We start from the raw sequence: 72,089 nt of genomic DNA, 5'->3' as shown, positions 1-72,089 counted from the left end.
ACACTGCCTGCAAGTTACTGAGGATACAAACACCTTGTGCCATGTAGATGTGCATTGACGGCTTCAACGCCTTGTTTACATTTTATTTTATAACTGTGACTTGTATCCAATACCTAGATAAATCCGGACATTGGCGCATGCATGATTGGGGTGTAAATGTATAAAAAGGGATGTGTGAGAATCAGATGTAAACCACATCAGGAGCAAGTCTGAAACTAGGCTTGTGCTGTCTCTACTCTCTTTTCTTTGGCATCCACAAACACACAGGTACAGCTACACAGCAGACTCCATGAAACAGGGGTGTCTGCGGGGTACTGGGGACCACACAGGAAATTATTTTTGCATTGTTTGTGCAGTCATTAAATGACTTTCATTCCTAATGATTTAGAAATGGCCCTCAATGGCCCAACAGCAGGTGCTCATATCCCAGCACTACCATATGTTTTTCCTGGTAAAAGTTTTCCCTCCTCTGGACTCAGTGTGCACATAAACAAACAGAAAATTGGTCAAGGCCTCCAATGAGCGAGATCAGGGGGAACCTGCAGAGAGGGGTGATTGATTTGAAACTCTCACTCTCTCCTTCTCGTTTTGCTATTATACATGCACACATGCGATCATGGACAAACAAACAAACATAATGGGGAATGGGTGGCAGCTAGCCTAGCGGTTAGAGTATTGAGCCAGGAACTGAAGAGTCGCTGGTTCAAATTCCTGAGCAGACATGGTGAAAAATCTGTTGTTGTTTCATTGAACGAGTCACTTAACCCTAATTTGCTCCCTGGGTGTTGTACTGATTTGGCTAACCCTGTAAAGCAACACATTTCACTGCACCTATCCAGTGTATGTGACAATAAAACAAAAAATGTTGTAGTGCACGTTAACAACAGCTTAGTACACAAAACAACCAAATAAGTATTTTCGTGTTCAGTTTGATAAGGTTAAGGGATGCATTTCTTTGTGGCACTTCAAATTAAACTAATTTTTCCGCCAGATATCACCAAACCACAGCAGAACAGTAAAACAGTTTGAAAATGGTGTGACATGCAGACACAGAGCAGTCAAGGTAAACTGTTCATTTATTGCTGCGGGGCTGAATGTTTCGGTTCCTTTGAGTCAAAACCATCACCCAAACTGAATGTTCGTTGTTTGCTTGTGTGTCTTTGATAAACATCCCACTATTTATCTTGCTGAGTCCATTCCATATGTACCTGTAGATGTGAGTAAGAGAAAAAGAGACAAATCCACCAGAGTACATATCTAAGGAGAAAAAGATGGCAAAAGAAGGAAAACATCCATAAAGTTGGTTTCAAACTCTTTATTGAGGTTATATTAGTGCAATCTATCAGTGATGTACTGGAAAATCCATAACCTACTGTGGAATTTCACCCCTGTGTGCTGTTCCCTTTATGAAGTGCAATCTCACCAGAGCTACTCGCCTCTGTGGAGCTCATTTTTCAAACACTCTGGAATGATGTTGTCAAAAAATATAAAACTGAATAGCGTCTACCATTTTTATGCAATTTATCCATCAAAAGATCTTGTCATTCAATATACACTCCAGACAATTAAATATCACTATGTCACATTACAAATTTGACCTTTGGTAAGTTATTCAGTCTGCACCGAGGCTCATGTTGTTGTTTTTTGGCCAATATCAGATATTCTTGAGTTTCAGATTTGTTCTGATATGATTCAGTGAATGTTTCACATCTATCGACATTGAACAAGTCAATCATGTGCTCAACGATCATGGTTATATTTTGGACCCAGCTCTCAATGTTTGTTTTGTGCTTTTTCAAGAAAGCAAGTTTCTTTTAGAAACCAAGTATGAATGTTATGAATATAACATCAAAAATAAAATCACTTGTTGACAAAAGGCAAAATGTCAAATGTTGGTCATATACATCTCACTACAAGGAACAAGAGATTGTTTAAAAGGATAGTGCACAATTTTGGCAATTACCTACCCACGGATACAATTTGTATGTCTCTGCATGTAGTTTGGAAACTACCGTCAACTTCCTTTGTCTGCACGCAGAGACATCAAAATGGTATCTATGAGGTCATTGGACTCCTTTTAAATAACAACCAAAGTTCCCAAACACAACGTAGGTATGGAACATGTTTTAACAGATTTTTCATTAGAGAAAATATACCCGCCCATTCACCCTAACACTCATCTCCCTCTAACTCCATCTTCAAAAAACTGTAGCTCAACTTTAGAGAGATGTGCTCACTTTGAACCCGTGCAAGACAAAAATAAATAATGGTTGTTTATATGGAGTGCGATGTGAGGCGCTGTCAGACGCTGCCTTTAAGTTGATTTGCAGGAGTGTCAGGGAAGTGAGACTTGGGGAGGTGAATCACGGATTGTCAGAAATCAATTCTTAGAGCTCCCCTCTGGGGATTGTGACAGCTAGTCTAACTGTGGTCCGACACATAACGAAAAATTCATTACATGCAAAATACTTTACAGTTTACATAAATTTAAAAACATTAACATGTAGTGTGTGTGTGTGTGTGTGTTACAAATACACGTCAGTACACACACAACAAGTAGGTCACATGGGGGAGAGGTGTGATGCCATGAAATGTTGCTTTCTTCATTTTTTATTCCAGGTTGGCTGTTGACTTGCACTCATGGCTCTGTATAATATTGTACATTTCCTTGAATATGTTCTGGACCTGGGGACTGGGAAATTACCCTGGTGGCATGTCTGTTGGGGTAAGTGTGTGTGTGTCAGTTCTGTGTGTAAGTTGACTATGCAAACAATTTGGAATTTCCAACACAATTTTTCTTATAATAAAAAGAAGTCTTTCCTCACCTCTTAGCCAAGAGAGACTGGCATGCATAGGATTAGAATTAGCCCTCTGATTACAATGAAGGGAAAGGGATGCCGCTCTGTTCTGGGTCAGCTGCAGCTTTTAACTAGCTCTTTCTTTGCAGCAATTGATCATATGACTGGACAATAATCAAGATAAAATAAAACTAGAGCCTGCAGGACTTGGTTTGTGGAATGTGGTATTAAAAAAGCAGAGCATCTCGTTATTACAGACAGACCTCTACTGAGGTCTAGAACTTAGGGAGTGATTTATAACAAATACAATGCTCTTAATTTTAGAACTGTTCAGGATCAGTTTATTGCTAGCCACCCATTCCAAAACTGATTGAACCTCTTTTAAAGGTTTTAGTGACTTCGTTAGCTGTTGTTGATGATGCGTATATGGTTGAATCATCAGTATACATGGACACACATGCATTGTTTAATACCAGTGTCAGGGCATTGGTAAAAATTGAAAAGAGTAGAGGGCCTAGAGAACTGCCCTGCATTACACCACATTAGAGAAGCTTCCTTTAAAGAAAACCCTCTGAGTTCTATTAGATAGATAGCTCTGCATCCACAATATGGCAGATGTTGAAAAGCCAAAACACATACATTTTTATCAACAACAGTTTATAGTCAATAATAATAAAGGCTGCAATGAAATCTAACAGAACAGCTCCCACAATCTTATTATTATTAATTTCTTTAGACCAGTCATCATATTTTTTTGTGTCAACGCAGTACATGTTGAGTGCCCTTCTCTATAAGCATGCTGAAAGTCTGATGTTAATTTGTTTACAGAAAAATTGTTTTGTATTTGGTCAAACACCATTTTTTCCAACAGTTTGCTAAGAGCTGGCAGCAAGCTGATAGGTCCTGCTGTTAGAAACAGTAAACGCCGCATTACCCCTCTTGGGTAAGCGGATTGACTTTGGCTTCCCTCCAGGCCTGAGGACACGGACTTTCCTCTTGGCTCAGATTAAAGAAATAACAGATAGGATAGGCTATAGAGTCATCTACCATCCTCAATGGCTTTACAATGTTTTTCTTTCATTATTTCTTTTTTATTTCTTTTTTTTTTACTGCCTAAATTTGCCCACTTTGGAGTTGACTTTGTATTTCTGCCCATAATTTAGTACTCCAAAGATTTCCCTTCATTCTTTATATAATTAATCTTGGCTTCATAATATAGTTTCTTCTCCTTTTTGTTGAGTTTAGTCACGTCATCTCTCATTTTGCAGTCAGCCAGTCAAACATGCAGCCAGCCTTATTAGCCACTCCTTTGCCCCATCTCTTTCAACCATACAGTTTTTCAATTCCTCATCCATCCATGGAGCCTTAACTGTTCTAACAGTCAGTTTCTTAACAGGTGCATGTTTATCAAGAATTTCATAAATTCATCAAGTGCAGCATCTGGATACTCCTTATTAATCACATCAGACCAACAAATACTTGTAACATCATCCACATAAGAGTCAGAGCTACATCTTTTTTTATGATCTCGTATACACTATTTTAGGCCCAGCTTTGGCTTTCCTGGATATAACCACTATATTGTGATCAATTTAGCCAATGGGTAAATGATCTTGATCTTGTTCCTGTGGTGTTTGTAAACACCCTGGAAGGTGGACTAATAACCTGAACCAGATTACAGGCACTGGATACAGTGAGAAGCTCCCTCTGACTGACTGCTAGCGTATAGTAACACCCCCCCTCCCTCCCCCGAAAAAAGGCTTTAGATATGCCAGCTGAACCTTCAACCATGACACTTCAATAACACTTGAGATAAGATCTTCTTTAACCATTCCAGGGATATGGCTCTGAATATACAGTACCAGTCACACCTACTCATTCAAGGGTTTATCTTTATTTTACTATTTTCTAAACGATAGAATAATAGTGAAGACATCACAACTATGAAATGGAATCACGTAGTAACCAAACAAAGTGTAAATAAAATGTAAATATATTATAGATTTTAGATTCTTTAAAGTAGTCACCCTTTGCCTTGATGATAGCTTGCACACTCTTGGCATTCTCTCAACCAGCTTCATGAGGTAGTCACCTGGAATACATTTCAACTAACAGGTGAGCCTTGTTAAAAGTTAATTTGTGGAATTTATTTCCTTCTTATTGCGTTGGGGTGGTTTACAGAAGATAGCCCTATTTGTTAAGAGATCAAGTCAATTTTATGGCAAGAACAGCTCAAATAAGCAAAGAGAAATGACAGTCCATCATTGCTTTAAGACATGAAGGTCAGTTAATGTGGAATAGTTCAAGAACTTCTAAAGTTTCTTCAGTCACACATACCATTAAGCACTAGGATAAAACTGGCTCTCATGAGGACTGCCACTGCTGCGCAGAGAATAAGTTAATTAGAGTTAACTGCACCTCAGAAATTGCAGCCCATATAAATGCTTCACAGAGTTCAAGTAACAGACACATCTCAACATCAATGGTTCAAAGGAGACTGCGTGAATCAGGCCTTTATGGTCGAATTGCTGCAAAGAAACCACTACTAAAGGACACCACTAAAATGAAGAGACTTGGACATTAGACCGAGCAATGTACATTAGACCGGTGGAAATGTGTCCTTTGGTCTGATGAGTCCAAATTTTAGATTTTTGGTTCCAACCGCCATGTCTCTGTGAGACACAGAGTAGGTGAAAGGATCTATGCATGTGTGGTTTCCACCGTGAAGCATGAAGGAGGACGTTTGACAGTGTGGGGGTGCTTTGCTGGTGACACTGTCAGTGATTTATTTAGATTTCAAGGAGCACTTAACCAGCATGGCTACCACAGCATTCTGCAGCGATACGCCAGTCCCAATAAGCACAAACCAGATGGGATATAATTTGTTTCTCAACAGGACAATGACCCAACACACCTCCAGGCATGGAGTGCTGCATCAGATGACCTGGCCTCTACAATCACCCAACCTCAACCCAATTGAGATGGTTTGGATGAGTTTGACTGCAGAGTGAAGGAAAAGCAGCCAACAAGTGCTTAGCATATGTGGGAACTCCTTCAAGACTGTTGGAAAAGCATTCCAGGTGAAGCTGGTTCAGAGAATGCCAACAGTGTGCAAAGCTGTCATCAAGGCAAAAGTTGGCAACTTTAAAGAATCTAAAATACAAAATATATTTAGATTTGTTTAACACTTTTTTGGTTACTACATGATTCCATATGTGTTATTTCATAGTGTTGATGTCTTCACTATTGTTCTACAAAGCAGGAAATAGTACAAATAAATAAAAATTGTTATTTAGGTGTTTAGTAGGTGTGTCCAAATTTTTGACAGGTACTGTACATTCAGCAGTCCATTCGTCAGTTGATAGGCAGCTAGCTAGTAACTTGGCCAGCTGCTATGCCAAATAGCACCCCAGACTCGGCCTTGGTCAGCAGGATCACTGGACATATAGTAGCGGTCCCAGCAACTGATGCCAACCGCGTCGCAGGATCCACAATTAAAACGTAGTTAAATATACTGAACGAAAATATAAATGTAAAATTATGGGTTTCATGAGCTAAAAATATAAGGTCCCAGAAATGTTTCATATGCACAAAAAGCTTATGTCTCTCAAATGTTGTGCAAAAATGTGTTTACATCCCTGTTAGTGAGCATTTCTCCTCTGCCAAGATAATCCATCCACCTGACAGGTGTGGAAATCAAGAAGCTGATCAAACAGCATGATAATTACACAAGTGCACATTGAGCTGGGGACAATAAAAGGCCACTCTAAAATGTGACCTGATTCAGGAAACTAGGCTTATGTTGCAAGTCATGAATTCACAGGAGAGCTGTGTGAATGTAAACATTTTTTTAAATCAAAATGCGTTTTTTAACAGAAATGCCTTCTCAAACATGTGAACTTTCATATGCCTTAATAAGATCATACACATAACATTAGCTAGCGACCCAGACAGCTAAAGTTGGCTAGCTAACAGTACACTTGAACTGAAACCACTTCCTGTCAAAATTAGAAACGTGTAATATCTGAAAATGTAGCTAGCTAGACTATCTTACCAGTAAACATCATGGTTGGACGCCATGCATGGTTGCCCTTAGTTTGACGATGTAATCCAGACTGGTGTTTTCTCCATCTCCTTAGCTATCATACTCGAATTCCACTTATTTCAAAACTCAGTCCTCCAGAAAGTGGAGAGCATACACATAACGTTAGCTAGCGAGCCAGCCAGGTAACGTTAGCTAGCTAACAGTACACTTTAACAAAAGACCACTCTAATTTTGACAAAATATTTTCATTTCAAGTTAGTGCACTGTTAGCTAGCTAGCTAATGTTAGCTGGCTAGCTCGCTAACTAACGTTATGTCATGCGTTGGGGTTCGTTGTTTACCTAGCTAGCTATCAAGATACATTGCTTAACCTCTTATGGCTGCAGGGTCAGTAGTCATCCAAGTAGCTTGGATGAAAGGTGCCCAGAGTAAACAGCCTTTCCCCAGTCTCAGTTGCTAATATATGCATATTATTATTAATATTGGATAGAAAACAATCTGAAGTTTCTAAAACTGTTTAAATTATATCTGTGAGTATAACAGAACTCAAATGGCAGGCAAAAACCTGAGAAGAAATCAATAGTGAGAAATCTGAGGTTGGTATATTTTCAATCCCAGGCCCTATTGAATTCACATTGGGATATGAATGAAGCTGCACTTCCTAGGGCTTCCAGGGCTTCTAGATGTCAACCGTCTTTAGAAACTTTAATGAGGCTTCTACTGTGTTGTGGGACTGAATAAGAGCTGAATGAGTCAGGTTACTGGCAGATGGCCATTTCTTGGTCACGCACATTCCACATGATATCACCCTGTGTTCCGTTCCTCCTCTAGACACAAAGGATTTCTCCTGTTGAAACTTTATTGAAGATTTATGATAAAAACATCCTAATGATTGATTCTATACCTAGTTTGAAATGTTTCTTCGACCTGTAATATAACCTTTTTTAGTTTCTGTCCAAATCAAGCATTTATTGTGGAACTGCGATTCCTGGGAGTGCATTCTGATGAAGATCTTCAAAGGTAAGGGAATATTTATAATATGATTTCTGGTTCCTGTTGACTCCAACATGGCGGCTAATTTGATTATTTTTTCTGAGCGCCGTCTCAGATTGCATGGTTTTCTTTTTTCCTAAAGTTTTTAGAAATCTGACACAGTGATTGCATTAAGGAGAGGTATATCTATATTTCCATGTGTATAACTTGTATTTCTGTTGAATCGATGTGGCTATGCAAAATCATTGGATGTTTTTGGAACTAGTGAACGCAACACGCCAATGTAAACTCAGATGTTTTTATATAAATATGAACTTTATCAAACAAAACATACATGTATTGTGTAACATGAAGTCCTATGAGTGTCATATGATGAAGATTATCAAAGGTTAGTGATTCATTTTATCTCTATATGTGCTTTTTGTGACTCCGTTCTTTGGCTGGAAAAATGTGTTTTTCTGTGACTTGGTGGTGACCTACCATAATCGTTTGTGGTGCTTTCGCTGTGAAATTGGACACTGTGGTGGGATTAACAACAAGATTACCTTTAAAACGGTATACGATACATGTATGTTTGAGGAATTTTAATTATGAGATTTCTGTTGTTTTGAATTTGACACCCTGCACTTTCACTGGCTGTTGTCATATCATCCCATTAACGGTATTGCAGCCCTTTTAACAAAGACTCTCATCTTAGTTTGCCAGAGCGCAGAATAACAGATGAATTGTTGAACTCTCAACACCCATTAAAAATGTCTGGTGTCAGTAAACGTCGACAACAAAGTGTAATTAAACTGTTGCCAGCCGCACTGTTACAGTCACCAAATCTCTGGATAACATGAAAACTGCCTAATCAGCTCTGCTAGGGGGAGTAAAATGGTCAGAGTGGGGTGTTCTCTTATTGTGTGTCTGGAAGTAGCTAGCCAATGTTAGCCAGTTAGCTTGGGTGCTTGACTCTCATTGTGAGGTCAGAGCTTTCGGAACAACCCTACTTATTGGCCAGAGCGTCCAGTGTGCGCCAACTCGCTGAATTTACGAATGGACAATCTGACAGCACAGTTGCAGTCACCAATGCTCTAGATAACATACCAGCCTAACAAGCTCAACTAGGGCGAGTAATGTTCAGTGACCTGTTCTCTCTCTCTCTCTCTCTCTCTCTTAGATGTCTGTAAGTAGCTGGCAAGTTAGTACAGAACGCACAGATCAACTCTTAAAGAGAAGGCTTAAGAGGGTGTGAACAATGCTGAATAGGTGTAGACAAAGAAGGGCTCTCCAATAGTAGTACCAAAACACTGAAAGACAAGTTGATCAACTTTCAAAGCAGAATTACTTCTGCATTGTTTTATCAAATTAAGTGTATGATAAACCATTTTGTAGCTCTGAGTCTCTACTTTTATCCAATCTAAAAAACATAACTTAAAATGTTGCTACATAAGACTGAATCCAGATGGTGAGTCGCACATGTGCAGTGTTGTCACACAGCACAAAGCCACTGATGTCTCAAGTTTTGAGGGTGTGTGCACTTGGCATGCTGACTGCAGGAATGTCCTCTGTTGCCAGAGAATGTAACGTTCATTTCTTTACCATTAGCCGCCTCCAATGTTGCTTTAGAGAATTTGGCAGAACGTCCAACCGGCCTCACAACCGCAGACCACGTTTATCCATGCCAGCCCAGGACCTCCACATTCGGCTTCTTCATTTGCAGCCACCCAGACAGGTGATGAAACTGTGGGTTTGCAAAAACTAAGAATTTCTGCACAAACTGTCGGAAACAGTCTCAGGGAAGCTGATCTGCATGCTCGTCGTCCTCACCAAGGTCTTCACACGACTGCAGCTCAGCTTCGTAATCAACTTCAGTGGGCAAATGCTCATCTTCGATGGCCATTGGCACGCTGGAGAAGTGTGATTTTCCCATTTTCAACTGTACTGGGCAGATGGCAGACTGCCTGTATGGCGTGGTATGGGCATAAACTACGGACAACGAACACAATTGCATTTTATCGTAGGCAATTTGAATGCACAGAGATACCATGACGAGATCCTGAGGCCCATTGTTGTGCCATTCATCTGCCACCATCAACTCATGTTTCAGCATGATAATGCACAGCCTGAAGTTGCGTGATCTGTACACAACTCCTGCTGTACACAATTCGTTCAGAAAATGTCCCACTTTTTCCATGACCTGTTTTCCATGACCTTTTTCCATGAACTGACTGGTTTTACTGATCCACCTCCTGCCTTTTTTGTAAAGGTATCTGTGACAAACAGACACATGTCTGTATTCCCAGTCATATGAAATCCATAGATTAGGGACTACGGAATGTATTTCAATAGACAATATACAGATTATATACAGACACCTGTTGAAATTGTTGCATGTTGCGTTGAAATCTTTGTTCAGTGGAGTAACCAAACTTTTTCAATACACTTTCAAAACAACAAACTTTCCAAAACAACAAACCAACCTCTCCCTCGTTCCGCATTCCGTGTGCAACAGGAAGATGTGTACCCCCCCACACATACCCACCACCACCTCTCTCCCCCTTCATATTCCTCCGCCTGTTGTTTCGCTCTGGCTCAGAGATGTAGAAATCAAATGCATTAAATGCCTGATGTATTACTCAGGAGTGTTTCATGGAAAATGGAAAAGCCTCTGTGTGTCAGGGATTTGCCATTCAACACTGACACGCCAATTTCCGTTTTCATCTCCTCTGCTTTACATTTTCACTGGGCTCATTACGGCTCCAATATACAGTAGCTGCGCCGAGTTGGCAGTGAACTTGTTTGCCTCATATGCATTGCAAGGCATCACTACGTCAATGTCATTCTGAGCTCAGAAGCTAAATGCTTCAAACAATGCAAATTTTATTAGCAACAACGCAACAGTGTACCTGAGGGTATGCCATTTTCTCCATTTCTCATACGAACCCCGACTGCTATAGAGTTGGGTGATAGTTGCGTAGTCTCTAGTCTCACAGCTTTAGTAACAGATTGTTTGTCTGTATTTTTTTCGTAGTGATATTTTTATATATGTTGGCCAAGAGCCTGCCTAGCTTCCCAGACATTTAAATGAAGACGTTTGCCAAAAAGAGATTGTGCCTCTGTCAATTAATCAAGTTCCCCAGGACATATCGGAATAACTGTTATTGTTGCTGAGGTAATATGTTAGTAATGCGCAGTGATAGTCCATCAGATATGTCACCAAATATAATTGCTAGTCAGTGTGTGTTATTTGCCATCTTAGAAAACGGTATTTTCGGCGGTGGATCATATTGATGCTGCTGATATAGTGAGGCTGTGGTGGAGGAGTATATTTTTCCACTGTGCTGATGCCTCCGGTATATCTATACACATTCAGACCAACAAACTGACCATCAGACAGAGCAGGATTCAATAATGGCTACTCTCTCACACACAGAGTCAATGTGATACAACCACTGAGACCAAGTGAAAATATCCAAGACCAGTTTTGCCTGCTTTAGCTGGGGGAGTAGGCTTTTAAGGTGGAAGCAAGCCTGAGAGGGGGGCCATAATCCATTTCCTACCAAGACTCCCTGACTGTGCAGAAGACTCTTACTTTCTTCATGCCCTTCCTCTGCCTCCTGTGCCGCCCAGTGGTGGGTCACAGACAGGGAGTCTCTCGCCTTGCTGCTGATGTGGAAGCCTGGCACCTGTCAGACAGTGTTTATTGTGCCTGTGTGACTAGAAGAGCTGGATGCTGCAGTAAATGTCATGTTTTGAGGCGGAAGTGTGTACGAGTGTGATTGTGTGCCTCTGTGAATAATTGTCTCTGTTCGTGTGTGCACTCTGCACATGCTGAAGAATGCTAATAATACACCTCTAGTGCTTTGTCTCAGGGGTCCGTAATAAGAAGGTTTTGTGCTGGTGATGATTGAATCTTCCCTCATCTACTGTAATGAGCACATATACACTACCATTCATTGTAAAGGAGTAGTATATTATCCTGCTTTGGGTTGACTTGAGCAGAAAATATTTATAATTGTCATCAAATGTTAAAGACAAGATATCTCCAATATCCGTAGGTTCTTGTTTCTGCAACACCATTTTATTTTCACTAACTGTGTCAACATGCACCCTAATGACATACAGGGAGGGAGCAGCAGGGACCCTAGCATTTAAGAGTGTGGCATCAGTAACCAAAAGGTTGTGGGTTCATATCCAAGAGCTGCCTTGGTGGAGAAAAAAAACATGTTGATGTGCCCTTGAGCAAGGCACCTAACCCCAATTGCTCCTGTAAGTCAATCTGGATAAGAGCGTCTGCTAAATGACATAAATGTAAAATATATTGTGGTCAAAGTCAAATGTAAAACAAACCCGCGGGTGATTGTTTAAAAACAGCATGACTTAATAAGACAAATTGACTTGAGATAAGTATTTTACACAAGCACAGTCTATAGAGTTTTCTTTCTGAGGAGTGGTGGGGAAAAAAACGAAACTATTATTTTCACACTGGCATGACATTGAGGTGTGGTGGGCTCCATGGTAGGGGGCTTCTCTCCTCTGCAGCCCCCCTTGCCTGTCTGCTGCACTGCTGCATGGGTGATGAACGACACTCCTGCTGGTGATCAAAGCAGGTGAGGAGATACAGGCGGATACAGGCACTGTGAGGCAGTGCACTCAGGATTTCTTTTCTCCTTTTACACTGCAACACAATGCTGCTATCACCACTGCACTGCTGAGTCCAGGAGGCAGACAAAAGGAAGTCTGTCATTCTCCCTTGTGCTGTTGATCATGGCGTATTGGCATACATTATGAGCCAGGCCAATACAGAACCAGCTGCATCCTCTTTCTGTTCAGCTTTCTCACCCTCTAATTCCATCCCCCTAAATCCAAAGATTCATATTTGGTTCATGTAACACATACTTTGAAGAGATATGAATAAAATTAAATCCCAGTTTATTTTGTTGTTATTGTGGAGCCGTGTTGTGCACTCAGTCTCCTGGTTTTATCCACTATAATTGTCCTGAGCTGAGAGTGGGGCCAAGCCCAAGAACTGGAGCTGAAAGGTGCTTACACGCTTGTGCAGGAGCTCAATATCCCAAGCTGTGAACAGCCATCCCCTCCTCCCCGTGGTCTGAGAGTGGCTGTCACGCCTGAAGGATCCCTACCATGCATACTGGCCTGTGTTAGAAACCGCACCCACTCACACACATATGACATACATGTGTGCACGCACACACACAGACACAAATGCACACACGCGTACCTACAATGACAGGAATATAAAGTGTACACTCCTATTTCAACAGTCACAATGGCAGACAGCGGTAAATGAAAAACATAAACATGAATTTATCTCATCTGTACAACTTAATAGTGTACATCTTTCTTTCTTTTTTTTTACCATCTTTTCATACATCAGACGGGTTTAGATATGTCACTCCCAGAGGTTGGATATGCTCTGCAGACCTGGCAAGTGAAATGGAATAGGCCTGCTGTTAGTCTGTGCCACTCCGCTGAAGCTGCAGAGATTGTTAGAGTTGCTGGGAGATTAGCATAGTGTGCAGGTGATAACCTCACTGTCTGGGCATGGGTGATTCACCATTAATGGCAATTACACCCACCGCCTGGGCACTACAGACTGTGACCCAGTGATCTTGTCTGAGCTCTAATCCGAAAGGTCTCCTCCAACTCCACAGCCCCACAAAATAGGAGACGACTTCTGAACAATTACCTCAAAGTCCTTCCCATTTCCCAGAGTAAGCCTTTATTTACACATGCCTAAGAACTGCTCAGAAGCTTCAAACCCCCAATTATGCCCTTTCCACTCTACAGGTCCTCAAGTGGGTTGTTCCCTCTTTGTAAAGCCACACACATTTAAAAACATTGAGCATCGTCCTTGTGCAACAGAGGTCATATGCCATTACATCATTTACACACCATGAAACAAGACAATGTGCAACATTATTGTGTTCCTGCAACAGAACTTGTATCCATTTCATGTCAAAACACTTTCCCTGGCAGGGGTGTCATATTTGACTATTGCGGTTTTTGTACTGTGAAGAAGGAAGGTGACTAGAAAAATGAAAGAAGAGACCCTCTGACAGAGAAAGTGTATAGTGGAAAGTATCACTCACGTAATTACCATTAGGCTGAAACTTTAACAATATTCAGATTCCACTCCAATATGTTGTGTGATGCAGTCATTGCAGTTAGAGTAATCATTTCCTGATGCATGGTTGTATGAACAATGTAATTGCATTTTACGTTTGAATTATTGCATTATGTAAATTACTTCACAGTTATGTGGGGGATATCTTAATGGAAACCCTTAAACAATTGTATTAAGATTATATTGCTGGGGAAAAAAACAGTTTCACTATTATTACTGCATTCTGTTCTTGAAGTGCAACTTCAGACCAAAGTCTTCGGAAAACGTGTGGCAAGACAGCATTTGCCGCAGTATTTTTCAATCTGGTGTGGTGCCGCAGAGGGTAGTGAGTTCGGCCCAGTTTCCTGCCATCCAGAACCTATATACTAGCTGGTGTTGTTAGAGGAAGGCCCCAAAAAATTGTCAAAGACTCCAGTCACCCAAGTCATAGACTGGTCTCTCTGCTACCGCACGGCAAGCTGTACCGGAGCACCAAGTCTAGATCCAAAAGGCTTCTTAACAGCTTCTACCCCCAAGCCATAAGACTGCTGAACAATTAATCAAATGGTCACCCAGGCTAATTACAATGACCCCCCCACCTCGTTGTTTTTACACTGCTGATACTAGCTGTTTACTATCTTTAAATAGTCACTTTACCCCTATCTACATGTACAAATTACCTCGACTACCTAATTTTATTTGTCACATGCACCGAATACAACAGGTATTTAGGTATTACAGTGAAATGCTTACTTACAAGCCCTTAACCAATAATGCACTTTTAAGAAAATACCTACAAAAAAGTAAGCGATAAGAATAACAAGTAATGAAAACTGGTTAGGACTCAACATCCGCTGAAAAGGCAGAGCACGAAATTCAAAAATATTTTTTTCAAATGTTTAACTTTCATACATTCACAAGTGCAATACACCAAATTAAAGCGTAACTTCTTGTTAAAACCTCTTGATGCTATGGGGGCGCTATTTCATTTTTGGATAAAAAGACGTGCCCGTTTTAAGCGCAATATTTTGTCACAAAAAGATGCTCGACTATGCATATAATTGGTAGCTTTGGAAAGAAAACACTCTGACGTTTCCAGAACTGCAAAGATATTCTCTGTGCGTGCCCTAGAACGTGAGCTACAGGCAAAACCAAGATGAAACGGCATCCAGGAAATGAGCAGGATTTTTGAGGCTCCGTTTTCCATTGTCTCCTTATATGAATGCGAGAGGAATGAGCCTGCCCTTTCTGTCGTTTCCCCAAGGTGTCTGCAGCATTGTGACGTATTTGTAGGCATATCATTGGAAGATTGACCATAAGAGACCACATTTACCAGGTGTCCGCCCGGTGTCCTGCGCCGAAATTGGTGCGCAAACCTCAGCTGCAAGTATTTTTCCATGGAATTCAGAGAAGAAAGCAGGCTTCCACGAACGATATATCAATGAAGAGATATGTGAAAAAACACCTTGAGGATTGATTCCAAACAACGTTTGCCATGTTTCGGTCGATATTATGGAGTTAATTCGGAAAAAGTTTGACGTTGTTGGTGACTGAATTTTCGGTTCGTTTCGGTAGCCGAATGTGATGTACAAAACGGAGCAATTTCTCCTACACAAAGATTCTTTCAGGAAAAACTGAACATTTGCTATGTAACTGAGAGTCTCCTCATTGAAAACATCCGAAGCTCTTCAAAGGTAAATGATTTTATTTATTTGGTTATCTGGTTTTTGTGAAAATGTTGCGTGCTAAATGCTACTCAAAATGCTAAGCTAGCTTTGCATACTCTTACACAAATTAGTGAATTGCTATGGTTCAAAAGCATATTTTGAAAATCTGAGATGACAGTGTTGTTAAGAAAAGGCTAAGCTTGAGAGCAGGCGCATTATTTTCATTTTATTTGCGATTTTCAGAAATCGTTAACGTTGCGTTATGCTAATGAGCCTGAGGCTTTATTCACGATCCCGGATCCGGGATGGGGAGTTTCAAGAGTTAATCTACCCATCGTGTCCGATTTCAAAAAGGCTTTACAGCGAAAGCACACCATATGATTATGTTAGGTCAGAGCCTAGTCACAAAAACATACAGGCATTTACCATACATTTACCAGCCAAAGAGAGGAGTCACAAAAAGCAGAAATAGAGATAAAATGAATCACTAACCGTTGATGATCTTCATCAGATGGCACTCATAGGACGTCATGTCACATGATACATATATGTTTTATTCGATAAAGTTCATATTTATATCCAAAAATCTCAGTTTACATTGGCGCTTTATGGTCAGTAATGTTGTGCCTCGAAAACATCCGGCGAATTTGCAGAGCCATATCAATTTACAGAAATACTCATCATAAACTTTGATAAAAGATACAAGTGTTATGCACAGAATTAGAGATATACTTTTCCTTAATGCAACCGCTGTGTCAGATTCCAAAAAGCTTTACTGAAAAAGCAAACCATGCAATAATCTGAGTACTGAGCTCAGACACAAAAACAAGCCATACAGATACCCACCATACCCATGTTGTGAAGTCAGTAAAAGTAAGAAATAGCGTTATAAATATTCACTTGCCTTTGATGATTTTTATCTGAATGCAATCCCAGGAATCCCAGTTCCACAATAAATGTTTGTTTTGTTCGATAAAGTCCATCATTTATGTCCAAATACATCCTTTTGTTGGTGCATTCAGTTCAGGTGAAAGTTCAGATGAAAAGTTCAAAAGGTTATATTACAGTTCGTAGAAACATGTCAAACAATGCATAGAATCAATCTTTAGGATGTTTTTAACATAAATCTTCAATAATGTTTCAACCAAACAATTCCTTTGTCTTTAGAAATACAATGGAACGCAGGTTGCTCTCACGGCCACGTGCGTGATCAGCGCATGGCCTTCTGCCAGACACCTAATTGAAACAGCTCTCATTCGCTCCCCCTTCACAGTAGAACCCTGAAGCAAGGTTCTAAAGACTGTTGACATCTAGTGGAAGCCTTAGGAAGTGCAATATGACCCCACAGACACTGTATATTCAATAGGCAATGAGTTGAAAAACTACAAACCTTAGATTTCCCACTTCCTGGTTGGATTTTTATCAGGTTTTTGCCTGCCATATGAGTTATTTTATACTTACAGACATCATTCAAACAGTTTTAGAAACTTCAGAGTGGTTTCTGTTCAAATCTACTAATAATATGCATACATTAGCTTCTGGGCCAGAGTAGCAGGCAGTTTACTCTGGGCACGCTTTTCATCCGAACGTGAAACTGCTGCCCCCTATCCCAAACAGTTTTAAAGAGCAGAAGTAAATAACAAGGAGGGGTACCGGTACAGAGTCAATGTGCAGGGGCACCGGTGTTGAGGTAATTGAGGTAATATGTACATGTAGGTAGAGATATTAAAGTGACTATGCATAGATAATAACAGACAGTAGCAGTAGCATTCGGGGGGGGGGGGGGCAATGCAAATAGTCTGGGAAGCCATTTGATTAGCTTTGTTTATTAAATGGAAGCAAATGGATCAAAATGGGCATAAACATACATTAATTTGTCCAATAGAAACTCTTGCATGCAACTGTTGGACCAATGATTGCACTCTAAATCAGCTAGATGCAGGCAAGAGTGTAAAATTCAAGCATCATCCAGAAGCCTACATTTACATTACATTTAAGTCATTTAGCAGACGCTCTTAACCAGCCTAAACCTATCAATGTTACATTGAGCTGGTTGAATGGAATATGAATGACAGTTTGCTGTCATAGAAATAAGGCCATGTTCATTAAAATAAAATATCATCAGCTTCTCTCATCTTAAGTGACCCCGATGCTCACTGGGACAGGTGGATTCACTTGTCAGTCACAGTGGTCTCCTAGTTTCAGCCTACAGAGCCTCATCAACCACGCTTCTCAACAACTACGTTTGGTTGCACCAGCACCTCCATTTGACTCTGCACTCTGAATTTGGCTTCTTTTTTCGCTCACGCTCCAATCCGGCCTGCCTACCTCATGAGAGAGCGAAAACCTATTGTCATGGTGTGTTCAAAGGTGTGTTAATAAAAGCAGTTTAGTCATCCTCCAAAACTATCTAGAATGATCCAATCTATAGCTAACTTAACAACTAGCGTTATCTTAAGTAGCCTAAATAGATAGCTAGCTAGCAATCATTAGCTAGGTTGATGCAATCATGCAGCCAGCAGCTAACGTGAACAACTTAAACTCACTGAATAAATTTGTTTGGCACAGGATAAAGAAGATGAAACGATCTGCTGCTACCCAAGGCCAAGGGATATTGAAGCTCCTGAAAAGGTTAATCAGACAGTTTTTCCCCTCCGGTAATTTTGGCATAATACTTTATTTCCACTGCGGGTGATTATTCCACTGCTTGTGATTATTCACAAATAATTGTAGTAAAACAAAATGAAAAATACGACAAATTCAACAAAATTCCACAATACAGAACAAAAGAGGAAATATTATGAGGATACCTGGACCTATTGAGATATGCCGGGCTCTAAAGTGCGACCTGACATTTTATTTTGGTAGCACCAGATGCAACCAGGAAAAAGATCACCCAGATAATAATTGTTTTATTGATAGGCTTCTCTGTGCAGTTGTTTCTGAGTGCCCTAGAGAAAAAAATAGCACAGATTCGATCAATCCAAAGTCTACATTCATAGAATATTAAAGAATGGATCAGTGATTTTTATTTCTTACAGCGTTTTGAAGATGTAAAGGCATTGGAATGCCTGTCTACCACTTTGTCTAGCCAGTAAGTGATGCCGAAACAGTCATTTCCAAACGATTTTCAATAAAACTTTCCAAATTAAATGCAAACTGCAAAGTAGGCTGGAAGAATGTTATGATATTATGCATGCTGTATACAAACACCGCAAGCCAAACACCAGTCTCTTGAAATGCGCAATTGAAATGAAAGGGCAACTATACCCTCCAAAATGTTATATTTTCTACCCCAAACCTCAAAAGTGGGCTGCTGATGTGGTTTAAGAATTGTTGTGGAATTAGAACATCCATTTATTTAATAGATTTTTTAAGCATGATTTTGAGAACTGAAGGAAATCCCATACCTGGTATTATTGTCGTGAACAAATGCATTGGCTGGTAAGAATTCTAAGTGTCTGGTAGATTTTTATATCTACCTGACACAGTGGCTGCTGGACCAAAAAGTTAGTTTAATAAGTCATTCCAAAATAACTCACAGACATTTGTTTACACCTTGTGCAGTCATGTTAACTCATTAGCTAGCTAGCTAACAACCTGGTAACTTTACCAGCATATTTAAAGAAAGGGTAGCTTCTTTAGAAGATCAATGATCACAGTAAAGAATGAATGACTGATCTCTTGCATGTCATCACTCACAAACTTGATGCTTTAAAGATAGTGTAGAATTGTTTATGTACTGTATAAACATAGTTATTGCTTTAACACAATATAGAAACCTAATCTTCCCCAAATAAAATGTGCAATTTCAATGACAGGTTTTTGTGTCAACATGTGAGACCAGATTCAGGAAACTAGGCATATTCACAAGTTCACGACTTCCAGGAGAGCTTTTTGAACATATAAAATCATTTGGGCAGAAATGCTTTCTGGAACATGTAAACTTTGTATCATCTGTATATACAAATAAAATTGTTAAATTACAAGCCTAAGTTGGTTTAGCCATAGAGAAAGAGGGCAACCTTGCCACTAGCCATGATTGGCTGATATAATGAGTGGGCTGGACATGCTTGCTGAGAGATGAGTTTGGATTGGTCTGCGGTGTTCCATCTTGTATCTATAAAATGAGCTGCTCATAATGTGTAGATAATCCTTTCTACTGCAGTTTTTAAAAGATATCATGTTAGCCATGGAGAACTGTAAACATTTTGCTACTGCTCTCAGTAACATTGCTGCCCTGAATTTATCACCCGCTATCGACAAAGGTCAAAAAATTGTGATGGACTACTTTCTGGACGACGATCGTGCCATGCAATGCTGACTCTCTCTCACTAACACGTTTTGAAATCAGTGGAACACAACCAGCCAAACAATCTGTGCAAACTCAACGGAAACAACACAGGATGTCTTATAAAGGGGTTGTTTTGTGGAGTTTTCATTGTGTATACAGGTCAGAATCTAGCTACAGATTCAGATACTCTACGTTTCTAATTTTGTCAGAAAGTTGTTGTCAATGCAAGCTAAAGCTTGCTGTTAGCTAGCCAGCTGGAGTTTGATGGCTGGCTTACTAACTAACATTGAACTTAACTTTAACTTGCTATGACAATCAGTTTGTATTGCTAGAACCTTACTCTACGGATTGTGATAATAGTTCATTTTTTAGCTGTCTAAGCAAAATACCCCAGCTTGCTGTTAGCTGGCTAATGTTAGCTGAGGTTAAGTGGATGCTTGCTAGCTAACATTAACTTATGTGTATGAGGTGTGTGTAACGTTAGTGATTTTTTTTCTCAGAATGCCATTTCGCATTGTTAGCCAGCTGACATTAGATGGGTGGCTAGCTACAGTAGCTAACATTACCTGTATGAACTCTGTGTAGTGATGTTATCTCAGAGTTGGGAAAACACGTGTGGACCTGAATTGTGATACTGCAGTGATCAAAACAAGAACAAGTTTGTGCTTTGGTATTGTGTCTGGTGGACCATGCACAAGCTCCACCACAATCTGGACCTTCAATTCCTGATCACAGACCACACCAAGTTTGCCCCTGACTGGTGCTTCGGCCTCATCAAGCAGCACTTCAGAAAGACCAGAGTGAACATTTGGCTTATATTGTTGGTGTTGTGAAAGACAGCACTGTGACAGGGGTCAACATCCTACAGCTGGTTGGACTGGAGGATGTTACGGTGCTGGTGGAAAGCTATGGCTGGCAATAACCCCTGACTCCATACTTCAGGCTGCTGGCACAGATCAAGCAGTAACAGCACTTCAGGTTAAAAAAAAGAAGTTTCATTTTATGAGGTTATTCTTATCTAAACTTGGGAGGTGAATTGATGTTGTGCAGGGTTGTAATGTCTGCTGATTTTTTGTTGTTATTCCCTGTTTTACAGCTCTGGAGCCTGGTGTTGTCCCAAAGGAGAGTTTGGACTCTCGGGACCAGATTTCAGCTGCTGCGCAACACTGACATCCTTCCTCCCATAGATGGTCTGCCTGTAAAAGCAGCACCTGGACGAGACACAGCTCGACAAACTATATTTTTGACAAGATCAGTGTGACGTTCGTTATACGAAGGAGACCAAGGCGTAGCGTGGTAAGCGTACATTCTTCTTAATTATAAGAACGAACATTGAACAAACAAAAAAATAACAAAACGAACCGTGAAGCTAATATGAGTAGTGCAGACAGGCAACTAAACATAGAACAAGAACCCACAAACACAAAAGGGAAAATGTCTAAATATAATCTCCAATCAGAGACAACGATAAACAGCTGCCTCTTATTGGGAACCATATCAGGCCACCATAGCCCTATAAATACCTGGACCTACAAAACCCCTAGACATACAAAAACCCTAGACAATGCAAAAACTAGCATACCCACACTCGTCACACACTGACCTATCCAAAATATAAAGAAAACAGAGATATTAAATGTCAGAGCGTGACAATCAGGGAGTTTTGCGACGAAGAGGCTATGGACATCACATGCCCCGCACCAAAGTCAAGGGCAGGACAGAAACAGGCTCTCCGAATATACAGTGCCTTGCGAAAGTATTCGGCCCCCTTGAACTTTGCACACCCAATTTTTCAGTTTTTGATTTGTTAAAAAAGTTTGAAATATCCAATAAATGTCGTTCCACTTCATGATTGTGTCCCACTTGTTGTTGATTCTTCACAAAAAAACACAGTTTTATATCTTTATGTTTGAAGCCTGAAATGTGGCAAAAGGTCGCAAAGTTCAAGGGGGCCGAATACTTTCGCAAGGCACTGTAGATTCCATTGCTAATGCGTGGTTTGTACTGACCAGTTATCAGCACTATCTGCACTCTCTCTATTCACATGACTATCCCTTAACACACACGCCATACATTGCTGATACTATTTATTTTTATCCTGCTACTCAGCCACTTTACCCCTGATTGTATGCATATAACTACCTCGACTATCACTGATATTGTTATTGATATTGACTTAGCAAAATATTGATATATAAAATTAATATTGATATGTGTGGTCGTAACATGATTTTGTACAAAGGAGAGCTCTCTAGTTGGTACCTAAACATTTAAAAGCCCTTTCCTCAAAAGTGAGTTGACAAGTATATCAACTTTCAAAGTAGAATTACTTCCCCATTGTTCCTCAAAAAAGCTGTACACGATATACCATTTTGTAGTCTTTACTTTTATCCAATGTTTTTAAATAAACGTTTAAAATGTTGTTGCTACATAAGACTGAATCCACGTTGTGAGTCACATTTTAGCTTTTTAAAATAAACAAATGTCTTTAGATGGTTAAATATGAGCTTTTAGAGCACAGTATGTGCTTGAAAAATTCAGGCCCAATGTGCAATATCTCAATCAATTTAAAAATATCTAAATTCTGGTTCTCCTAAATTTTATGTTGTGCTCCTAACTTTTTAAAGTTAGGAGAACCAGTGGTACTAATGAAAATGTTTAATTTACAACTCTGGAGATGTGCCTTTTGTTAAGTAACTCAGGTGTTAAATGAGGTGAACAAGAGACTTAAGAAGGACTTGAAATAATGAATTATTACAGAAGAACACTAATCAGATGATGAAATACTAGGTTTTATGACACATACAAAAAGTTGTTACAAAGTCTATTGTGTATAATACTAAATGTAACCATGCCTTTACATGCAGCTTACAAAATAAATCATTTCAGAAGAGCACTGTAATCAGATACTTGTCCAGAATGAAACCTGTCTGTCTTTTTAGTATTTCAAAGTCTTCAAAATTGGCTATATTGTCATATTTTTTTTTTACTGCATAACATTATCTGTGAAACAGAGTGACATTCATATTTAAGGACATTGTAACCATTCTTTGCATAATGCTCAGCCCTGCTGTAGTAGTTCACTAAACTACAGGGTGTGTTGTCCATTTGAAGTTTTTGATAACAGATTCAGAATTAATAATAACAAGATTTGTAGTAGTTTGAAAGGGTTTCTTCCACCTTATTCCAGGAGTGTTTCCAAGTCACATGACCCGACAAGAAATTACCCAGAAAAGACAAGTACAATGTTTGCCACACCACTTTTGAACATGTGGTGCCACCTCTACTTCAGACTGTTAAAAAAATCTGTCTGCATCTTTCCTGAATATGTGACTTTGAGATGCATTTATGTTCTCAGAAAAATGCAATAAACTGGAACACATTTTGGGACATACAGTATCTATCTTAAGTTCTTCAGTCTCAGTCTTCAATAGAGCATGCTCAATAGTGGGCGTAGTGTAAGTCGAGCGTTTGATCTCCAGCATTTTAGATACATAGAAATACGTAGAAAGTCATAGATCCTCCTCATACAAGTACTCAACTATTACAATTAAATTTCCATTTCTATCCACTATCATTGTATATTTGCATCATCCTTAAAATCTTTTGGATCAGAGCATCTGCTCTGCTAGATGGTCAGTTCAAGGTGCCAGTGTCTGTTGGTCCTTCTGCAGGTTTGGCAGATGTTCATTAGCTGAATAGCCTTTCATCTCCATATGGATAACAATGGCCAGGGACAAACTCATGTTCTTTCATGAGGGCATCATATCCAGTTCTTGCGCCAGGTCATATTCCATCCCTCACCTCCTGCTATTAAAGTCCAAACGTTGAAGGTGACAAACTCTTCAACATTCCAATGGCGGACATTCTATATTATACAGTCGTGGCCAAAGGTTTTGAGAATGACACAAATATTCGTTTTCACAAAGTCTGCTGCCTCAGTGTCTAGATATTTTTGTCAGATTTTGTCAGACTATGAAATACTGAAGTATAATTACAAGCATTTCATAAGTGTCAAAGGCTTTTATTGACAATTACGTGAAGTTGATGCAAAGACTCAATATTTGCAGTGTTAACCCTTCTTTTTCAAGACCTCTGCAATCCTCCCTGACATGCTGTCAATTCACTTCTGGGCCACATCCTGACTGATGGCAGCCCATTCTTGCATAATCAATGCTTGGAGTTTGTCAGAATTTGTGGGTTTTTGTTTGTCCACCCGCCTCTTGACGATTGACCACAAGTTCTCATTGGGATTAAGGCCGGGGGAGTTTCCTGGCCATGGACCCAAAATATCAATGTTTTAGTTAGTTACCACTTAGTTATCACTTTTGCCTTATGGCAAGGTGCTCCATCATCCTGGAAAAGGCTTTGTTCGTCACCAAACTGTTCCTGGATGGTTGGGAGAAGTTGCTCTCGGAGGATGTATTGGTACCATTCTTTATTCATGGCTGTGTTCTTAGGCAAAATTGTGAATGAGCCCACTCCCTTGGCTTAGAAGCAACCCCACACATGAATGGTCTCCGGATGCTTTACTGTTGGCATGACACAGGACTGCTGGTAGCGCTCACCTTGTCTTCGGACAAGCTTTTTTCCAGATGCCCCAAACAAAATGGGATTCATCAGAGAAAACTACTTTACCCCAGGACCTAGCAGTCCAATCCCTGTACCTTTAGTGGAATATCAGTCTGTCCCTGATGTTTTTCCTGGAGAGAAGTGGCTTTTTTGCTGCCCTTCTTGACACCAGGCCATCCTCCAAAAGTCTTCGCCTCACTGTGCGTGCAGATGCACTCACACCTGCCTGCTGCCATTCCCGAGCAAGCTCTGTACTGGAGGTGCCCCGATCCCACAGCTGAATAAACTTTAGGAGACGGTCCTGGCGTTTGCGGGACTTTCTTGTGCGCCCTGAAGCCTTCTTCACAACAATTGAACCACTCTCCTTGAAGTTCTTGATGATCCAATAAATGGTTGATTTAGGTGCAATCTTACTGGCAGCAATATCCTTGCCTGTGAAGCCATTTTTGTGCAAAGCAATGATGACGGCATGTGTTTCCTTGCAGGTAACCATGTTTGACAGAGGACGAACAATGATTCCAAGCACCACCCTACTTTTGAAGCTTCCAGTCTGTTATTCCAACTCAATCAGCATGACAGAGTGATCTCCAGCCTTGTCCTCGTTAACACTTACACCTGTGTTAACGAGAGAATCACTGACATGATGTCAGCTGGTCCTTTTGTGGCAGGGCTGAAATGCAGTGGAAATGTTTATTTTGGGGGATTCAGTTCATTTGCATGGCACTTTGCAATTAATTGCAATTCATCTGATCACTCTTCATAACATTCTGGAGTATATGCAAATTGCCATCATACAAACTGAGGTGTCAAAGTGTTCCACAGGGATGCTGGCCCATGTTGACTTCAATGCTTCCCACAGTTGTGACAAGTTAATAATTACACAGCAAGGACACCGTAATGCAAAGTATCACCACAAGTTTTGAAGTTTACAAATTCTGTCACTTAATTTCCCCTGCCTATGCATCTTGGCTGAAGCTGTCAAATCAAGTAAAACCATGGCATGGTTGCATTTCTGTCTGCAAAACACATTTCTGCAAATTACCTGTTGAATAATCCTTATGGAAAAACATCAAAATAAACAACATGTCCTCTATCTCTTCGACACATCTATACCTTGTTTTGTTTCCAGTGTGGCCTCTGGAGGGAGACAAGCCTGGTACACGGGCTACTGTAGGACTGGCTGTGGTCTGTGATTATATCGTCACTGGCAGGGACACACTGTGAGACAACCATGTGTGATCTAAAGTAGTGATGTGCCATGAGCAGAGCCAAAGATGTCATGGTAAGGAGTTCAATCCGTTACTATCTGAAGGATAAAGCCCGTGACTGCAGATGACTTGTTTTCTTTGATCGAACCCACTCTGTCCAAAAAACCTAGGCTATATACATAAAACATCCACAAACGTCTTTGCTTTTTTGCATTTCTTGAGTAGACTAAAGGCAAGCTGGATAAGGCGTGTCCTCAATTTTTGTCCAAAGTATCATCCACAGAGGTCTGGTTTGCTCTGACATATCAATTTGCAACACTTACATTTCTACAGCAGCACTGTCCTCACTCTCCCCCGACTGGTAATGGTCATGCATTCTAGTAGCACAGATGCTTCTTTGCAGGTACTTATATTTAGTTTACCCATGGTACACTAGTTCACAAATCAGAGGATAGTGATGAGGGGGAAAAACTTAGATGAAGCGTATTTTACATTGATTTACATTGATTGCTGTGATTGAAAGAGACAAAACGCATGTGTGTGTCTCGTGCAGGTAGGTTGCAATTTCCAATGAAATTCTAAGGACTCATGGTTTTATTTGATTAACTCATTGTGGAAATCCCTAACATCAAATACTGTAAGTTATAAAACATCACTTGACAGCACCGCTCCTTAAGGATGTATAGTATTAGGTTCACATAGGTGAAAAATGCATATTTATTACATGTTCAAAAAATGTTTTTTTTCATGGAAGACACAGATCAAAAGTAATTCCATCAGAAAGTACAAGTTAGCCTCCCGGCTGCAAAAGAGGTGATGTTCTTGCACAAACATAACAATTAGGAACTCTGCTATAAATGGACTCAACTTTTCACTTTAGCATGTTCATATTTCTACAATAGAAAATGGGAAGTTGTACTCGGCCAAAAAACAAACGGAAAGCTTTTAGGATTTCCTAAAAAGTGTCATTTGTTTCAACATAGCACTTCAATAAAAGAGCAAATTTGATGGGTTTGACATGCTTCTTTCTCGAGCAGCGTTTGTGGCCTGATGGTAGATGTGACTGAAAGGTTATGATCGCTCTTTTAATAGGGTGTAAGGTGTAATATTGCAAATCAATACTAAGCCACAAAGTGATTGATTCCAAATATTACAAAGGACAACTGTAGGACGGATGCCCAAGACATTTTGCTGAACAAATGCTTCTGCTTATCAATAAAGTTTTTCAAAAAGAAGCTAAATCAAGGGTGTCATTCAAACAAGTGCTGTTTGTTCTCATGTTTATAGCGTGAAACAAAACAGCAAACGTGATTTGATTACGATGAATTCACATTGTGACATTGCTGTAACAATGATATAGGTCAAATTGAATCAGAGGTTTGTTCAGCACTACACGGCTTTAGGAGGTGAATATTTTGCTGTTGAACAGTGTTGTCTTATTATGAGTTCACTTATGTCCTTGATAATTTATTGTCATTAGTGGAAGTAATTGCAAATCATAAATGTGCTAAACAAAAACGTGTTACACTCAGATAAGAATGAATATCCATGTATTGTACATAGTCACAAGGACTGAACACTGATCTAGTGAAATTGTGATGGTACCTCAATTGTTTAGCTTTAGAAATACTTTGACATGCGTTATTATTTTTTGTGGCCCCATCTATATTTAAACTCATATATTTGAAGTGTTTGCTACATTGCCCTCCACAGTATGATTTGACAGACACCTGAAAAAGCTGTAACAGTAAACACCAGTCCATGGGAATAGTCTTTGAAGAGGTTATATTTGATACAAGTCTTCAATGGGACCAGGAATGACAGCTATGCATCTGTTTGGAGACAAATGCAAAAACAAAATGCTGCCACTCAACTGTAGCTTTCAGTTTTCCCCTTGTCTATAAGTATCAAGAAAGAAAACTTCACCCAGAAACTGTGTGACAGAAAGACATCTCAGAATGCCTGAGATGTCTTGAAGTGCCCAGTAGACAAAGTTTAAAACGGAAAATAAAACAGCCATATTGAACGAGAACAGTGAGACCTCGTACTTTTGACAGATATGGCACTGCATGCGTGATGTGTGTCTTATAGTAGCAACCATGAAATAATATGCTATTATTTACACAACAGTGGCTGAGGTTCTATGAGGTGTCAGCAATAACTCTATTAGATGATTCTGACACATTTACTACCCAATCCATAGACAGAGTTACATCATTTTTTATCTCATAGCTTTACTCCTATTGTGTACTGTGTTTACGGTGATGAGCTGCATGATCACATTTGGTTTAGTACACCTACTTCCTCTACGAAAAAAATAACTCATAGTTGACACATCTTTGATATCCTACATTCATTCCGCCTCTGTTGGTTGAATTAAAAGATATCCAAGAGGCCAGTCATTGCCAAATGTGCTCCAAACAAATGACATCCAAGACTGCCTCTCGTTGGAAAGTGTTGTCGCCAAAGGCAATAAATCAGTGGGCCTCTGCCAGAGTCCAACCAGCCACACTAGAATAACTCGCAGAGGACCAACAGCCTTTGTTGCCTTGGCAGCTCAAAAGGCCTCTGACCAGGAGCCAGGATGGTCCCACAAGAACCCACTACATTTCAGGGCTCTAACTGACGGAGGGTGGAATCGAGAAGGCAGGAATCACAGCAGAATCACAGACCAGAGCGGGGAAGATCCAGACATGGGCTCAGAAGGACAAGCATGTGATGTTGTAGAATAGCCATGGTGTCTCTTTTCTTTTTGCCGCAGCCATGTCAGTACAATTATTTAATTGTTCAGGTTTTATATTAGTAAAGTGGCAGAAATGGTGTTCATTTTAGCACACCCAATTTCCATATGTTTATCAACCAATACATTCAAAAGTACAAAATAATAATTAACTAATACTTTCTACTGGTCAGTGCTTTATCAAAAGTAGTTTATTACTGCTCTTTTCTTTCTCAATAATTTCCACATATAACAAATGCATGCGATTTAATCCCCAAAACATAAAAACAGTGCTATCAGGCAGAGTTTGCACTCTGTCTGCCTCAGGACATAGGCCTTCTGCCTTGCTGTGAACCCGAGCCATACCTGGGGAGCAAAATGTAGTGTTTGCAGAGATGGAGGGAGTTACTGGCAGGTTCACTGGGTGAATGTGCTGATTACGGTGCACAGTTATCGAAGCCTTTTGTGGTTTTTGGAACTCAGGACAACACATTTTGTATGACAATCACATTTTAAGCTGTTCTAATGTACCAACAGCCCGCACACATTATGATTAATTGTAATCAGAGAGCGGTCCAATTTGAAGGGTGGAAAGGGAGGCCTGTCAGATATGACTTTTTATCTGACTAAATTACTCATAGACACAAAAATTAAGTGTTTGTTTGTTTGTCTGAGCGTATCTTTTGTGTGTATTTTTGTTTTTTTTAAGCCGGTAAATTGACTGAGAACACATTCTCATTTACAGCAATGACCTGGGGAATAGTTACAAGGGAGATGAGGAATGAGCTAATTGGAAGGTGGGGATGAATAGGTTGTTATGATGGTATGATGGCCAGATGGGGAATTTAGCTAGGACATTAGGTTTAACACCCCTTAATCTTACGATAAGATCTTTAGTGACCACAGAGAGTCAGGACACCCATTTTAACATCCCATCTGAAAGACAGCACCCTACACAGGGCAATGTCCCCAATCACTGCCCTGGGCCATATTCATTTTACCAGAGGAAAGATTGCCTTCAACTGGCCCTCCAACAGCACTTCCAGCAACATCTGGTCTTCCTTCCAGGGATCGACCAGGACCAACTCTTCTTAGCTTCAGAGGCAAGCCAGTAGTGGGATGCAGTGTGTATGTGTGTGTGTGTGTGCGTTACAGAGTGAACAGTCTATGGCTTGGGTGGCTCGGGTCTTTGACAATTTTCCAGTCCTTCCTCTGACACCGCCTGGTAAAGAGATCCAGGATGGCAGGGAGCTCTGCCCCATTGACGTACTGGGCCGTACACCCCATCCTGTGTAGCGCCTTGTGATCGAGGGTGGTGCAGTTGCCAGTCAAGATGTTCTCAATGGTATAGCTGTTGAACTTTTTGAGAATCTGAGGAGCCATTACAAACATTTTCAACCTCCTGAGGGGGAAGAGACGCTGTCACGCCTTCTTCACGACTGTGCTGGTGTGAGAGGACCATGTTATGAAATGTAATGTCATGTAGTACAGTATTTTAAACTGTATGTAACTGTCTCATTGTTGCTGGACCCCAGGAAGAGTACAAATACAAATGTTAAGTCATTAGTGCTGTGACACTGTAGTCTATGATCAGTTCTTTTGCCTTGCTGACTATGAGGGAGATGTTGTTGCCCTGCACCACACTGCCAGGTCTCTGACCTCCATGTAGGCTGTCCCATCGTCATCAGTGATCAGACCTAATAGTTGTTCGGGCAGGTTATCTTTGAGTTCTTAGGAACGGGGACAATGGTGGCCTGCTTGAAACATGTTGGAATTACACACTGGGACAAGGATGTGTTGAAAATTTCCGTGAAGACACTTGCATGCGTTTCTGTGGGTAGAGTAAAAGTGGTCTAAAGTGTGGTCCAGGAGACGTGTTGTTAAAAGTGGGGTAAAATACATTTCAGTCTCCCCACATTAAAGTCTCCGCCCACTAGAAACAATGCCTCTAGATGAGCATTTTCTTGTTTGTTTATGGCCCTGCGGGATGTAGAACGCAGTGTAGATTACAGATTAAAACTCTCTTGGTAGATTAAAAGGTCTGCAATTTACCGTGAGGTATTCTAATTTAGGGTCAGGATCAACAAAACCTTCTTCAGTGTCTTAGGTGCAATTTTTTCCTTAAAAAGAAACTCATGAAAAGTTTCTATTCCTCAATACATTTCTTGAAAATGTTCTTATGTTTCGTCCTGTGTTTCTTCCTAAGAAAATATTTGAGAAGATATTAGATTGTTATTGGAATTATTCTTGGAAATGTTCTTAATTCCAAGATTGCTCAATCCTTCGTATACTCATGGAAGTGAGAAAATAAGCTAATTCACTCACAAATGTCATCTGAAAGTTTCAGTATTAATTGTTTTAAATCCAAGATAGTATTTTTGACCAGTAATCTCAGTAAGAAATATGCTAACATGATTGTTCTTGCCAGCTATCTTAACAAGTTAGTCAAGGCGTTTGCAAGAAGGTATTTGAGAAGAAAATGTATTCTTAAGAAATGTTGGGGGAATTGCACTTACAATCTTATGAATTTCTTATTTTAAAGTTTTTCGCCTAAGAAGTGTTTTGTGAATCTGGGCCCAGGTAAGCAAAAAGCTTGAGACTTCCTTCACACTTAAAGCAGCAGTGGTTCTTTACAAAGAGACACACCCCTCCTGATTTGGTTTTGCCTGTCCATTCGCGATGTAGCATGTATGAACCCTTGAGTATTATGTCCCATGTTCCTAAAAAGCATAGAGTATTTAAGCTTTTCACTTCCCTTTTGGTAGGACATTTTTCAAACTGCACTCACTAGACATTTGCCAATAAAATGTATTTGCTTGCGGGAGCTTGGGAAGCCAGAACAATGGATTAAATAATTGAACAGTTAAAACGAAGTTGAAGTAGGAACCAAAATTGAGGCTGTAGTTGAGGTAAGTTGTTCAAAGGTACTTGGCGGTCATAGGTGATAACGGGGTGAGCTTTCTGTACAAAACATAGTAAGGATGACACTCAACATTAATTAATGTTTGTGGCTCGTCATTTAAATTCATCTAAACCCCAGTTCACTGTGAAAAGCCCACATCAACTTACCAGCTGCTATCTTTAATGTTCCTGATAGTTTCTCCAGACCCTTGTGACTAGTTTGGATATTGATGTAGAGGCGTCTGCCTGCTTGTCTTTTCTCTGGACCCCAGACAGACTTAGCAAAGGCAGTATAAAAGTAAACTTAGCAAAGACATTAGTATAAAAGTCATAACGCAAAACCGCTCAGTTTTTGTCATCCAAACAAAGTGCAGCCATTTTGAATTGTGTTTGTGCTTGAGTGGTAAGTGAGAAAACATTGTGGTACCTCAAATCAGCTTCAGTGTCCTAGCTATGAAGACAGTTGTGTTATGCAAATTCAGACCTCTGAATTGTTCAGTAATTGTAAATACCTGTGATGGGAATTGAAATTGGTTGAAACATATAGTATGAAAACAAATCAATGGTTGAATTGGTTAAGTGGAAGTACACTTTAATGCATTATCTTATTTCAAATATTCAGTCAATGTATAAGGCGCCACCAAATACTGTCTGTAAAGAGGTATTTTGGAAAACAAGAATGTATACCCTTTACCATCTTTAATTTCCTAGCGCTTTCAGACTGCATCATGTGCTGCAAAGTGCTTGTGTTTGCCATTACTGAGTTGCTATTTTAAATGCTATGAAAACCTGCTCAGGGATAGGACTGGGCTTGTGTTACTTCAAGGAGCTCTGCGATCAATCTTAGGTTTTTTACTTCCTCAGTGCATCTCTCCATCAGGTTGTTCAAACATACAGCAAAACCACATATTAGGTAACAAATACCCATTTAGAAAGCAATTTAAAGCACTCTACAACCACTGAGCCTGGTGAGGAAGTATAGACTCTTAATTATCCCATATCACTGTTGCATTAAAATCCCCCAAGTATCTTATTTGTTGTCTAACTGTCAGCCCTGAGTTGAGTCATCGACATTTAAGTAGAACAAAGATGCAGTCTATAGACCTGATGATAGGCACTAAGGTTTCCAAGCTTGAGAGATAAATATGATGGAGTTACGTTTTAGAGTACACCACTATTATGTACTAGTGGTATCTAAGGTAGAATCTTTCATTTGTGACATATAACATAGACAAATTATTATAATAATATGCTTTGTTATATTACAATTATAACCCTACTCTTAATAACATGATCCATAACTTGTTATAATCACACAACAAAGAGCATTTCAATTGTATTTTTCTAATTGTGTGGTGTTTGCGCATGTCAAGCTTGTTATTACACATGAAGCATTTCCTAAAATGAGGTGATTCAACAACCACCCACCAGGAGGAAATACTCTCAATCTGCTTAACTCCTAACACAGAATTTAATTTTAATTAAACAGTTAATGAGCCATGGGATTAATGCCAATGACTTTTTAAAGCAAACATCTATAAATCATTAATGCCCAATTTGAAAGTGAGAGTAAACGTGGCTCTAGCAGGGGTTGCTTTCCTCCCTCTCAGGGGCCTGATTGGCCCAGCTGATGGATCCACTGGACAGATTGAATGCAGACATGTGTATTGAATACCACCTCCCTGTTAAGCACACAGCCACAATGTCTGTTTCTCACTGAAATGGCAAACACACAAACACACGTATAGACACACGTATAGACAAACCCTTCATGATTGTGAGGGTTACACACTGTCTGACCTTGTTTATATGGGGTGAAGGTCAGCTAAGTTATTTTACCATATATCTTACAAAACCACTATGGACCCTTTGTGAAGACTTGGAATTGTTGCTGGCCATTACGGGAAATTAAAGCATACATTAACTTTAGTTTAGTGACATGACCAGGGGCTGGGGTGCAGGAGTTGGGGGGGAGGCTCTGATTAATTTTTTTGTTTTAATTTGACAAAGTCGGTGAATGGGATCTCACTGCCCACCAGTGGATTATTTATTTTGTGTTTTTTAAATGAAGGTCTATTGTATTACAAAATAGAATTGAATCTAATATCCCCAGTGACTTGTGCTAAATTTACCTTAAACTAAATCACTAAAGCCTACTGGTGCTTGACAGTCAAGGCAGGTGTGTAGACACCTCAGCAAGAGCCAGGGGAGGCAAGCCTGTTATATTCACCCTTTATGCATTCGTATTTATTAAAATGCCTTTCCTCCTGTGAATGTTTGATCCAGTGCCTTCAAAATGTGATTTGTTTCGTATTGTGGCAAAGCCTCTCACATATTAGAAATAAGACAAATATATTACAACACTGAGCCTTTCATATTCGACCAGAATAAATATGTTTGGCACAGAACAGCTTCCACTCGAGGACATGAGGTTTCTTCATTGTTTCATTATTTTTTCGCTGTTTACAGTTTATTTGTATATATTTTTACAGGTAAAGAAAATTAAGCAAGGCCCAGCGTTTTTTGTGTTCACTTACAAAATAGAGGTTGACACTGACTGAGGACATGATCAATGAGGCTGTACATTTACAGAGAATAGTGTCTAGTGAAATGTTAATTGCCCTGACACTGCTCGTTGTCTGTGTGTCTTGGAATGTTTCTTGCAAGTCAACACCTTGACGCATATTTTTGAATAAAAAAGTAAAAGCACCAGAGAGGAATAAATGCATATTCTAAATAGAAGCTGACAGCTCACAGATTTGGAGATGGGATTTATGGGGAGGGGTTCCCTATTTTCTGCTGAATCTTGCAGGCAAGGCGATGGAGATCTGCTCCTGTAACGCCCCCTACAGCTCATCCTGTGTCTCTTTGACCTGCCGCCTCTCCCACAGTACCCCCCCCCTCTCTCTCTCTCTCTCTCTCTCTCTCTCTCTCTCTCTCTCTCTCTGTGTGTGATTGTGTGGGCGGTGACAGGTGTGCTGGAGTCAGAGCAGATCCCCACCAGCTGCAACCTGTTCCATAATCAAGACCTCTACAAATACTCAGCCCTGCCACTTCCACTCTGCCAGATTGTAATCGCTGCTCAGTCAGTCTACAGTTCCAGCCCTTTGTTACTTTTCAGATCATGTTGTACTTGTTTTCCTTGCCTGATGCTGTTTTCCTCTCCACTACAGTTCTGCCCGCTGTGACTCTGGTCCCTGTCTCCAGTCCCATGTCTCGTCATCCTGCTACTCTGTCCTGGATTCCACACTCTACTACTCCCTTGGATTCCCCTCCGGATCTGCTTACCCCGTCCCAACTCCTCTCACTCCACACCTGGTTTCCTGCAACCCACCGAAGCTTCCCCTGGCCTCCACTCCATCTTCCCCCTGTGTTGCAATTAATACCTATGGACCCCGCCAATGTCATGGCAGTCAGAGGGGCCTGCGCCCTCCAACCTGAAGCAGCTACAGTATTTAGTGCGGTTTGCAAATTTTTGCAAACTTTTCATCCGTAACTACAGCCGTCTGGCAGCACCTCTCACCACTCATCTCCACCTCCACTCCTTTCCACTGGACTCCTGAGGGAGAGGCAGCATTCCTGGAACTCAAGCATCGCTTCACATCCGCTCCGGTCCTTACACAGCCCGATCCAGAACTCCAGTTCATAGTGGAGGTGGAGTTCTGTCTCAACGTTCCCCCTCTGATTCCCACCAGCTGCAACCTGTTCCCTAATCAAGACCTCCACAAATACTCAGCCCTGCCACTTCCACTCTGCCAGATTGTAATCTCTGCTCACTCAGTCCACGGTTCTAGCCATTTGTTACTATTCAGATCCAGTTATCCTGTTGTGCCTGTTTTCCTTGCATGATGCTGGTTTCCTCTCCACTACAGTTCTGCCCAATCTGACTCTGGTCCCAGTCTCCAGTCCCACGTCTCGTCGTCCTGGATTCCACACTCTGCTACTCCCTTGGATTCCCCTTTGGATCTGCTTACCCCGTCCCAACCCCTCTCGCTCCAGCCTCAACCTCCGCACCTGGTTTCCTGCAACCCACCCGAGCTTCCCCTGGCCTGCACTCCATCTCCCCCTGTGTTGCCATAAATACCTTGGCTACTTCATCCCAGTTTCCTCATCTGAGTCTGCTCTTGGGTTCCCCTGTTCCACTCCGCATAACAGGTCCTGTGCTGGTATGACAGAGAGCCTGTCTCCCACTCTAGCAGTTACTGATAGGACCGTGGTCATGTCCCTAGGGGTACAGTGATGCTTATTAAATGGCACCACACAAAGACAGCAGACCACTCACACGGAGAGGAAGCCTGGAGAATGTGACTGAGCAGAGATGGGGTGCTTTAATTAATAATGACATCCTTTTAGAGTCTTTCAACATGGTGTTTTATTTTGTTTTTCTTGGTTTTGCAGGCAGCAGGCACTCAATAGATGCCTAAGTGAATGGGTTGTATTCTGTAAACCCAAAATTAACAAATTCTACTGACAAATGTCCAAGAGTATCTTCCTAGAGCAATGGACCTAAAACTGCTGTGATTTTGAAATTGATTGACTGGGCTCGCCTGTGCATTACAATGACTAAAAAAGGCAGACCCATCGTTTCACAGAGCTGTCAGAAAATTGAGTGGCACAGCATTACATGGACGATTACCAATAATTCCCTTGCCAGGAGTCAACTGAAAGCAGATCTAATTACCATCCCCTCTGGCAAACCACTTCATCATAAACAACAGCGTAACAATATGCTCTCTTCAAATCAATGTATTTGTCATACAACAGGTGTAGACCTTACAGTGAAATGCTTACTTACAAGACCTTAACCAACAATGCAGTTAATTAAGGAAAAATAAGCATTGAATAAGAAATAAAAAAATAAATTAACAAATAAAGAGCAGCAGTAAAAATAACAGTAGCTAGGCTATATAAAGGGGGTACCAGTACAGAGTCAATGTGCGGAGGCACCGGTTAGTCGAGGTAATTGATCATGAAATAGCCTTCATTTCTCAGAACAAGAATAGACTGACGAGTTTCAGAAGAAAGGTCTTTGTTTCTGGCCATTTTCAGCCTGTAATCGAACCCACAAATGATGATGCTCCAGATACTCAACTAGTCTAAAGAAGACCAGTTTTATTGCTTCTTTAATTAAAACAACAGTTTTCAGCTGTGCTAACATAATTGCAAAGGGGTTTTCTAATGATCAATTAGCCTTTTAAAATGATACATTTGGATTAGCTAACACAATGTGCCATTGGAACACAGAAGTGATGGTTGCTGATTATAGGCTTCTGTACATCTATGTATATATTCCATTAAAAATTGTTTCCAGCTACAATAGTCATTTACAATATTAACAATGTCTACACTGTATTTCTGATCAATTTGATGTTATTTTAATAGACAAAAAAAGTTGAATTTTCTTTGAAAAATAAGGACATTTCTACGTGACCCCGCACTTTTGAATGTTAGTGTACATGTACAGTGGGGAGAACAAGTATTTGATACACTGCCGATTTTGCAGTTTTCCTACTTACAAAGCATGTAGAGGTCTGTAATTTTTATCATAGGTACACTTCAACTGTGAGAGGCGGAATCTAAAACAAAAATCCAGAAAATCACATTGTATGATTTTTAAGTAATTAATTTGCATTTTATTGCATGACATAATTATTGATCACCTAACAAACCAGTAAGAATTCCGGCTCTCACAGACCTGTTAGTTTTTCTTTAAGAAGCCCTCCTGTTCACCACTTATTACCTGTATGAACTGCACCTGTTTGAACTCATTACCTGTATAAAAGACACCTGTCCACAGACTCCAACCTCTCCACAATGGCCAAGACCAGAGAGCTGTGTAAGGACATCAGGGATAAAATTGTAGACCTGCACAAGGCTGGGATGGGCTACAGGACAATAGGCAAGCAGCTTGGTGAGAAGGCAACAACTGTTGGCGCAATTATTAGAAAATGGAAGAAGTTCAAGATGACGGTCAATCACCCTTGATCTGGAGCTCCATGCAAGATCTCACCTCGTGGGGCATCAATGATCATGAGGAAGGTGAAGGATCAGCCCAAAACTACACGGCAGGAACTGGTCAATGACCTGAAGAGAGCTGGGACCACAATCTCAAAGAAAACCATAAGTAACACACCACGCCGTCATGGATTAAAATCCTGCAGTGCACACAAGGTCCCCCTGCTCAAGCCAGCGCATTTCCAGGCCCGTCTGAAGTTTGCCAATGACCATCTGGTTGTTCCAGAGGAGGAATGGGAGAAGGTCATGTGGTCTGATGAGACAAAAATAGAGCTTTTTGGTCTAAACTCCACTCGCCGTGTTTGGAGGAAGTAGAAGGATGAGTACAACCACAAGAACACCATCCCAACCGTGAAGCATGGAGGTGGAAACATCATTGTTTGGGGATGCTTTTCTGAAAAGGGGACAGGACGAATGCACCATATTGAGGGGAGGATGGATGGGCCATGTATCGCGAGATATTGGCCAACAACCTCCTTCCCTCAGTAAGAGCATTGAAGATGGGTCGTTGATGGGTCGTTCCAGCATGACAACGACCCGAAACACGCAGCCAGGGCAACTAAGGAGTGGCTCCTTAAGAAGGATCTCAAGGTCCTGGAGTGGCCTAGCCAGTCTCCAGACCAGAACCCAATAGAAAATCTTTGGAGGGAGCTGAAAGTCCGTATTGCCCAGCGACAGCCCCGAAACCTGAAGGATCTGGAGAAGGTCTGTACGGAGGAGTGGGCCAAAATCCCTGCTGCAGTGTGTGCAAACCTGGTCAAGAACTACAGGAAACATATGATCTCCGTAATTGCTAACAAACGTTTCTGTACCAAATATTAGGTTCTGCTTTTCTGATGTATCAAACACTTATGTCATGCAATAAAATGCAAATTAATTACTTAATCATACAATGTGATTTTCTGGATTTTTATTTTAGATTCAGTCTCTCACAGTTGAAGTGTACCTATGATAAAAATTGCAGACCTCTACATGCTTTGTAAGTCAGAAAACCTGCAAAATCAGCAGTGTATAAAATACTTGTTCTCCCACAGTAGGTAGAGTTAAAGTGACTATGCATAGATAATAAACAGAGAGTAGTAGCAGCAGTGTAAAAGAGAGTGGGGGAGGCAATGCAAATAGTCTGGGTAGCCATTTGATTAGCTGTTCATGAGGGTTATGGCTTGGTGATAGCAGCCTTTTAGACCTAGACTTGGCGCTCTGGTACGGCTTGATGTGTGGTAGCAGAGAGAACAGTCTATGACTGTTTGAACATTTTTTAGGGCCTTTCTCTGGCACTACCTGGTATAGAGGTCCTGGATGGCAGGAAGCTTGGCCCCAATGATGTACTGGGCCGCATGCACTACCGTCTGTAGTGCCTTGTGGTCAGAGGCCGAGCAGTTGCCATACCAGGCAGTGATGCAACAATGCAGGATCTGAGGACCCATGACAAATCTATTCAGTGTCCTGATTGGGAATAGGCTTTGTCGTGCCCTCTTCACAACTGTTTTGGTGTGTTTGGACTATGATAGTTTGTTGGTGATGTGGACACTACAGCCCTGTCGATGAGAGTGGGGGCGTGCTTGGCCCTCCTTTTCCTGTAGTCCACAATCATCTCCTTTGTCTTGATCACATTGAGGGAGAGGTTGTTATCCTGGCACCACATGGCCAGGTCTCTGACCTCCTCCCTATAGGCTGTCTCATCATTGTCGATGATGAGGCCTACCACTGTTGTGTCATCAGCAAATTGAATGATGGTGTTAAAGTCGTGCCTGGCCATGAAGTTATGAGTGAAAAGGGAGTACGGTAGGAGACTGAGCATACACCCCTGAGTGGCCCCCATGTTGAGGATCAGCTTGGTGGACGGGTTGTTAGCTACCCTTTCAATCTGGGGGCGGCCCGTCAGAAAGTCCAGGATCCAGTTGCAGAGGGAGGTGTTAAGTCCCAGGGTCCTTAGCTTAGTATTGAGACTTGAGGGCACATGGTGTTGAACGCTGATCTGTAGTCAATCAATAGCATTCTCACATAGGTGTTCCTTTTGTCCTGGTGGGAAAGGGTAGTGTGGAGTGCAATCGACATTTAAACAGCAACCACTAACATTGAGTGGCTGCTGCCAATACACTGACTCAACTCCAGCCACTTCAATAATGGGAATTGATGGGAAAGGATGTAAAATATATCACTAGCCACTTTAAACAATGCTACCTAATATAATGTTTACATACCCTACATTATTCATCTCATATGTATACGTATATACTGTACTCTATCATCTACTGCATCCTTATGTAATTCATGTATCACTAGCCACTTTAGCTATGCCACTTTGTTTACATACTCATCTCATATGTATATACTGTACTCGATACCATCTACTGTATCTTGCCTATGCTGCTCTGCACCATCACTCATTCATATCTTTATGTACATATTCTTTATCCCCTTACACTGTGTATAAGACAGTAGTTTTGGAATTGTTAGTTAGATTACTTGTTGGTTATTACTGCATTGTCGGAACTAGAAGAACAAGCATTTCGCTACACTCGCCTTAACATCTGCTAACCATGTGTATGTGACAAATTACTAGTGTCCAATTAGCTACTTTTGCTAGCATGTTTAGTTCACAGGTCCAAAAGCTGGCGCCTGTCCAGGCGAATTTGGACGAAAACTTCAAAAAGTTATATTCCAGGTCGAACAAACTGGTCAAACTAGTTTGTTCGAATTAATCTTCAGGATGTTATTATCATCTATATCCAATAACGTTCCAACCGGAGCATTCGTTTTTATCTACATAGTAATGGAACGGATGACGATATCATGAGAAATGCACCTGACCAGGAACTGGCATTCTGCCAGACCACTGACTCAAATAGCTGCCATCCGGCCCCACATCACACTAGAGGCTTCATTCCACGTTCTACTGATTGTTGACATCTAGTGGAAGGCGTAGGAAGTGCGAACAGATCCATATTTTACTGGGATGTGAATAGCTGATGAGTTGAAAATCAACCAGCCCCAGAATTTCCACTTCCTGTCTGGAAGTTTGCCTGTCATAATATGAGTTCTGTTATACTCACAGACATAATTCAAACAGTTTTAGAAACTTCAGAGTGTTTTCTATCCAATAGTAATAATAATATGCATACACAGTGGGGCAAAAAAATATTTAGTCAGCCACCAATTGTTCAAGTTCTCCCACTTAAATAGACGAGAGAGACATGTAATTTTCCTCATAGGTACACTTCAACTATGACAGACAAAATGAGAAGAAAACAAATCCAGTAAATCACATTGTAGGATTTTTAATGAATTTATTTGCAAATTATGGTGGAAAATAAGTATTTGGTCAATAACAAAAGTTTTGTCTCAATACTTTGTTATATACCCTTTGTTGGCAATGACAGAGGTCAAACGTGTCTTCACAAGGCTTTCACACACTGTTGCTGGTATTTTGGCCCAGTCCTCCATGCAGATCTCCTCTACAGCAGTGATGTTTTGGGGCTGTTGCTGGGCAACACAGACTTTCAACTCCCTCCAAAGATTTTCTATGGGGTTGAGATCTGGAGACTGGCTAGACCACTCCAGGACCTTGAAATGCTTCTTCCGAAGCCACTCCTTTCGTTGCCCGGGCGGTGTGTTTGGGATCATTGTCATGCTGAAAGACCCAGCCACGTTTCATCTTTAATGCCCTTGCTGATGGAAGGAGGTTTTCACTCAAAATCTCACAATACGTGACCCCATTCATTATTTCCTTTGCACGGATCAGTCGTCCTGGTCCCTTTGCAGAAAAACAGCACCAAAGCATGATGTTTCCACCCCCATGCTTCACAGTAGGTATGGTGTTCTTGGGATGCAACTCAGCATTCAGAGGACACATCTGGCACTGCAGGATTTGAGTCCCTGGCAGCTTAGTGTGTTGCTGATGGTAGGCTTTGTTACTTTGGTCCCAGCTCTCTGCAGGTCATTCACTAGGTCCCCCTGTGTGGTTCTGGGATTTTTGCTCACCGTTGTTGTGATCATTTTGACCCCAAGGGGTGAGATCTTGCATGGAGCCCCAGATCGAGGGAGATTATCAGGGGTCTTGTATGTCTTCCATTTCCTAATAATTGCTCCCACAGTTGATTTCTTCAAACCAAGCTGCTTACCTATTGCAGATTCAGTCTGCCCGGCCTGGTGCAGGTCTACAATTTTGTTTTTGGCATCCTTTGACAGCTCTTTGGTCTTGGCCATAGTGGAGTTTGGAGTGTGACTGTTTGAGGTTGTGGACAGGTGTCTTTTATACTGATAACAAGTTCAAACAGGTGCCATTAATACAGGTAACGAGGGGAGGACAGAGGAGCCTCTTAAAGAAGAAATTACAGGCCTGTGAGAGCCAAAATCTTGCTTGTTTGTAGGTGACCAAATACTTATTTTCCACCATAATTTGCAAACAAATTCATTAACAATCCTACAATGTGATTTTCTGGATTTTTTTTCTAATTTTGTCTGTCATAGTTGAAGTGTACCTATGATGAAAATTACAGGCCTCTCTCATCTTTTTAAGTGGGAGAACTTGCACAATTGGTGACTGACTAAATACTTTTTTGCCCCACTGTAGTAGTATCTGGGCACGCAATTCATCCAAAGTGAAAATGCTGCCCCCTATCCCTAAAAAGTTACCAAGAAATTTGTGGAATAATTGAAAAACAAGTTTTAATGACTCCAACCTAAGTGTATGTAAACTTCCGACTTCAACTGTATCTAATGATTGTACATTGGCTAATAGGACCGATGGTAAAGGCAGATTACCCACTTGCTGTCGGATCCTTACAGGCCATCCTGACCTACGTCCCCGATATCTCGTCTCTTTCTCCTGCGAATGACGGGGATGAGGGCCTTGTCAGGTGTCTGAAGTAAATCCTTCACGTCCGACTCATTAAAGAAAAAAAATCTTCTTCCATTACGAGGTGAATAATCGCTGTCCTGATATCTAGAAGCTATTTTTGTTCATAAGAGACCGTGGCAAAAACGTTATGTAGAAAATAAGTTACAGATAACGCGGAAAAACACACATAATAGCAGAAATGGTTATTGGACAGTAAAACGGCAGCCATCTCCTCTGGCGCCAATATTGTTTGGTAATGGTGCCGTAAATCTAAAAACAGCTTTTACAATGTCTCAGCTGATTAACATACCTCTGAGTTGACAACTGTAATACTAACAAGGTAGAAGGTAGAAGGTAGAAGTGGTAGAAGACTAGATACTAGAATGAACATGCTCGTAACCATGTCTTACACTTATGTGTGATGTATTGCTGTACTGTCCTTCACCTGTCTGTTATCTTCATGGAATTCCTATAAATGTTATGTCCCAATGGAAAGTGCACAGTGTTTTGCTTTTATATTCATGTTTCTATTTCTGTTATTTGGAGGTACTTAACCCTTCCCACACTTTGGGCTGCATTCAATCCGTATCTCGGAAAGTATTGAGGAAGATCTGCATTAGAATTTCAAGGTCATTTCCGATTGAGCTGACACATGCACTGTTTACTGTGAATGCAGTCTCCGTGAACATGGGAACCTTGCCTTTTAATTTTCAACCTAGTTATAACGCGGATCGTCCGCATCATTTCGGCAATACGGATTGAATCCATCCCTTTGTTCACAGCGCTTCATGATGAACCATCTGAAAAGGTAAATGCAAAAGTACAAAAGTAGTCTTGTCGGTCTTGCATGTAACCTCAATGTGAAAACATCCTGCCTCACATTTCGCCTTCATGTGAAGAGTGGTGTCAGCCAGACAACGAGCAGCCTCCTCCCTTGTTACCATGACGTTAAATGGTCCTACTAGAGTACATCTCTCATCATCTCAACTGCCCAATATGCACCCTGGCATGCAAAAGCCATATCCCCATGACAGCAGATAAATATGTCTGAATTTAGGAGGTTGACATGATTAACCATAACCCAGTGGGGCCCTTGAATCACAATGCTCTTCAATCATCTTCCACACTGCATCAACTTAACACCTTTGTACAGGCTTTGTAGAGGACCAGCTTTATGAAATCAGTTGACCATGATGGACCCGGACAACATTTGCTAATAAAAATTGACATGTCCCACACCTTTATAATTTCATGTTGTATTTACTTTCCTCTAATAAAAAAACATGTCCTGGCGCACACCCAGAGAAAATCATTTGATGTAAGGGTGTTGACTAACGGCAAATAAACTATAAGCTATAAAAATGCAGAGAGTTGCACGCTCTATATATAAACTACCAGTAATTTATTGGGAAAATCACCAACGTTTCGGCATCACCCTGAAGAAGGCACAGTGATGCTGAAACGTTAGTGATTTACCCAATAAATTACTCAGACTTTATATACGGAGTGTGCGACTCTTTATTTTTATAGTATTTACATTCCCCGTCATCATTACAGTTGAGCGTCATTTACTGCTTCATACATATATTTTCTTCTTCCTTGGCGTGCTGCAGACTATTCCACCACAGAACCATTTATTGTATTGAAATAATTATCCAGAGGTGAAATTTAAACTCTTTCTTCATACGGAAGAGAGAACCATGGAGTATAGAACAATTCTGAGTGTGTATATTTCCATAGGGATTCCTATGACAAAGGTAATGTTATTGGTCACAATATCATTAATTAATCTGAGCAAAGCGAATTACCCAGGTTATTTCCCAAACCCTGGGATGTCTGTCTCTTTTTTTATCTTGACTGGGTTAAAGGCTATTGGCCTTGCCCATTGTTTTCCGTAAGCCAAATGGAGGTAGAATAGCACAGATTAGTTTAAAACAATCAATTATAACCACCACTTCCACCCATAAATATGCTCTAATCACATGGTATTGTCTATTCAATACAGTGTGAGGAGGTTGCATTAGATGTCTTGTAAAATGATATGTATTGTCTTGTGTTTCCCCTTTGCAACCAAGGGTCAGCAGTCTTTGCTCACTTGTTAAGTGAAGTTTGCTTTTGCTCTCTCACTCCTATACACGAACACACACAATCAACCTCACCTACACTCACACCCTTTTCCATCACACACACACACACACACACACACACACACACACACACACACACACACACACACACACACACACACACACACACACACACACACACACACACACACACACACACACACACACACACACACCTTTCTCATTTACTTAACCATTTATTAATTTGGCTGTAGGTCATCCCGAGTGCATGCAAAACTGTGTTTTGTGTTTGTTGCGCTGCAGCCATCGAGAAAAGCACATTTATAGTTAGGGTGTCTTATCCCTCCTTTTTTATTGGGATGCCTGAGGTGAGGAAATTATTTCAGTTTATTAAACATTATTCCAATAAACAGTACGATACCAATATGTAGCTTCATTTACTAACAGCTTTGCAGTTCCATTCAAATTGCAGTTCCTCTTAAATTACAGTTTTTCTCAATTGTGTACAAGCCTTTTTAGGAATGGTGTCAATTTTCAAAACAGATTCCACAATGTACAGGAATATGTGGCCTTCTGCAAAACAGTAAATACAGTGCATTCAGAAAGTATTCAGACCCCTTGACTTTTTCCACATTCCACATAAAAAAAAAAATGTAAATCGTTTTTTCCCCCCTCATCAATCTAAACACAATACCCCATAATGACAAAGCAAAAACTTTTCTTTTTTTTAAAAACTGGAAATATCACATTTACATAAGTATTCAGACCCTTTACTCAATACTTTGTTGAAGCACCTTTGTCAGAGATTACAGCTTCAAATCTTCTTGGGTATGACGCTATAAGCTTGGCACCCCGGTATTTGAGGAGTTTCTCCCATTCTTCTCTGCAGATCCTCTCAAGCTCTGTCAGGTTGGATGGGGAGAGTTGCTGCACAGCTATTTTTAGGGATCTCCAGAGATGTGAGATCAGGTTCAAGTCCGGGCTCTGGCTGGGCCACTCAAGGACATTCAGAGTCTCGAAGACACTCCTGCATCGTCTTGGCTGTGTCCTTAGGGTTGTTGTCCTATTGGAAAGTGAATCTTCGCCCCAGTCTGAGGTCCTGAGCGCTCTGGAGTAGGTTTTCATCAAGGATCTCTCTGTACTTTGCTCTCTTCATCTTTCCCTCGATCCTGACAAGTCTCCCAGTCCCTGCTGCTGAAAAACCTCCCCACAGCATGTTGTTGCCACCACCATGCATGACAGTAGGGATGGTGTCAGGTTTCCTCCGGATGTGAGTCTTGGCATTCAGTCCAAATAGTTAAATCTTGGTTTCATCAGACCAGAGAATCGTGTTTGCCTTTTGGAAAACTCCAAGCGGTCTGTCATGTGCCTTTCACTGAGGAGTGGCTTCCATCTGGCCACTCTACCATAAAGGCCTGATTGGTGATGCTGCAGAGATGGTTGTCCTTCTCAAATGTTTTCCCATATCCACAGAGGAACTCTGGAGCTCTATCAGAGTGACCATTGGGTTCTTGTTCACCTACCTGACCAAGGCCCTTCCCCCCGACTGCTCAGTTTGGCCGGGAGGCCAGCTCTAGGAAGAGTCTTGGTAGTTCCAAACTTCTTCCATTTAAGAATGATGGACGTAACTGTGTTCTTGAGGACCTTCAATGCTGCAGAATTTTTTACTACCCTTCCCCAGATCTGTGCCCCGACACAATCCTGTATTGGAGGTCTACAGACAATTCCTTCAACCTCATGGCTTGGTTTTTGCTCTGATATGCACTGCCCAGGACCAAGTTTGGGAAACCCCAGTCTAAGATATGCAAGTTAGGTACAAATGCAAGTAATTAGAGTTTCTGTAAATATATTTTAGTATTTGATCAGTGCTATTCTGCTACAGATACGTTTCAAGACAGATCCCAAAACTGCTTGTACTCGAATGAGAAAAACTGTAAACTGCAATGTATTTTTTTTCAGTTGTTTTGTTTTGCTCTGTGCATCTGAACAAGTTGTGTTGTTTTTTTGTTTGTTTATGTTACCCTTGCACGTTGCTGTTGGTGATGCTTTTGTTGTTTACACAATGATCCTCTTTGAGGACAATTAAGTCCATCTATTATTCAATGCGTGACACACACTACAGCAAAATGCTGAATGCTGCGAGTGGGTACGTGCTTCTGGAAGTCAAGGGTTACTGTATATTTTGATTTGCATATCATATCCTGAGGACATAACTCTCTTATAGAGTTTGCCGCAGGTGAAATGAAGAATCTATGCAAACAAGTCACCCTTAAAAAAACAAAAAGACAGATATTTTTTAAGTGAGTCACACACACGTAAATAGTGCACAAATGTTTGTTATGCTGTTCAGAAAAGCACCCTTGTTACTACAGTATGTTCGATAGTTTTCAAACTGAAGACACTAGTGTATTCAACAATGAGAGTAATTAAAGTGCAGCTCTATCAGGTGTGAGATTTTTTGATTGCTGGCCAAGAATGCCAAGTTAAGTTGTTGATTCACCTCAAATGTTTTAGGTAAAATGGAAAAGTCTGCTGCTGTCTCGTGTAAAGGTCCCTGTGTAAAGTTACTAGGGTGCTCTGCATTAGTTATGGACACCTGGGCATCTCACCACTTCCCATAATGCCCTCTGAAACCTGTGTGGCCAAAGAGACCTGGGAGCCTTAAAAGCTGAAGCTGAAGCAGAATGGGAAAGAGCCTACTATTGAGTTGTGGATGTAGAAAAGTCATCAGGAAGCTACAGGCCTTCAGTGTCTGCATACAAGTGCTGTCCCTGAAGCAAACAAACCGCGGAGGCACAGTGCTTAACGTTCACCAATTAAGTGCTTCAGTCTCCCAGCCCAATATAAAATATAAAAACTGGCAGAGGAATAAAAATAACATAAATTGGAAAGTATACCAGTTTCATTTGAGGACCAGGATGGTTGACAACTGTGCCATACGGATTGCAAAATAGTTGGGAAGAGATTTTTGGTATATAAAACGACGCAAGATTCAAGATTTCGTGCTTTTCAGGTAAAAATATTATATAGAATTGTTGCCACCAACAAAATGTTGAATATTTGGGACATACATTCATCGAAGATCTGCAGATTTTGTTGTGAGGATACAGAATCAATAGACCATTTATTTTGGTATTGCCCTCAAGTAGCCTGTTTCTGGTCTCAGGTTCAGGAATGGTTGAAAATGCATAACATTGATCTAAAATTGACTCTAGGAATAGTACTATTGGGAGATCTGGAGAGACCCAGTCAGTCAATTACTAATAGACTAATACTTGCCATCTGTAGATTATATTTGATTGGATAGATTGAAATGGTATGTTAAACATAGCAGTATAGTTGAAAGATATATGGTGCGTAGAAATCCGAAGTGGGTGGCCAGCAGAGATAGGTGGGATGGTTTGAGGGAAGCTGAGGGTTGGGATGTGGAATTGGAGACAAGTGGGAGTGGAGGTGCTGGGTGGGGGATAGAAAAACTAAGTCAATATAAAAAAACAAAAAGTAAGTTTGAATGACACTGAGGGGCAGTGTTGTTAAAGCTAATGTCTGTTTGCCTGAGGCTGAAGCCGTGCAGGTGTTTGTACACAAGCCTATACACAACACTCTCATTCAAATGTACACATGTGCACATACATGGACAGACACACATGTAAATAGCGCCATACATGCACTCAAACGTATTCAGTCTGCCTTGCTGTCTTCAGTTTTTTTTGCATGGTTCTTTTCTTGTTTCATTTGTCTTTCTCTTTTTTGCCTTTTGTTTATCTTCTTGGTTGTTGAAGCATTGGGGATGGGTGCTTGGGGGGGTGGGGTCTTGGGGTTGGAGAATGGAGTTATTTAATTTCTCTGGGGGGGGGGCTGTGTGGGGGGTCTCGGATGTTTGAGGGGCAGCTCTTGGGGGACTGGGGGGGGGGGGTTGGAGGGCTGGTGGCCTAGCGGTTGGGAGCTTGAGCCATTGCTGGTTCGGGTCTCCGTTTTTGACCTTGTGGGGGGTCTGTCGATGTACCCTTGAGCAGGGCATTGACCCTGCTTGCTTCTGTGTGTCGCTCTGGGTGGGAGTCTGTTAGATGACTAATGTGATGTAGTTGTTGAGCGGCTTCGCTGCAAGTGTATTGTACGTTTTAAATATTCAATGACTATTTTAAGTAAGGACTGGTTGATGTTTTAATATCAAAGCTGAAAAAAAGTATCTATATTTTAGAGATCCACACTTTCGCTGACTAAGATGGTGAGTGAAGGTATTTGGTTGCAACTAAAGCAACCCATAACTGTTAATCTTCTTTAAGATTAATCTTTTTTTAATGTATGCTGCATGAAGTCTAAGACTATCATAAATTCCAAACTATCTACAAAGTATGCCAACTAAAACAAGACATTTAACTCATGGAAAAATGTTGTGTCCTTGTCAATGTCATGAAGGGCATTTTAGTGATGGACATGATCACTTTTCCAGCCATTGAAAATAGCATTGGTGGACCAAATCTGTGGAATGAGCCCAGCTTTAATCAAGCACACATCCCTCAGGAAAATAAAAAAGAGAAATGACTTTGCATAAGCAGTTCTGCTGACTAGTAGAGATTTCAAAGAGTATGGCGTCACATTACCTCTCATTCATTTAGGTGCTGTAACTTGCTTAATATGTTGTTGACTGTATTCGTGTAAAGAGGAATCTGTTGTTTAATTATGTTGGCTCATGGTGCCGTCCATCCACGTTTTAAATATCTGCCCTTTCAGCTTCTCTTAGGATTATATGCCATGTCTTATAAAACATACAATTTACTGCACGGGCATGTGCTGATCTAGAATCTCAGCTGGGCCATCATGAAGCAAACAAAGTGTGCTGCAAATAAGTGATGTCTGATCAATTCATAAATGATTCAAAGTGTACCCCCGAGACCGAGACTATGTGCTTCACAATATGGATTAGGGAAGATCCCCCAGTTAAAAGTAAGTACTCCAGTGGAAAGGCATTGTATGTAACCAAAATCTCACTCATAATTTCACATTTTGTGTTGCTAACAATCAAGTTAGAACATTTGTACGGTTAATGTAATCCGTTGTGTTCCATGCCACTCCATAAGTAGAAAACCATAGAGTAAACCCTTGCAAATAAAAATATAAGATATTTGGGAGGCAGCAACAGAATGATTATTTTAGAATGCATAGGAGAGTAGAAACAACTTTCTGACAGTTTCATCATACATTAATTCGCAGCAGTTCTCTCCAAATTGACATTGTTGGCTTTGATCAAAGCCCAAACAGAGCTATGGCATTCTGAAAGGGGTGTTTCAAATGATTTCTGTGACAGAGCGAGTATCTTCAAAACACTGCCAGTTCCTTCAAGGGAGATATAGTCTAAGTGTGTGTGAATATGTGTGTGGAGGGGGAGGAAGCGTACGTGTCTGTCTACTGTAACATGGGTATTTGTGATGCATTGCACTCCATGTAATATAAGAAAAGGCTCTTCTAGAAAACGTAATTACATTATTTTCCAGATGATTTAGCATATAAATGTCTATTTCACATCCCATATAATTAGTATCTAGCATAAGACATTAAAACAAGGAACATGATACATGTTGTGATGCCTATTGTGTTTTCTCTTTGATTAATCACATAGTAGCCTTGTTTCCATTGACCATAGGGCATGACTGATTGGTGGCAGACATTCCCTGTCACCCTAGAGAGTAGGTGTTTCTGTGTCACATCCCCTCAGAGGGTCCTGTTGAGCTTGTTAAGGGAGAAAACTCCTTTCGTTTATAGCCACTTAGACTTCATGGCCTGACAGGCGACTATGGGAGATTTGCTCCCTCTTGCACATATTACTGCTCTCTCAGTTTTTTCTTCTCTACAAACTGAACAAAGTATAAATGCAACATGTAAAGTGTTGTATGTTATATGAGCTAAAATAGACATTTTCTCCTTTGCCAAAACAATCCATTCTCCTGATAGGTGTGGCTTATCAAGAAGCTGATGTCTCAAGCTTTGAGGGAGTGTGCAATAGGCATCCTGACAGTGGAAATATCCACCAGAGCTGGTGCCGAATCATTTCAGTTCGGCTTCATAACTGACTTCAGTTGGCAAATGCTCACCTTTGATGGCCACTGGCATGCTGGAGAAGTGTGCTCGTCACGGATGACTACCGGTTTCAACTGTACCGGGCAGACAGCAGACAGCGTGTATGGCATTGTGTGGGCGAGCGTTTTGCTGAGGTCAACTTTGTGACAGAGTGCGTCATGGTGGCGGTGGGGTAATGGTATGGTTAGGCATAAGCAACTAACAACAAAGATAATTGCGTTTTAGGAATGCAGAGGGATAGGGTGACGAGACCCTGATGCCCACTGTCGTCTCTTCATCCCCCGCCATAACCTCATGTTTCAGCATGATAATACATGGCCCAAGGATCTGTACACAATTCCTGGAAACTGAAAATGGCCAAGTTCTTCCATGGCCTGCATACTCACAAAACATGTCACCCATTGAGCATGTTTGGGATGCTCTGGATCAACGTATAGGACAGCGTGTTCCAGTTCCCGCCAATATCTAGCAATGTTGCATAGCCATTGGGAAGTGGGACATTCCCCAGGCCACAATCAACAGCGTGATCAACTCTATGCAAAAGAGATGTGTCACGCTGCGTGAGTCAAATGGTGATCCATGCCCCTACCTTATTTTTTAAGGTGTCTGTGACCAACAGATGCATATCTTTATTCCCAGTCATGTGAAATCCATAGATTAGGGGCCAATTCATTTATTTCAATTGACTGATTTCCTTATATTAACTGTAATTCAGTAAAATATTTGTAATTGTTGCATTTATATTTCAAAAGAAATGAAGACATACAGGACTAAATCACAAGGACTAAATCACAATGTCTGCTCCTTGCAATGTATCGCATCCAAGCCATTACTGTGTTGAGGCTGAAGGCTCTCTTGAAAGTTAGTGGGAAATAGCCTCTAAAATTGACAAAGGTGAAAGTGCCCTGACACGTTCACTGCTTCTGAGGATACCCTTTTCTTTGTCTATTTGTGAAGTCACCATAACTGGGAACCACTTCAAGCAAGGCCCTCCACTCCCAGATGGGATAACTTGAGTGGGATCTCTATTTGAAGTAGCAAACGGAAGCGTCTAAACACAGCCGACACTGATCTATCTGCTTTTTGATCATGCACACCTGATGTGAATTTCATTTGTGCCACTCAAAGAGCAGAGGGCCTGCTTGTCCCTTCACTCCCCGCCCATTCAAGCAGTGCTATCCCCTCACAGGATGTGGCTCCCGCCTCAGCAAACTGTCATCCCACGATGAGCACGCTGATCTGGTGGGGCTAAGGCTTCAGATTTCTAGGGGTACACAAACGCTGCCATTTAAAATGAAAGAAACATGAGAGGCTTTTTGATGTTCAAGAGGTTCACCTTGCTTTGAACAACAACATGAGCATGAGCAACAAGCAACAAGGAAGTTCTTTTGAGGACAGCTACACATACAGGGGGGGGGGGTGTCAAAAGCAAAGAGGAGCAAGGACATCCTCAAAGGGAAGACAGTTTCAAAAGTATGACTGTTTTATCTTTTAGATAATGATGCTGTAGTTTAAGGTTTAAGGTTTAAGGTTAAATTAAAAAATAGTCAATCAGCATTATTTTAGATAAAACATAGATAGCATAGGCAGGAATGTGGATCATTGTTGTTTGCGGGGACAGTCAGATGAACTCAAAGACAGAAGGGCATACGAAAGGAAGAAACTGTCATTTCTCGTCTTCTCATGTGTTCTTCCCTATAATGGAGACGACTGGACAGACTTCAGCCCAGGAAATGAAGACAACGGTTTCTGTGTGTGTGTAGCATGGTGTTTGCCCCAGCATCTCAGGAGACACGATTAGGTACCTTGATCTTTCCAATGGCAAGAACAAGACCTCAATCTCTCACTATCTCCACTTTAATCAAATCCCAACTTTTTTTCTCCTGCCACAAAACTGTCACTGGCAGAAAATAAGCTCTTTCTCATCAAAGAGGGGGGTTCAATTGATTTCCAGGCTGGGGGAAATTGTATTCATAAAGTTTGAAGAAGAAAAAAATCCACCTGCATCCCACATCAGGCAAATTACTTCTGACTTTTAATTTATTTCTGCAGGAAATGGAAGGCTACATCCTAACCACAGTCAATAGGAGGACTGGAGAGAAGAGGTGTAATCAGGCGGCTCACCAATTCCAAGGCCTCCATCCCGTCAGTTTTAATTGGCACTCAGACCACACAATCTGCTGCCCCAGATACACTCACGCCACTCCCCAAACCCAGCGCCTGGACCTGCTCCTCAACATGTCCTTCTTAATGACAACTGAACATTTCCCACATTTCAGTGCTGCAAACCAATCATGGCCAGTAGGACCACTATATTTATATGTAATGGTAAGGAAAATTGGGACAGTGAAATTGTTATATTATATTTAATATTTCACCCATGACCTTAACCCATTTAATGCCAAATTTTTCCCAGACATGAAAATATCCCAAATATTGTGTCATTAGTAACCCTTTGAAATAATCATTATTTTGTTTCATTTTCAAGGTGGGATAATGTGATGTATCCTGAATTAACATATTTATCCTAAATGCAGTCATGAAATGTCTTATATATCCCAGCCCAGTTATTAACACATTTAAAACTCTGTCACTGGCAGTCCCCAGCATTGCCACTAGAATGCTCCATCACATTCTAGTGTGACTATTCTACATATCAAAAATCCTAATACAACATCGATATGAATACTGAGAGCAAAAACAAAAACCACCATCAACGTATTTCAACATTGCTACTTTATTGTAACATACATAGTAACATTGTAACTTTAGAGAAACACGTATTGAAACAATAATATTGTAACTTTATTGTAACATTTGAACTTGAGTGCAATATTCATTGTAACATTGTCATTGTGACATTTTAGTGCAACATTCACTAACAACTGTATAGCAGTCGTGGGATTCATTCACATTGAACGTAAAGGTAACATTTAGGACAAAGGTAACCTGTAGAACATGCATTGAAGTAGAGGCCTAGACTGAACAAAATAAAATACATATACATACAGTTCAAGTCGGAAGTTTACATACACTTTAGCCAAATGCATTTAAACTCAGCTTTTCACAATTCCTGACATTTAATCCTAGTAAAAACTAACTTAGGTCAGTTAGGATCACCACTTCATTTTAAGAATGTGAAATGTCAGAATAAAGGTAGAGAGAATTATTTATTTCAGCTTTTATTTCCCACATTCCCAGTGGGTCAGAAGTTTACATACACTCATTTAGTATTTGGTAGGATTGCATTTAAAATGTTTACCTTGGGTCAAACATTTCGGGTCGCATTCCATAAGCATCCCAAAATAAATTTGGAGAATTTTGACCTAATTTTCCTGACAGAACTGATGTAACTGAGTCAGGTTTATAGGCCTCCTTGCTCGCACACGCATTTTCAGTTCTGCTCACAAATTTTCGATAGGATTGAGGTCAGGGCTTTGTGAGGGCCACTCCAATACCTTGACTTTGTTGTCCTTGACTTTGGGGTCATTGTTCATTTGGAAGACCCATTTGCGACCAAGCCTTAACTTCCTGACTGATGTCTTGAGATGTTGCTTCAATATATCCACATCATTTTCCATCCTCATGACACCATCTACTTTGTGAAGTGCACCAGTCCCTCCTGCAGCAAAGCACCCCCACAACATGATGGTGCCACCCCCACAACATGATGGTGCCACCCCAATGCTTAGTGGTTGGGTTGGTGTTCTTCGGCTTGCAAGCCTCCCCATTTTCCTCCAAACGTAACGATGGTCATTATGACCACACAGTTCCATTTTTGTTTCATCAGACCAGAGGACATTTCTCCAAAAAGTACAATCTTTGTCCTCATGTGAAGTTGCAAACCGTAGGCTTTTTCATGGCGGTTAAGGAGCAGTGGCTTCTTCCTTGCTGAGCGGCCTTTCAGGTTATGCCGATATAGGACACGTTTTACTGTGGATATTGATACGTTTGTACCTGTTTCCTCCAGCATCTTAACAAGGTCCTTTGCTGTTGTTCTGGGATTGATTTGCAATTTTCGCACCAAAGCACGTTCATCTCTAGGACACAGAATGCGTCTCCTTCCTGAGGGGTATGATGGCTGCGTGGTCCCATGGTGTTTATATTTGCGGACTTTTGTTTGTACAGATGAATGTGGTACCTTCAGGCATTTGGAAATTGCTCCTAAGGATGAACCAGACTTGTGGAGGTCTACAATATTTTTGTCTGAGGTCTTGGCTGATTTCTTTTGATTTTCCCATGATGTCAAGCGAAGAGGCACTGAGTTTGAAGACAGGCTTTGAAATACATACACAGCAACACCTCCAATTGACTCAAATGACATCAATTAGCCAATCAGATGCTTCTAAAACCATGACATATTTTCCTTTCATTTTCCAAGCTGTTTAAAGGCACAATGAACTTACTGTATGTAAACCTCTGACCCACTGGAATTGTGATACAGTGAATTATAAGTGAAATAATCTGTCTGCAATCAGTTGTTGGAAAAATTACTTGTGTCATGCACAAAGTAGATGTCCTAACCGACTTGCCAAAACTATAGTTTATTAACAGGAAATTTGTGGAGTGGTTTTAATGACTCTAAACTAAGTGTATGTAAACTTCCAATTTTAACTGTATATACTATATTCTATTCTACTGTATTTTAGGCAATGTCACTCCAACACTGCTCAATCTAGTATTTATATATTTCTTAATTCCATTCTTCTTCTTTTAGATTTTATGTATTGTCGTTTTTAGATACTACTGCACTGTTGGAGCTAGGAACACAAACATTTCGTTACACCTGCAAAAACGCAAAAATATGTGTACCTGACCATTCAATTTGATTTGATTTTGAGAGAGTTCCTATGCCAGTTTGTAATGTCCCCTAATAAAAAAAAACTCAAAATAAAAACATCTTACTGAGATCCGTTGTTCTTGTCTTAATGGGAAGTCAAAATAATAATGTGAGACAAGTTCTCAACTGCATGTGAATTGAAAGTTAGGAAAATAGTAGTAGTTCAATCTGTCAGGCTTGCTGTGACAAATCCCTGTTTGTTGAATGCTTATAACATGACGATATCTCACAAACCGCCCCCCTCAAATGTTGGATACTTGGCATGAAGTATTGGAAAAAGCAGGTGCACTACATGGGGGACAGGTGACGCTTGCTTGCAGCAGTGCGTGGGATGCGCAGGTGCCGGTGTGTTTGACACGGAAGGGAGAGAGAGAGAGTAGCCATACCGACTCGAGCTAGTTAGATAAAATTGTAGATGTCATAGCTTATCTATCATCCCATCTGGTAGTGACTGTCTTGACTGCATCGATGTAATGAAGCTAGTTATCACAATTCCAGTGGGTCAGAAGTTTACATACACTAAGTTGACTGTGCCTTTTAACAGATTGGAAAATTCCAGGAAATTATGTCATGGCTTTAGAAGCTTCTGAAAGGCTAATTGACATAATTTGAGTCAATTTGAGGTGTACCTGTGGATGTATTTCAAGGCCTACCTTCAAACTCAGTGCCCCTTTGCTTGACATCATGGGAAAATGTAAATAAACCAAGACCTCAGAATTTTTTTTTGTAGACCTCCACAAGTCTGGTTCAACATTGGGAGCGATTTCCAAATGCCTGAAGGTACCACGCTCATCTGTACAAACAATAATACGCAAGTATAAACACCATGGGACCACGCAGCCGTCATACCGCTCAGGAAGGAGACGCGTTCTGTTTCCTAGAGATTAACAAACCTTTTTGCGAAAAGTGAAAATCAATCCCAGAACAACAGCAAAGTACCTTGTGAAGATGCTGGAGGAAATAGGTACAAAAGTATCAATATCCACAGTAAAATGAGTCCTATATTGACATAACCTGAAAGGCCGCTCAGCAAGGAAGAAGCCACTGCTCCAAAACCGCCATGAAAAAGGAAGACTACGGTTTGCAACTGCACATGGGGACAAAGATCGTACTTTCCTGGAATGTCCTCTTGTCTGATGAAACAAAAATAGAACTGTTTGGCCATAATGACCTTTGTTACGTTTGTAGGAAAAAGGGGGAGTGCACTTCACAAAAGAGATGGTATCATGAGGGAGGGAAATGATGTGGATATGTTGAAACAACATCTCAAGGCATCAGTCAGGAAGTTAAAGCTTGGTCACCAAAAGGGTCTTCCAAATGAACAATGACCCCAAGCATACTTCTAAAGTTGGCAAAATTGCTTAAGGACAACACAGTCAAGGTATTGGAGTGGCCATCACACATTCCTGACCTTAATCCTATAGAAAATGTGTCGGCAGAACTGAAAAATCGTGTGCGAGCAAGGAGGAATACAAACCTGATTCAGTTACACTAGCTCTGTCAGGAGGAATGGGCCAAAATTCACCCAACTTACTGTGGGAAGCTTGTGGAAGGCTACCCGAAACGTTTGGCCCAAGTTAAATAATTTGAAGGCAATGCTACCAAATACTAATTGAGTGTATGTAAACTTCTGACCCACGAGAAATGTGATGAACGAAATAAAAGCTGAAATAAATCATTCTCTCTACTGTTATTATGACATTTCACATTCTTAAAATAAAGTGCTGATCCTAACTGACCTAAGACAGGGATTTATTTTACTAGGCTTAAATGTCAGGAATTGTGAAAAACGGAGTTTAAATGTATTTGGCTAAAGTGTATGTAAACTTCCGACTTCAACTGTGTACAGTATATACTGTATATCATAGAGGTAGGCTTCAGAACCAAGTGCACGATTAGTTTGTGCATCACTATTTTGAACTACGATCAGTCAGACCTACTGTCATCAATTGATCCTCTTTTCCAAAAACATTTCAGTCATTTTGATTGCCTTTCTCCCATTTTCGTCGACTTTTCTTTTCCTCCTAGAGTCTGTTGTACTGTTTCTCCTCACCTTTTATTTACTTTTCTTTCTTCTTTTATTGGCCTTTTCAGCCCTGTTTCATTCACACTTATCTCCTTTTCTACTCTCCATGGTATATCTTGAAGCACTCAATGTGCAGTGGTGTGTGCAGTGGCACTTTGCATTTCTCACATGCATAGGTAGTGCGTTTGTCACAATGACGACATCTCTGGAACCAGTGCATCGTGTTGATTGGCCAGTGAGAAGCTTTGCCATATCTTGCTTGAACTGCAACAGTCGCAGCCAGTAGAGATCTCCTTCAGTGGCTCAGTGGTTTCGTGCCAAACCTTTGCATAAGAGACTATGTCACTATCCATGAGAAGGTGAGCAGGTTGATGGTCTCTCTCATAACATCTCTGTCAAATAAATGGCTGTTTACGAACGCACTGTTAAGAGACAATGCAAAGATGGGCCACCACCACTTCTTAGACCTGATGGAGATATGGCACCTTGAAACCTGTATTTTGTGATGTTCAACACCACCCATGTGCTCATTGTATCGGTTTGTCAAAAGGCACGTCGCTCCTTGTTCCATCTCTTGACAGAGGTCTCACTGTATTTCTCCTCCATGTTTGTTGCCACTGTGACAATCTTCTTGTCTTTCTAATGGACCAGCAACTTGTCTCCTTCGGTCAGAACCTCAGAGGTTCCCCTGAGGTAACTTCATGAAGTCCTTCTGTGGCTTGAATGGAACATCAAACAGACCATTTTGCCTCATTGATCCAGAGCTCCCATGTCCTCTTTTTGTCATTTCACTGAGGAGTGCAAGCGAAGTGAAGAGGTTGTCATGAAGGAACTTGAACCATATTTAGGTAGCCTGTTTTGTATTGGGTTTTGTGGGTGATTGTCCTTTTGTCCTTAGGTCTGTCGTGTGCTAGTTTGCACCAGTATTAGGCTGTTTCGATTTTCGTGTATTGTTTATTTGTTTTTTGTATTGATTCGTGTTTCTTCAGATTTATTAAACATGGATCGCAATAGACACCCCGCATTTTGATCCGACTCTCTTTCACCTGCAGAAAACCGTGACACACAATTGTTGCCATCAACATGTTTATTCATTCTATGACCACACTGAACAAAGATGAGTATTTGCAAATGCTTATATCAATACTAGACACCTTAAGGATGATGTGTACCAAACATCTTTGTCCTATCTTAATGTTAACAATGTTAACATTAAGATGGTGTTAACATGTTTGGTAGCTTTGATGCAGCCATCGTCTTCTCATGGTGCAACCTGGAAGTAAACAGCTCTGGTCATGTGACAAATTACACTTAACATGTGACACTGCACATATTTCATTGATACCCTTTATTATTTCAATATTTGCTGGAAATGCATTGATGTATCATTCAGAAATGTTGTTAGGGCCTTATAACTGAAAACGTTTTTTTACGTTCACTATTGTGACTGATGGGATTAAATAGGCTTTAAGAGTAAATTATTAAAGTACAATTGCGGGTTATTTTAATGATTGACTGAATCATATCTTCTGTCAAATACGAGGGCAGCATTTTTCAATGTTTTAGCTGTATTTATAAACTGGGTGGTTTGAGCCCTGAATGCTGGTTGTCACCACGGGTATGACAAAACATTTATTTTGACTGTTCTAATTACATTGGCATCCAGTTTATAAAATCTTTATTAAGGCAACTTGGGGGTTTGTGGTATATGGCCAATATACCAAGGCTAAAGGCTTTATCCGGGCACTCCGCGTTGCTTAAGTATAGGCCTAAGTACTACAAACATACTGTAGGTACATTTACTAGTCATATCAACTTTATAAGCATCTTCTCCAGCAATGAAGTGGCTAGAAGGGGCTATCAACTTGAAACACATCATCGAAAAAAACATATATATATATATATATATATATATATATATATATATATATATATATATATATATATATATATAATAACAATAATAATAATAGAAAAATCATAAGATCCTTTTTTCATTTCATTTGACAGAAAATTGGAATTACGCTTTTGTCGTAATAGCCACTGGGTTCAGAAACTGAATGGAAATTGGGTTTGTGGAGTGTCTGAAATTGATCTGAATGCATGTTGCTCTCCTCCTGTCTAATGTATACTTTGAGAAGAGACTAACTGAATTAAATGAAAAACAAGAGTTTCTGGTCACTTTCATTCATTCTGGCTCAGCTGTTTACATATTGCACATCCTCTCAATGTCTGCAAACAAAATGGTGAGCCAATTCCACCCTTATATTGACAACATTGATTATGAAATTCAGATAATATTCCTAATTTATTTATTCACAGCACTAATTCACGATGTCTAAGCATGGACCTATCTGTACATAAATGTGAAGGTTGGGGAATGGTTTTGGACTATTGGATCTCCCTGATGCAACTCTAAGCAATGTCAGGCTGGAAAGTCTATAGGAGTGTCCTCAGAGCATGCGCAGACCAGATGGCTGTGTTTATGGACATTTTCAATGTCTCGCTATCCCAGTTTGCTGTCCCCACTTGCTTCAAGATGTACACCATTGTCCCTGTACCCAAGAAAGCAAAGGTAACTGAAATAAAATTGCCCCGTAGCACTCACTTCTGTCATCATGTAGTGCTTTGAGGGACTCATATCACCTTTACTTTACCTGACACCCTAGACCCACTTCAATTTGCTTACCGCCCCAATAGATCCACAGACGATGCAATTGCCATCGCACTGCACTCTGCTCTATCCCATCTGCTCAAGAGGAATATCTACGTAAGAATGCTGTTCATTGATTATAGCTCAGAATTCAACACCATAGTACCCTCCAAGCTCATCATTAAGCTTGGAGCCCTGGGTCTGAATCCCGTCCTGTGCAACTGGGTCTTGGACATCCTGACAAGCCTCCCCAGGTGGTGAAGGTAGGAAACAACATCTCCACTTCACTAATATTCAGCACAGGGACCCCACAAGGCTGCGTGCTCAGACCCCTCCTGTGCTCCATGTTCACACATGAATGTGTGGCCACACACGCCTACAACTCAATCATCAAGTTTGCAGACGACACAACAGTAGTAGACCTGATTACCAACAATGACGACACAGCCTACAAGGAGGAGGTGAGGTCCCCGGGAGAGTGGTGCCAGGAAAATAACCTCTCACTCAACATCAACAAAACAAAGGAGCTGATCGTGGACTTCAGGAAACAGCAGACGGGACTGCTGTGGAAAAGGTGGAAAGCTTCAAGTTCCTCGGTGTACACATCACAGACTATCTGAAATTGTCCTCCCACACAGACAGTGTGGTGAAGAAGGCTCAACAGCGCCTCTTCAACCTCAGGAGGCTGAAGAAATGTTGGCTTGACCCCTAAAACCCTCACAAACTGCTAATTGAGAACATCCTGTAGGGCTTTATCGCCCCCTGGAACCACAACTGAACCTCAGGACTCTCCAGAGGGTGGTGTGGTCTGCCCAACACATCACCAGGGGAAAACTACCTGCCTTTCAGGACACTTACAGCAACCAATGCTACATGAAGGTCAAAAACATAATCAAGGACATCAGCCATCCGAGCCACGACCTGTACAATCCTCTATCAACCAGAAGGCGAGGCCAGTACAGGCGCATCAAAGCTGGGACCGAGAGACTGAAAAACAACATCTATCTTATTAATGTCATCAGACCGTTAACCTCTTGAAACTCTAGGGGCGCAATTTCATTTTTGGATGAAAAACGTTCCCGTTTTAAACAAGATATTTTGTCACAAAAAGATACTCGACTATGCATATAATTGATAGCTTTGGGAAGAAAACACTCTGAATTTTCCAGAACTGCAAAGATATTCTCTGTGGGTGCCCTAGAACGGGAGCTACAGGCAAAACCAAGATGAAACGGCAACCAGGAAACCAACAGGATTTTTGAGGCTCCGTTTTCCATTGTCTCCTTATATGGCTGTGAATGCAAGAGGAATGAGCCTGCCCTTTCTGTCGTTTCCCCAAGGTGTCTGCAGCATTGTGACGTATTTGTCGGCATATCATTGGAAGATTGACCATAAGAGACTACATTTTCCAGGTGTCCGCCCGGTGTCCTCCGTCGAAATTGGTGCGTCTTTTTCAGCTGCTGGTATTTTTCCATGCGATTCTGAGGGGAAAGCAGGCTTCCACGAACTGCATATCAATGAAGAGATATGTGAAAAAACACCTTGAGGATTGATTCCAAACAACGTTTGCCATGTTTCGGTCGATATTATGGAGTTAATTCGGAAAAAGTTTGACGTTTTGGTGACTGAATTTTCGGTTCGTTTCGGTAGCCAAATGTGATGTACAAAACGGAGCGATTTCTCCTACACAAAGATTCTTTCAGGAAAAACTGAACATTTGCTATGTAACTGAGAGTCTCCTCATTGAAAACATCCGAAGCTCTTCAAAGGTAAATGATTTTATTTATTTGGTTATCTGGTTTTTGTGAAAATGTTGCGTGCTAAATGCTACTCAAAATGCTAAGCTAGCTTAGCATACTCTTACACAAATTAGTGATTTGCTATGGTTCAAAAGCATATTTTGAAAATCTGAGATGACAGTGTTGTTAAGAAAAGGCTAAGCTTGAGAGCAGGCGCATTATTTTCATTTTATTTGCGATGTTCAGAAATTGTTAAGTTTGCGTTATGCTAATGAGCCTGAGGCTTTATTCACGATCCCGGATCCGGGATGGGGAGTATCAAGAGGTTTAAATAGCCATCACTAGCCGGCTTCCATCCGATTACGCAGCAAGGCACCTTAGAGGCTGTTGCCCTATATGCCTAGACTTGACCACTTTAGTCACTTTAATAATGTTTAAAAAATATTTACATACTGCTTTACTCATCAGCTGATGTCGGAAGTTTACATACACCTTAATCAAATACATTTAAAGTCAGTTTTTTACCATTCCTGACATTTAATCCCAGAAACAATCCCCCTTTTTTAGGTCAGTTAGGATCACCACTTCATTTTAAGAATGTGAAATAGTAGAGAGAATAATAGTAGAGAGAGTGATTTATTTCAGCTTTTATTTCTTTCATCACATTCCCAGTCGGTCAGAAGTGTACATACACTCAATTAGAAATTGGTAACATTGCCTTTAAATTGTTTAACTTGGGTCAAACGTTTCGGGTAGCATTCCATAAGCATACCAAAATAAGTTGGATGAATTTTGGCCCATTCCTCCTGACAGAGCTGGTGTAACTGAATCAGGTTTATAGGCCTCCTTGCTCGCACATGCATTTTAAGTTCTGCTCACACATTTTCTATGGACTTGAGGTCAGGGCATTGTGATGGCCACTCCAATACCTTGACTTTGTTGTCCTTAAGCCATTTTGCCACAACTTTGGAAGTATAATTGGGGTCATTGTCCATTTGGAGACCCATTTGTGACCAAGGTTTAACTTCCTGGCTGATGTCTTGAGATGTTGCTTTAATATATCCACATCATTTTCCATCCTCATGATGCCATCTACTTTGTGAAGTGCACCAGTCCCTCCTGCAGCAAAGCACCCGCATGTGCAGTTGCAAACCGTAGACTGGCTTTTTCATGCCGGTTTTGGAGCAATGGCCCCTTGCTGGGCGGCCTTTCAGGTTCTGTTGTTATAGGACTTGTTTTACTGTGGATATTGATACTTTTGTACCTGTTCCTCCAGCATCTTCACAAGGTCCTTTGCTGTTGTTCTGGGATTGATTTGCACTTTTCGCACCAAAGTACGTTCATCTCTAGGAGACAAAATGCGTCACCTTCCTGAGCGGTATGACGGCTGTGTGGTCCCATGGTTTTTATACTTGTGTACTATTGTTTGTACAGATGAATGTGGTACCTTCAAGCATTTGGAAATTGCTCCCAAGGATGAACCAGACTTGTGGAGGTCTACAATTTTTTTTTCTGAGGTCTTAGCTGATTTATTTTGATTTTCCCATGATGTCAAGCGAAGAGGCACTGAGTTTGAAGGAAGGTTTTTTGAAAAATGACTTGTGTCATGCACAAAGTAGATGTCCTAACCGACTTGCCAAAACTATAGTTTGTTAACAAGAAATTTGTGGAGTGGTTAAAAAACTAGTTTTAATGACTCCAACCTAAGTGTATGTAAACTTCCGAATTCAACTGTATATACTGTATTCTATTCTACTGTATTTTAGTCAATGTCACTCCAACATTGCTCGATCTAGTATTTATATATTTCTTAATTCCATTCTTCATCTTTTAGATTTGTATGTATTGTTGTGAATCGTTTTAAGATACTACTGCACTGTTAGATACTACTGCACTGTTGGAGCTAGGAACACAAGCATTTCGCTAGACCCGCAAAAACGTCTGCTAAATATGTGTACATGACCATTAAATTTGATTTGATTTTGAGAGAGTTCCTATGCCAGTTTTTAATGTCCCCTAATAAAAAAAAACTCAGAAATAAAAACATCTTACTGAGATCCGTTGTTCTTGTCTTAATGGGAAGTCAAAATAATAATGTGAGGCAAGTTCTCAACTGCATGTGAATTGAAAGTTAGGAAAATAGTAGTAGTTCAATTTACTGTGAGTCTGTCAGGCTTGCTGTGACAAATCCCTGTTTGTTGAATGCTTATAACATGACGATATCTCACAACCCGCCCCCCTCAAATGTTGGATACTTGGCATGAAGTATTGGAAAAAGCAGGTGCACTAAATGGGGGACAGGTGACGCTTGCTTGCAGCAGTGCGTGGGATGCGCAGGTGCCAGTGTGTTTGACACGGAAGGGAGAGAGAGAGTAGCCATACCGACTCGAGCTAGTTAGACAAACTTGTAGATGTCATAGGTTATCTATCATCCCATCTGGTAGTGACTGTCTTGACTGCATCGATGTAATGAAGCTAGTTAAGACCACAAACTATGTTAGCCAGCTTGCTACCTAGGCTTATTGAGAACATTTTTGCTGTGCTTCCCATCCTTGTCTACGACAACTGCATTCAGATTAAACAACAGCCTACCTGATGGTTGCTTGTTGTAACTTACTTTTTCTCATTTAACCAACTTAATTTTGTCATTTCAATTCCATTTTGCATTGATTTATAGATCTCCCACATTGCTTGCCACACATGGCTCCACTATAGACAGTGCCACTTTGATTGGCCAAAATTAGGCTACGGTTTGTCCAGTGGTGTAGAATTACTTAGGAAAAAATACTTTAAGGTACTACTTAAGTTGTTTTTTGGTGTATCTGTACTTTACTTTATATATATATATATATTTTGTTTTTACTTTACCATTTATATATATTTTTTCACAACATTCCTAAAGAAAATAATGTACATTTTACTCCCTACATTTTCACTGACACCCAAAAGAACTCATTACATTAACAATGCAGGAAATAAGAATTGTCAAATTCACACACTTATCAAGAGAACATCCCTGGTCATCCCTACTGCCTCTGATCTGGTTGACTCACTAAACGCCCTTGCTTAATATGTAAATGATGTCCGAGTGTTCGAGTGTGCTCCTGACGATCCGTACATCTTTTTTTAAATGAATTGTACTGTCTGATTTCCCCAATATATATGTGATTTGAAATGATTTATGCATTTAATATATTTTTATATTATTAAATATTATATATATTTTTTGAAATTACATTTACAAGCATATCTAAATTACAAGTATATCTAAAACAAGTATAATTACAAGTATATCTAAAACAAAATTATTTTAGACTTTTACTCAAGTAGTATTTTACTGGGTGACTTTCACTTTCACTTTTGTCATTTTCTAAAAAGGTATCTTTACTTTGACTCAAATATGACAATTGGTGACTTTTTCCACTGGGTATGTCATTTTATGTGGCGCTTTTCATAAAAACAACATTAAAGGTATGTTGTTTTATTGAATAGATAATTTAATTTAGTTTAGTCAAAGCCTTTTCATTGTTAAAATAGGCCTATATGTTTTTTTGTAAGTATTTTAATACCAAAGCCCGTTCAGATATTCAAATCAAATTGTCTGATCACATACATATGTGATCAGGTCGCGGGTGTGGTGAAATGCTTGTGTTTCCAGCTCCAACAGTGCAGTAACATCTAACAAGTAATATATAACAATTTCACAACAATACACACATTACACACAACTCTAAAGTAAAGGAATTGAATTAAGAATATATATGTAAACATTATTAAAGTGACTGGTGATCTATTATTGGCCAGTAATTTCAAGTCTATATAGTGCAGCAGCCTCTAAGGTGCAGGGCTAGTGATGGCTGTTTAACAGTCTGATGTCCTTGAGATAGAAGCTGTTATTCAGTCTCTCGGTCCCAGCTTTGATGCACCTTTACTGACCTCACTTTCTGGATGATAGCGAGGTGAACAGGCAGTGGCTTGGGTGGCTGTTGTCCTTGATGTTTTTGGTTTTCCTGTGACATCGGGTGCTGTAGGGCAGGTAGTTTGCACCCGATGATGCATTGGGCAGACCACATCACCATCTGAAAATGGCAACATCTGTATCGGCCCGATGTCTAGTTGATGCCGACTTGTCGAGCACGGGTACACACTACCAAGTACACTATTTTTCAGATGTTTCCCTACTGGAGTTACACAGTAATAACATCATTGCAATTAGCTTCACGAATACTATGGAACGATGTTTGGGTCTATGCGTGTCAAAAAAGATACATGTCAAATAACACTATTTGACAGAAACAGTATTTGACGTGTTAAATAAGCTTTTAATTTGACACGTCAAATAACACAGTTATATTATAGAATGTTGTGTGGTCAGAATTTGCACGTGCAAGCCAAGCGCCACCACTACTATCAGTAGCACTGTCAAAGCCGTACAAACAAGCAAACACTGGCCACGAACGATGTGTTTACAATTACCTCGTTGGTAATAAAGCATTATTTGTTCGACTGCAACTTTTAGGGTAGCTAGCTACCAAGCTAGCACCAATACAACCAGCCTGAAAACAATGACCAGTAGAAACTGCATTCATTTTTATTATTCTTAGCAATGATTTAGGAATCCTTGGGAATAAGTATTAGCTAGGTAGCCACTTGTTGTTCGCCTATAGAAATTGAACCTCATTTCATGAAAATAAATAGCTAGCCAGCTACTTAACCCGGTTGCCCAAAGCTAACTTTATAAGCATTAAGCTAGCTTCATCTGGCTTGTCAGGCTCGACCAGAACGTGTTATGTGTTGTGAAGCTAGTCACAATAAGGATTTTGCACAATAGTGGAATTTGTGGTTTGCCTTCAAAATAAAAGTACCTCTTTGAAAGTGATGCAGAAGCTTGCAATTGGTGGAATCAGGCAATAGTTAGACTAGATTATGTTAAACAAGGTCGGAATGTGAAGCAATGAAATGGGGTATCAGTCTACTCTGTGAATGCTGTGTTGCACGCAAATATTAGCGTTGTAGCTCTTATCGCGGGACTGTGACTGTGTGAAATCAGCTCCCCAGTCAGGCTACTGTGTGTATTGACATTCATATTGCACTGTACAGCTTTACCTAAGGATTGGGGATCAATAAAATGGGGTATCAGCCTACTCAATACCCAAGATACCCTCAGGGTTGTCAGACTCCAAAATATCCACGCAGTAATGTTTTTCCTCTGGAATAGTGTTCAATACACATAGGTTGACAATAAATGTGGCTGAATTCATAGTTGTTTCAGAGTCCCACAATAAGAGCTACGACACTAATGTTCTCTGGGCGTCACTGAGTAGACTGATACCCCATGTCATTGAGCCACAATCCATAGGTAAAACTGTACAGTGAAATAAGAATGCCCCAATGCAATTCTAAAGTATATCCAGTGTGGTTTTAACATATTTTTGTCAAATTAACAAATTATTGTCTTTTGTTGATTTTATATAACAACATTTCAACCTCGTTTAGCATGATCTATTCAATTATAGCATACATCTACTATTTGTATTCATTTGCATCACTGTCAATGGCATACCTTAATTGTGAAGGCTAACCACAAATTTCACTATTGTGGCTAATCCTTATTGTGGCTAGCTTCACATGGACGGATTCGACCACCATTAATCAAATAAGAACTGTCTTATCAATTAGGGTTATTTTAGATGACATCTAGCTATATAGTTAGCTACCTAACTATAGCTACTGAAAGAGATTGTCGTTTTGCTATGTTTTTGGGGAAGAACATTTTTTGCATCCATGCGTGAGCTAGCTTTTTTTATGACCAGCACTGTATTGTAGGTGCACGAGACAACATTACCAGCATCATAGCATACGTATCGATGAATCGTTGTGACATATGAAATACGAGGGATAGTGTAATCAATGTGTAATAATAAATGTCAAATCAAATCAAATTTTATTTGTCACATAGAAGTGGTTAGCAGGTGTTAATGCGAGTGTAGCGAAATGCTTGTGCTTCTAGTTCCAACAATGCAGTAATAACCAACAAGTAATCTAACTAACAATTCCAAAACTACTGTCTTATACACACAAGTGTAAGGGGATAAAGAATATGTACATAAAGATATATGAATGAGTGATGGTACAGAGCAGCATAGGCAAGATACAGTAGATGGTATGAACGCATTGCATTTTTATGTGACATGCAGTCATATTCAGGTCCTGATTAGTCAACAAGCTCATTTGACATGTCAAACAGTGTTATTTGATGTGTATCTTTTTTGATACGCAAACACCCAAACGGTGTTCCATGGAAATCCTGGTTGAGAATGAAATGACTGAACAAATGAACAATGAAACAGCACAGCAAGTAAGTTAAATAAATAGGTTTGGATTATGTTTTACTGGTAACGGGGACATACGTAAATGCCAACAAAATACATTTTTGGTCAGTGTGGTGTGTGTGCGTGTGTAACCTTTATTTAACGAGGCATGTCAGTTAAGAAGAAATTCTTACGTACAATAATGGCCTACCCCGGCCAAACCCGGACGACGCTGGGCCAATTGTAGCCGCCATATGGGACTACCAATCATGGCCGCATGTGATAAAGCCTGGATTCGAACCAGGGACTTGCACTGAGATGCAGTGCCTTAGACCACTGCGTCCATGAGTGTGTGTTAACTATTCAACTGTACTAGAATGCTTGAAAGGCCTCAAACATTTTCAATATCGGAAATCGATATCGGTAAGGTTTCTTTTTTGGCAAGAAGAAAATTTGATATCTATATCGGCCAAAAGTGCAATTTCGGTGCATCACTAGTTTTAGGGGCCAAGACAAATTTCTTCAGCCTCCTGAGGTTCTGTTGTGTCTTCTTGAAGACTCTGCTTGTGTGGGTGGACCATTTCAGTTTGTCAGTGATGTGTACGCCGAGGAATTTAAAGCTTTTCACCTTATCCAATGCGGTCCCATCGATGTGGATAGGAGGGTGCTCCCTCTGCTGTTTCCTGAAGTCCACAATCAGCTCCTTTGTTTTGTTGACATTGAGTGAGAGGTTATTTTCCTGGCACCACTCTCCCAGGGCCCTCACCTCCTCCCTGTAGGCTTTCTCCTCATTATTGGTAATCAGGTCTGCTACTGTTGTGTCGTCTGCAAACTTGATGATTGAGTTGGAGGCGTGCGTGACCACTCATTCATGGGTGAACAGGAATTACAGGAGGGGACTGTGCACACAGCCAGGTGGGGCCCCTGTGCTGAATATCAGCGAAGTGGAGGTGTTTGTTCCTACCTCCACCACCTGCAGGCGGGCCGTCAGGAAGTCCAGCACCCAGTTGCACAGGGTGGGGTCAAGACCCAGGCCCCGAGCTTAATGATGAGCTTGGAGGGTACTATGGTGTTGAATGCTGAGTTATAGTCAATGAACAGCAATCATAAATAGGTATCATCTTGTCCAGATGGGATAGGGCAGTGTGCAGTGCGATGGTGATTGCATCGTTTGTGGATATATTGGGGCAATAAGCAAATTGGAGTGGGTCTAGGGTGTCAGGTAAGGTAGAGGTGATATGATCCTTGACTAGTCTCTCAAAGCACTTCATGATGACAGAAGTGAGTGCTACAGGGCGATAATCATTTAGTTCAGTTACCTTTGCTTTCTGGGTACAGGAACAGTGGTGGACATCTTGAAGCATGTGGACACAGCAGACTGGGATAGGGAGAGATTGAATAAGTCCGTAAACACTCCAGCAAGCTGGACTGCGCATGCTCTGATGACGCGGCTAGGGATGCCGTCTGGGCCCGGCAGCCTTACGAGGGTTAACACACTTAAATATCTTACTCACATCGGCCATGGAGAAGGAGAGCCCAAATCAAATCAAATCAAATCAAATTTATTTGTCACATACACATGGTTAGCAGATGTTAATGCGAGTGTAGCGAAATGCTTGTGCTTCTAGTTCCGACAATGCAGTAATAACCAACAAGTAATCTAACTAACAATTCCTAAACTACTGCCTTATACACAGTGTAAGGGGATAAAGAATATGTACATAAGGATATATGAATGCGTGATGGTACAGAGCAGCATAATAGGCAAGATACAGTAGATGGTATCGAGTACAGTATATACATATGAGATGAGTATGTAAACAAAGTGGCATAGTTAAAGTGGCTAGTGATACATGTATTACATAAGGATGCAGTCGATGATATAGAGTACAGTATATACGTGTGAATATGAGATGAATAATGTAGGGTAAGTAACATTATATAAGGTAACATTGTTTAAAGTGGCTAGTGATATATTTACATCATTTCCCATCAATTCCCATTATTAAAGTGGCTGGAGTTGAGTCAGTGTCAGTGTGTTGGCAGCAGCCACTCAATGTTAGTGGTGGCTGTTTAACAGTCTGATGGCCTTGAGATAGAAGCTGTTTTTCAGTCTCTCGGTCCCAGCTTTGATGCACCTGTACTGACCTCGCCTTCTGGATGATAGTGGGGTGAACAGGCAGTGGCTCGTGTGGTTGATGTCCTTGATGATCTTTATGGCCTTCCTGTAACATCGGGTGGTGTAGGTGTCCTGGAGGGCAGGTAGTTTGCCCCCGGTGATGCGTTGTGCAGACCTCACTACCCTCTGGAGAGCCTTACGGTTGAGGGCGGAGCAGTTGCCGTACCAGGCGGTGATACAACCCGCCAGGAAACTTGATGATTGACAAGAGTTGGAGGCGTGCGTGGCCACGCAGTCGTGGGTGAACAGGGAGTGCAGGAGAGGGCTCAGAACGCACCCTTGTGGGGCCCCAGTGTTGAGGATCAGCGGGGAGGAGATGTTGTTACCTACCCACAGTCCTTGGTAACGGGCCGCGTTGGTGGCACTGTGTTATCCTCAAAGCGGGCGAAGAAGATGTTTAGCCTGTCCAGAAGCAAGATGTCAGTGTCCGTGACTTGGCTGGTTCCCCCTTTGTAGTTCGTGATTGTCTGTAATTCCTGCCACATACGTCTCGTGTCTAAGCCATTGAATTGTGACTCCACTTTGTCTCTATACTGATGCTTTGCCTGTTTGATTGTCTAACGGAGGGAATAACAACACTGTTTGTATTCGGCCATATTCCCAGGCACCTTGCCATGGTTAAATGCGATGGTTCACGCTTTCAGTTTTGGCGAATGCTGCCACCTATCCATGGTTTCTGATTAGGGTAGATTTTAATAGTGGGTACAACATCTCCTATACACGTCCTGATAAACTCACATTTACATTACATTTAAGTCATTTAGCAGACGCTCTTATCCAGAGCGACTTACAAATTGGTGAATTCACCTTCTGACATCCAGTGGAACAGCCACTTTACAATAGTGCATCTAAATCATTTAAGGGGGGGGGGGGTGAGAAGGATTACTTTATCCTATCCTAGGTATACGAACTCAGTCACCATATCAGTGTATTCGTCTATGTTGTTCTCAGAGGCTGCCCGGAACATATCCCAGTCTGCGTGATCAAATCAATCTTGGAGCGTGGATTCCAATTGGTCAGACCAGCTTTGAATAGTCCTTAGCATGGGTACTTCCTGATTGAGTTTCTGCCTAAAGGAATAGAGGAGCAAAATGGAGTTGTGATCAGGTTTGCCGAAGGATGGGAAGGGGAGGGCCTTGTAGGCATCCTGGAAGTTGGAGTAGCAGTGGGTGAGTGTTTTAGCAGCGTGAGTACATTTACATTTACATTTAAGTCATTTAGCAGACGCTCTTATCCAGAGCGACTTACAAATTGGTGAATTCACCTTCTGACATCCAGTGGAACAGCCACTTTACAATAGTGCATCTAAATCATTAATACCTATCCTAGGTATTCCTTGAAGAGGTGGGGTTTCAGGTGTACAGGTGTACAGTACTACAGTTAACGTGTTGATAAAACTTAGGTAACGTTTCCCTCAATTTTGCTTTGTTAAAATCCCCAGCTACAATAAATGCGGCCTCATGATATGTGGTTTCCAGTTTGCATAGAGTCCAGTGAGGTTCTCTGAGGGCCGTCGTGGAATCAGCTTGAGTGGGAATATTCACGGCTGTGACTATAACCAAAGTTAATTCTCTTGTGAGGTATTCTTGGTCGGGTGAACAAAAGGACTTGAGTTCCTGTATGGTATCAAAATCACACCATGAGTAGTTAATCATAAAACATACACCCCCGCCCTTCTTCTTCCCAGAGGGATATTTATTCTGAACTACGCGATGAACTGAGAACCCAACTGGCTGAACAGACTCAGACAGTATATCCGTGAAACACAGTATGTTACAATCCCTGATGTCTCTCTGGAAGGAAATCTTTGCCCTGAGCTCATCAACTTTATTATCCAGAGACTGAACATTAGCGAGTAATAAAGTGGTGGGTGGTGTGCGCGAGTTTTGGAACAGCCTTTGGGATCAGTTCAATTGCCCTGGGGGGTACAAACAAAGGATCCGGTTCGGGAAAATTGTATTACTGGTTCCACTAGCGGAACCCTCCCGCAACAGCCAGTGAAAGGGCAGG

Source organism: Oncorhynchus masou, chromosome 2, assembly GCF_036934945.1.
Source record: "Oncorhynchus masou masou isolate Uvic2021 chromosome 2, UVic_Omas_1.1, whole genome shotgun sequence".
In the NCBI taxonomy this organism is placed as follows: domain Eukaryota; kingdom Metazoa; phylum Chordata; class Actinopteri; order Salmoniformes; family Salmonidae; genus Oncorhynchus; species Oncorhynchus masou.
Note: the sequence above shows the minus strand (reverse complement) of the source record.